Here is a 70,424-nt window from a genome sequence, read left to right as displayed (position 1 = left end):
CTTGGGGACAAGGCTCGTTTAAAAGTGAGGAATTTAAGAGGGAAAAGCAACAAGGGGTTTTCAGTGCTCATGAATTTAAAATTCTCAGCAAACCAGGACTCCAAGGAATTTTTAATAACCTGGAGAGAAGGCAGCTATCCATACTCTGGAGCTGTAGCCTGGCTGGGTGTGCGTGTTCCGGCCACGGATCCACGCGTGGCCCACGCCACGCCAACATTCAAGAGACAGACAGCAAGGGGGGTAAGAATCGGAGAGGCCAGTCCTGACTGGCGATCCACAGGTCCGTCTGCCCAGAATAGCCTAGGGGCTGCCGGCCAACCACACACTCATGTCCGAGACACCCAGAGTTTTCCTACACATCAGTGACGACCAGGGAGAAAACGTCCTTTGGAAAGATGCCACTCATAATGGTCTGCAGGGATTTGACAGATGCTGCTCTCTGGGCCGGTGCGGGGCCCACACGGCACCTCCAGGACCTGTGCACTGCATGGCCCATCACAACTCAAGGTCGGGGCGTACCTTGAACTAGAGAGAAAGGTGAGTAGCTTCTCCCTTCTGAGGGCTGTTACGGGACAAGAAGTGCCCCTAACAACCTCTGCCTCTATCCTCTGACGTTTTCATTCATCCTTCTGGGCCCCCGAAGCTTCCCTGGACATCTGGGGTTAAAAGGTCAACAGGCCCCTGTTCCCATCTAGGCAGGCAGCTCCAGCAAGGGGCTCTTGTCATCCCACCTCAACCCCGGGGCCAGCGCAGGCATAGCCCGTACCTGTGCAGATGCTGTGGGTCTCGTTCCGGAGTGAGCTGAAGTAGCCATCCATGCAGTCTGTGCACAGCGGGCCCTGGTACCCCACGTGGCACTGGCAGGACCCGTCACCCTGTCTGCTCCCATCTCCGCTGCAGTGGCCATTCCCGCTGCAGGGCCTCTGGGATCCGCCCTGGCACGCTTTGGGGGACACAAAACCAGGCTCAGAGCACACCTGGTGGTGACCGGTGGGGTGTTCTCACACGGAGAGAACGCACGGCACCCAAACCCTGTATGATTCTGAGAACGTACATGAGCCCGAAGGCTTGGAGTGGGTGTTTGGGGAAACTGATGTCCTGGGGTCTGCAGGGCTGGCCGTGGATCACCTGAGTGGAGCAAGCCACAGGCTCCTGGACTTCACCACGGCCATGTGCTGCATGATGACGTTTAGGTCAACAAGGGACCCTGCATAGCACAGCTGTCCCCTAAGATGATAATAAAGCTGAGCGGCTCTTATTGCCTAGTGACATCACAATATGTCTCACTACCTGTTCTATGTTTAGATGTGTTCATCAGGTGACACACTCTTACCACATGCCAAATGGCCCACAGTACTCAGGACCCTCACGAGCCGTGCAGGTGTGCGGCCTGGGAGCAGCAGGCCCTGCCAGGCAGCCTAGGTGCAGAGCGGCTGCACCATCTAGGCATGTGGAGTGTACTCTGTGATGTTTGCACCATGACAAAGTCGCCTAATGATGCATTTCTCAGAACACGCCTGGTCGTTACACATGACTGCACTTTGTGTGGCTTTGGGCAGCCTCAGCTGAAACATGGTGATGGGGACACTGATGCGTCAGCTGCGGGCACTGCAGGGAGAGTGTGAACATCAGCTGCGGCCTCCAGTGCATGCCAGGGACAGCAGCAGGGGCTGGCAGAAGGCTGATGGTGGGCGGGTGGGGGGTCTGAACCTGAAACTTCCGCTACCTGATCCCGCTTGACCACGTGATTGGTTTTTATAAACAGTAAACTGTGACTTCAGTTTCAATGCACACTTCTTCACAGAAGAGCCCTGTCCCGTGGCACCCATTGGGGCTCAAGGCCATGCGCCCAGCCTGATAGACACCCAGTGCCCTGGGCTCTCTGCAATGGCAGCCACAGAAGGTGTGGTGCGGTCACCTCTGTGCACACAGAGAGAAGTACCTGGACAGGTCAGTCAGGACAGACTCTCAGGTGAGTGGACTCAGCTGTGAACAACCTAAGTCTGTGAACCCCTGAATTAATAGCACAGCTGGGATGACATACTGAGTTTTACGCTAAAGCGTGAGGTTAGTGGTGAGGCTGCAGCCGGAGGGTGCAAAGTGCTCCAAGCCGTGTTGGGGATGGGGGAGGCAGCCATTCGGCAGGGTCCCAACCCTACAGAAAGCTGATGTACCCCAGGTCCCCTCTGTGCTTTTACCTCCCAAGAATCATGAGAAGAAGAGGGGAAGTGACGTAGGAGATGGGATTTCCCTAAGAAGAAACGCACCGAGACAGTCGGGACCGTAGGTTCCTGGAGAGCAGCACACTTTCAGTGTCTTCACACAAAACCACTCGAATAAGTCAGGATATTCGCTCTTCCTGAGGATGGAGGAAAACATTCACTGAATCCCAGCAGACACAGTTCTTTAAAACAAACATGCAGCTGAATGTAACATATGCTCTAGAGTATTGTAAGGTCCAGGAAACAAGAGTCTAGGTGTGGACAGAATCTTCTCGTTAATTTCCTGGTTTTGATCGTTGACTCTGGTGATAAAAAACGGTAATGCAGGGGTAAGGTGGGTGCGAGGCAGGTGGGAGCTCCGTTCTGTTCCTGTACCTTTCTAAGTCTGAGGTTATTTCAAATTCTAGCTTGGAAAATGAAAAGTATCTTCTAAGAGCTTTTAAGGCACTCACAGCTGCAGCCACCAGGCCTCCAGGTGCTCCTCCTGCGCCTCTAGCATCTGGTTGCATTCGAAGTCGCTGCTCTCGCACAGCCCCTCGAGGATCTCCAGCAGGCGAATCTCGCTGAAACACAGGCCCACACGGGCCCACCGTCAGCGCCTCCAAGGCAGTGAAGAAAAATCCGAACCAATACACCAACCTGGGTGCAGGGGCCAGGGGGCCAAGACTCCGGGCACAGAGAGTAAGGGGACCCCACTGTCAGGGGAAGCCAAGCGGTTCGCACAAGTGGGGCTGGTGTTCCAGTTTACATTTTGAAAAGCCACTGTCTGTTGAGGGGGTAGGGACCAGAGCAGAAGCTGGAAGACCAGAGAGGGGCCAGCCATTAGTCCTCAGGCAGAAGCCGAGGCGACTCGGACGGGTGACTGGTGCCTAGGGGGCTGTTCTGTCTCCCTGTCATTAACACAGGCACCAAAGGCAGGACATGGCTTCCCAGGACAGGGACAGGCCAAGACCCACAGGGGTGCTCCACAGCACCCACCTGGACTCGTACTTGGACAGCGTCTTTTCCTCCCAAGCTGTGTTCCCGCCGCCAAAGTTCTTCTTTGCGGTGTCCACCATCCCCTGCGAGGAGACAGTGCCTAGTGCTTGGTACCACCTGACCCCGGGCCCAGGGTGGGGGCGACCCCAGGTCGAGGGTGAGGGAACTCCAGGCCCACGGTGGGGTCGACCCTGGTTCCACGGTGGGGGTGGATCCGGGTCAAGGGTGAGGGGGACTCCAGGACCACGGTAGGGGGACTCTAGGACCACGGTAGAGCGACTCTGGATCGACGGTGAGGGGGACCCCGGGCCCACGGTGGGGGCGACCCCGGATCCAGGGTGAGGGGGACCCCGGGTCCAGGGTGAGGGGGACCCCGGAACCAGGGTGAGGGCGACCCCGGGCCCAAGGTGGGGCGACCCCGGATCCAGGGTGAGGGGGACCCCGGGCCCAAGGTGGACGACCCCGCCCGGCCCCTTCCCACCTGGTTAAACTTGTCCACCAGCCCCCGGCACCGATGGCAGGGCGTCGGCTTCTTGGCGGCCTCCGGCGCGGGCGGCAGCAGCAGCAGAAGCGGCAGGAGCCCCAGCGCGGCCCGGCGCGGCAGGCGCATGGCGGGTAGCGCTACAGGAAGACGCAGCCGGACCTCCAGGTCCTGCGGCCGTGCTGCTCCGGCCTCCCGGCCGCCCGCCCACCCGCTCCGAGCCGCGCCGGCCGGTCCCCCAGGCTACTTGACGGCGCCGGCGAGGCCCCGCCCCGCCCGCCAGTCCCGCGCCGCTATTGGTCGATGGGACCCGCCCCGGCCTGATGTGGCCCAATCCGAGCTCGCCACGAGAGGCGACCAATGGGAAGGCCCCGGATCAGCGTCCGCCCGGAGGCTGGGGGCGGGGCATGCAGTTCCGACCCCGCCTCCCGCACCCCGCCCCTCGCGCGCAGCCCGTGGCGGCCATCTTTACTCAGGGCACAGAGAGTCTCTGCCGCCGCAGCGGCCGGGGCTGCGGTAGCCACTTTAGATTCGGGCAAGGACTTCGCTCTGTTCTGTTTCCGCCGTCCCGCTTCCTGGCGAGGCCGGCCCAGGCAGCCGCGCTTCGAAGGACGCCGCCGGGAGCTGCGGAGGTCAGTGCGCGCTGCCGCGACCGGGGCCTTCAGGCGGGCGCGTGGCGAGACCAAGGAGGAGGCGGGCGAGGGCGCCACCCGAGCTGCCGCTGGCGCTGGATTCCTGAGTCCTCACCGCGCATGTCCACGCGTCACAGCCCCGTGCTCCTTACGTGGGGCTGCACCCCTCACTTGGGGCCGGGCTCCTCACCTGGGGCTGGATCTGTCACCTGGGGGCCGGATCTCTCACCCGGGGGCCAGACCTCTCACCCGGGGGCCAGACCTCTCACCCGGGGGCCGGGTTCCTCACCTGGGGCTGGACCTGTCACACGGGGGCCGGACCTCTCACCCGGGGGCCAGACCTCTCACCCGGGGGCCGGGTTCCTCACCTGGGGCTGGACCTGTCACCAGGGGGCCGGACCTCTCACCCGGGGGCCGGACCTCTCACCCGGGGGCTGGACCTCTCGCTTGGAGCCGGGCTCCTCACCTGGGGCCGGACCTCTCACCTGGGGCTGGACCTCTCACCCGGGAGCTGGACCTCTCACCCGGGGGCTGGACCTCTCACCTGGGGCCGGGCTTCTCACCTGGGGCCGGACCTCCCACCTGGGGCTGGACCTCTCACCCTGGGGCTGGACCTCTCACCTGGGGCTGGACCTCTCACCTGGGGCCGGGCTCCTCACTTGGCGCTGGACCTCCCACCTGGGGGATGGGTTTTTCACCTGGGGGCTGGACTTTCCAGCTGGGGCTGGGGTCCACTCAGGGTCTCTGGGGGCTGGGGATCTGCATTTCTACAGGCGCTTGAGGTGATGAACACTCGCTCATGTTCAGGAACCCCTGGTTTAAATTAGGAGAAATAAAACGTGCAGCGTCTGGATTTCAGAGAACTCCTGCCTGTGGAAGGAAGGAGTGCAGATAACACTGCACATTAAAAAAAAAAAATTAGTAACATCTGATTTGACCAGTTTCTTTTCTTTTCTTTTTTTTTTTTTTTTTGAGACAGAGTCTCACTCTGTCGCCCAGGCTGCAGTGGTACGATCTCAGCTCACTGCAACCTCCGCCTCCCAGGTTCCTGTGATTCTGCTGCCTCAGCCTCCTAAGTTGGGATTACAGGCACCCACCAACAGGTCCGGCTAATTTTTGTATTTTTAGTAGAGACGGGGTTTCACCATGTTGGCCAGGCTGGTCTTGAACTCCTGACCTCAAGCGATCTGCCTGCCTCAGCCTCCCAAAGTGCTGGGATTACAGGCATGAGCCATCATGCCTAGCCTGATTTGATCAATTTCGGTAGAGGCCTTAAAATCTGGATTGATGGGGACAAGAGGGTCTTTGCAGGTCATTCCCTAATCTGAGATGCCATTGTTCTGTAAACCACTGTTTTAAAGTGTCATGGCCTGGGCCCGTTTTAACCTGTGGGTGCTCCCGAGGTACCCGTCACTTAGATTAGCCACAGCTGCTGCCCAGCTGCCCAGCAGAGTGGGCTAGTGCAGGACAGTGTCCATTCACCCTCGCCCGGTGCGGGGTTCATCGTGGTTTTCGTGCTTGCTGGTGTCGACTTGGTCTTCCCGTGCTCCTGGCAGAGAATCCAGACTCACCCTTGGTCTTCTCATGCCTTCAAAAGTGAGCTGTGCTGGTCATCAGCAGAAGGCACACCTTATTGGGTCCGAGGAGGTGCTGGGGGCTTGCCAGGAGTGTCAGAGTCAGCATGTAATGTTTTCACCCCACAGCTGAACTCTTCCTTGCTGGGGAAATCCCCTGGGTGGAGAGGTATGGAGTGGGGTTGGCGGGGACTGCCTATGTCAGGGGTTCCTGCCAAGCAGCACTTGCTGTGTGCACCTCCCACATCTTGGCACATAGATGCTCTCCGTTCCGTTTTCTTTTTTATTTTTGTAGAAATGGGGTCTCGTGATGTAGCCCAAGTTGGTCTTGAACTCCAGGCCTCAAGCAATCCCCCCCATGTCAGCTTTCTGAGTAGCTGGGATTATTTTTGTGGAGATGGGGTCTGGCTCTGTAGCTCAGGTTGGTCTTGAACTCCTGAGTAGCTGGAATTACAGGCATGAGCCAGCACATCCTGCTTGCTTCCTATTTCTTTTTTTTTTTTGAGACGGAGTCTGGCTCTGTTGTTCAGGCTGGAGTACAGTGGTGCGATCTTGGCTTGCTGCAACCTCTGCCTCCCAAGTTCAAGCAATTCTCCTGCCTCAGCCTTCCAAGTAGCTGGGATTACAGGCGCACACCACCATGCCCAGCTAATTTTTGTGTTTTTAGTAGAGATGTGGTTTCACCATGCTGGCTAGGCTGGTCTTGAACTCCTGACCTTGTGATCCACCCACCTTAGCCTCCCAAAGTGCTGGGATTACAGGCGTGAGCCACCGCGCCCAGCCCCTGTTCTTTAAACTTATTTTTTTCTCTCATGATAGTGAGAGGAGCAGGAAGTCATGTGTGAGTGTTCTGTCGTCCCCTCTGGAAATCAAAGCACGAACATATTTTTTGTTTGAGATGGAGTCTCACTTGATCGCCAGGCTGGAGTCCAGTGGCACAATTTCCACTCACTGCAACCTCTGCCTCCCAGGTTCAAGCGATTCTCCTGCCTCAGCCTCCCAAGTAGCTGGGACTACAGGCACTCGCCACCACACCCGGCTAATTTTTGTATTTTTAGTAGAGATGGGGTTTTACCATGTTGGCCAAGCTGGTCTCAGTCTTTTGACCTCGTGATCCACCCGCCTCAGCCGCCCAAAGTGTTGGGATTACAGGCGTGAGCCACCACGCCTGGCCGTTGGAACATATTTTTATTTTATTTTATTTATTTATTAATTTTTGAGATGGAGTCTTGCTCTGTCGCCCAAGCAGGAGTGCAGTGGCACAATCTCGGCTCACTGCAAGCTCCACCTCCCGGGTTCACGCCATTCTCCTGCCTCAGCCTCCCGAGTAGCTGGGACTACAGGCACACGCCACCACGCCCAGCTAATTTTTTTGTATTTTTAGTAGAGACGGGGTTTTACCATGTTGGCCAAGCTGGTCTCAATCTCTTGACCGCGTGATCCACCCGCCTCAGCCTCCCAAAGTGCTGGGATTACAGGAATGAGCCACCGCTCCTGGCCGCTGGAACATGTTTTCAATAAGTACGTGAGCTGGTGTGATGAGATCCCCGTGTAGGAGTTTTTACCGATTTCTTCTTCGGCAGCCTTGTTGAGTGCCTACTGTGCGGCAGGCTTTGCTGATTCAGCAGTGAGTCCACCAAGCAAGCCCTGCCCGCAGGATGAGTCCAGCAGGGGAGGTGGGAGAGAGGCAGCCTTCAGGCCACAGCGGCTGGCCTCTGTCCTTGGTGCTGAGGCTGCACTGGTGGGAAAAATCATCCAGCATCAAAAACCCCCCACCGTCAAAAAGCTTGTGTCTTAGCAAGTGGGAGACAGCTGAGTGGGCCCTCCCTCAATTAGTGATTCCTAACCTAGTCCTTCGACCTTTCTCTTTGTTTGATACCAAGTTTTTTTTAAATTTTTTATTATGTATTTATTTATTTCTGAGACAGAGTCACGCTCTGTGGCCCAGACTGGATTTCAGTGGTGTGATCTCGGCTCACTGTGGCCTCAGCCTCCCAAGCAGCTGGGATTAGAGGCACGCGCCACCATGCCCAGCTAATTTTTGTGTTTTTAGTAGAGACAGGGTTTCACCATGTTGGCCAGGATGGTCTTGATCTGCTGACCTCGTGATCCACCCACCTCAGCCTCCCAAAGAGCTGGGATTGCAGGAATGAGCCACCGCACCTGGCCTCAGGTTTTTATGTTTGGCAAAGGAAAGAACTGCGTACTATTTTAGTCGTAAAATTATTAAAGCTGTTTTTTTTCTTTCTCTCCACCCCCTGCCCACCATATCAAATAGGGTTCCTCTTCCTTCTAATCTACAGATTTTCCTTTGGTTGCCATCTTTGTAGACTTCTTAACTCTCCGTTTGATCAAAAGATAGTTTTGGCTGGGCATGGTGGCCCACGCCTGTAATCCCAATACTTCGGGAGGCCAAGGTAAGAAGATAGCTTGAAGCCAGGAATTCCATACCAGCCTGGGCTACAAAGCGAGACCCTGTCTTTATAAAAAATAAAAAAACTTAGCTGAGTGTGGTGACCCACACCTGTAGCTGCGGCTACTCAGGAGGCTCGGGCAAAAGGATCCCAGGAGTTTGAGGCTGCAGTGAGCCATGATCACGCCACTGCACTCCAGCTTGGGTGACAGAGTAAGACACTGTCTCTTAAAAAAATTTTTTAAAGTAGTTTTAATAAATGGTAAGCCCTAGGGTTCTCTCTCCCTTTGCTTCTGGCCCTTCTGGTTTGGATTGAATAAAATCAAACCTGTTTTAAAAGAAGCCAGAAACATGAAGAATTTGTCCCCTCCCCTCTCTCAGTCTCTCACATGTAGCAGCTGGACGTGTTGCTGGCCTCTCAGGAAGCTCCGTGCCACGGGCCCCTGAGGTTGTCCTGTTAGTGTTTGGGGGACCCATTGCCAGTCTCCCCAGGCTCACATGCAGGCTCATGGCCAGTGTGGTGCCACCTTTGGGAAAGCCGGCCATGGCTTCTCCCAGCCCCCAGGGTGGGGTTCGGCGCAGGCGTCCACAGCCCCATCCCACCATTCCTGGGATCGGGGGCTTTGATGGCCACTCGAGCCCTGTGTCCCAGCAGCTGTACTATGTTCAGCTTCTTGCCCTCCTGGGGCCCCTGTCCACCACTCTCCAGCTTGGTGCTTCCCACCCAGCTAACCAGCAGCCCTCAGCCTCCCATTCCGTCTTCTTCAGCCAGTTCCCTTGGGGCCGAGCCTGGGTTTTGCTGACTCTCCTGCCAGATTTAGACTGGCGGGCAGGGGCCATTTACCACCCTCCATCGCCCTCATGGCCCAGGCCTGGTCAGACTGAGGGTTCTGTAACTGAGGTCCTTCTCCCCAGAAAAACATTCACAGAGCTGGAAGTGTCAGATCACTGGTTACAGTATGAAAGCTTCTCAAGTGTGATTTTTTCTCTGAACTTTCCATCTTGATGTGTTTTCAGATTTGTAGTAGTGCGACTAAGACAATAGTTCAGAGATTTCCTGCTAACCCTTTACCCGGATCTCCCAAACGTGAGCGCAAGCATGACTTTCGAACCTCAGGAATCTGTTTCCACTTTTCCAGCATGCACGGAGTGGCAGTGCTAACGGCTGGTGTCTCGCACGGTTGGCCTGTGAAGGTACGTGAAGCTGAAAGCCTGGAATGGCTGGAAAGGGTTCATCAGGCAGGCGGCCCCTGCTGCTGGGGCTGCTGGTGGCCGTAGCCACTGTCCACCTGGTCACCTGTCCCTACACCAAAGTGGAGGAGAGCTTCAACCTGCAGGCCACACATGACCTGCTCTACCACTGGCAAGACCTGGAGCAGGTAAGGGGCTCCTGCTGTCTTTGGGGAAAATCTCATGTTACCAGCTGGCAGGGCCCCGGTGCACTGACCTGCCCTTCTCCTCGCAGTATGACCATCTCGAGTTCCCTGGAGTCGTCCCCAGGACATTCCTCGGGCCAGTGGTGATCGCGGTGTTCTCCAGCCCCGCCATTTACGTGCTTTCGCTGTTAGAAATGTCCAAGTTTTACTCTCAGCTAATAGGTAAGGGGGTCTTCAACAAAGGAGGAGGGAGTGAGGGACTGTGGTGTCATCGGGTGCCCTCAGCGAGGCCGCGGTCCCTCCTGCCCAGGAATGCTGTCTGTTACAGTCTTGCCTGCCCTCAATCACCGTGGCATGGCGGCTCAGAGCAGGCCCTCAGGTCAGGCCTGGGACGTCTGAGCCAGCCCCTCTGTGCTTCCACACTCTTGACTGTGAAATTAGGGGTGACGGCAGGTACAAGAGAAATGCCGTCTGCCTGTGAGGCAGCTCTCGCCACCTGAGCCTGCTGCTCCTGCCTCACCTGGCGAGCCCCCATGGGGTCAACAGCCTTTATTCCTGCAGAAGCAGCACCATTTGCCTTGGGGAACGTTACAAACAGAAACCTCACATTCCCAGAGGCCACCACTGCAGGGCCTGTGTGCAAATCCTGGGTCTTTCTCTGTGCCCACATGAGGACTTTAAAAAAAAAAAAAAAATTAGAGCGTTTTGTACATATTGTTCTGAAAACTGCTTTTTTTTTTTTTTTTTTTTTTTGAGACGGCCTTGCTGTGTCACCTAGGCTGGAGTGCGGTGGTGCAGTCATAGCTCACTACAGCTTTGAACTCCTGGGCTCCAGTGATTGTCCCACCTCAGCCTCCCACAGTGCTGGGATTACAGGCATGAGCCACCACGCCCAGTCACACAACCTGAGTTTTTAAAGTCAGCAATCACCACTTTTTCATTTCAGTACACTTTTATTGCTTTTAATACCCAGACATGCTTCCAGCAAGTCAGTCCAGCTTGCGTGGAGAGCTTTAATAAGCAGCATGTTCCTGGGGAAGGAGCAGTTCTGCTTCTTGAAGGGGCAGATTGGGAACGGAAACCCACCACGGCACGGGGACAGCTGGACAAGCCGTGCATGTCCTGTGGAGGTGTCAGGGAGCCCCCGATGGGGAGGAGTTGGGGGCCAGGAGCCAGGGAAAGGAAGTCCACAGGCAGTTCCAGGGCTGAGTCCACATTCCCCTGGAACCTTCTGCTTATTCCAGGGGTGGCAGCGAGAGGTTGGGAGGTTGGGCAGAGCTGGGCGGACGCCAGCTGGACAGAACCTTGGAGGGCTGCAGCTTCAGCCGGTGAACAGGAGCCCACCCTGTGTCCTTCCTGATCCCATTAAGGTGACCTGGAATTGCTAGTGCCCCCCAGCCCCTGCCACAGGCCAAAATCCTTCCTCTCTGGATGAAGAGCACGTCATCCCGGGGCCGAGGCTGATCCCGGGGCCGAGACTGATCCCGGGGCCAAGGGTGATCCCTGGGCCGAGGCTGATCCCGGGGCCGAGGGTGATCCCGGGGCCGAGGCTGATCCCGGGGCCGAGGCTGATCCCGGGGCCGAGGCTACCGTTGTTGGGCATGGGGTTGAGATTGTTGGGCATTTGGGAAGATGGAAAACCAAGAGAAGAGACGCAGGGGATGGACCTGATAGGAAAAAGGGAAGTGGGGCTTTGCCAGGGTCTGTGAATTGTTTAAAAGCCCAGGGGAAATTCCAGCACCAAAAATACAGCAGCTGGAGCCAGACCCACTCGTGAGTATCAGTGAAAAATGTCCTATTAAGACATTCAGTCTGGGCGTGGTGGCTCACGCCTGTAATCCCAGCACTTTGGGAGGCCGAGGCGGGGGGATCACATGAGGTCAGGAGTTTGAGACCATCTTGGCCAACATGGGAAACCTTGTCTCTACTAAAAATACAAAAATTAGCCGGGCGTGTTGGCATGCGCCTATAATCCCAGCTACTCCGGAGGCTGAGGTAGGAGAATTGCTTGAACCCAAGAGGCGGAGGTTGCAGTGAGCCGAGATTATGCCACTGCACTCCAGCCTGAGCAACAGAGGGAAACTCTGTCCTTAAAAAGAAAAAAAAAAAAAGACATTTGCAGTCTGAATCCAGCAATCAGTGAAAAGAAAATGCCTGGTATGCACACGGGGTGTTCTGGGAACAGCAGGTCCAACACTCAGACATCTGTGGCCCCCTTGGCAGTGCCTGGGTATCTCTGCCCGTTGGCCCCCACAGCTGCCTGGACCCAGTTGCTTCTCACATGGGGGCTTCGAAGTCCCTCTGGCCTTCTGGAAAGGTGGCAAGAGCCACCCAGAAGTTCATTTTTCTTCCTGTTTTCAGCCTCTCTTGCCAGCGGCTGGCAGGCCGGTCCACGGTGAGGATGTGTGGTCGGCTGGGTACTGTCCTGGGCACACCTGCCCCCTCACCGCCTCCTCATCAGACTATCAGCCCAGAGGTGGCTCCTGCTGTCAAATGGGAGAGGGGTCCTGACCCCCTTCCTGCCTGGGAGCCTGTGTTCCTGCCACGTCCCACCTCCTCATGGCTGCTGGTTAGAGCAAGGTCTGAGCCCGGCCCTTGCAAACATTGCCCCAGGAGATGCCACAGCCCGGTGGGGTCTCTGGTTTAGTGTAGGGCTCAGCTCATGGCACCCCCAAGTTGTGTGTCCTCCCTCATGCTTCAGAGAGCAGCCCCCACAAGGGTCCTCAGTTCCCGACAGGAGCACGGGGAGCCTGGGGCCAGACGTGTTTTCAACATGGAGACAATGCCCTCAAGGCTGCTTTGCCTGACGTAGCCATCAGCTGGCATTGCAGCAGCACAGAAAAATCCATATAGAAAGATCTGTGTAGAAGAATCCACACAGAAAGATCCACATAGGAGGACCCACATAGGAGGACCCACTGGATGCTCCTCCACTGCAGGCTCACGTGCTGTCACTGTCTTTGTTTAGTTAGAGGAGTGCTTGGACTCGGCGTGATTTTTGGACTTTGGACGTTACAAAAGGAAGTGAGACGGCAGTTTGGGGCCATGGTGGCCACCATGTTCTGCTGGGTGACGGCCGTGCAGTTCCACCTGATGTTCTACTGCACGCGGACACTGCCCAACGTGCTGGCCCTGCCCGTAGGTACGTAGCTGCCGGCCGGGCCGCACACCCGCGGTGCCGGGCAGGGGCTCCCCTGAGTCGGGCTGTGCAGCTGATGGCAGTGCCTCCCCCGTAATGGCCACTCCCCGCTGGGTTCCTCAGGATGGTCTGTGACCTGAAACCAGGCTCTTTGTTTTCCATGCTGGGTTGGGACACACTTCCTGGCCAACAGCATGGGTGCGGGGGGCGGCTTTGAGCGGTTTGTTTTCTGGGATATTTGTGTGGCTTTTATAATAGCAAAGGAATCACCCTTCACTTCCCTGGGTGTTTCCTGGGCCGGGTGGGCCCTGTGTCTTGACGAGCACCCTCCCGCGCTGTCTTGCAGTCCTGCTGGCCCTCGCGGCCTGGCTGCGGCACGAGTGGGCCGGCTTCATCTGGCTGTCGGCCTTCGCCATCATTGTGTTCAGGGCAGAGCTGTGCCTGTTCCTGGGCCTCCTGCTGCTGCTGGCCTTGGGCAACCGAAAGGTTTCTGTAGTCAGAGCCCTTCGCCACGCCATCCCAGCAGGGATCCTCTGTTTAGGTAAGTCAGTCGCTGTGGGATGCTTCTAACTGGATTTTGTTTTGCCTTGTTTTACAAAGGTCAAGAGAAATTTGGGAGGTTTTCATCCCCATGAAATAAAATGACCCTAACTTTAGCAGTGTTAAAACATTTCGATCCTAAGCCCCCTGCCCGGGGGTCTCCAGGGGGCCTCACCCTGCGCCTTAGGAGCCCCTGTTCACTGGTCTGTCCCTTGTCCTTGGGCTGGGGGAGGCCACAAGAGCGGAGGGTGGCTTGTCCCTGCGCCAGGCAGTGGTTCTGGGCAGTGGTGTCCCCGACACAGTTGGTGTCTTTTTTCTTTTGTTTTAGAGATAGTCTTGCTCTGTCACCCAGGATGGAGTGCAGTGGCATGATCATGGCCCACTGCAACCTTGAACTCCTAGGCTCCAGCAATCTTCCCAGCCAGCCTAGCCTCTTTTATATGAAAGCAGCTTGTAGTTACTGTAGTGATGGGGGCTGCATTGTGGTGGGACGTTTACTGATGGCTGTGTTTGCGACTAAGAAACTCTATTTTATTTTATCAGGATTGACAGTTGCTGTGGATTCTTATTTTTGGCGGCAGCTCACGTGGCCGGAAGGAAAGGTGCTTTGGTACAACACTGTCCTGAACAAAAGCTCCAACTGGGGGGTATCCTTCAGTGTCCATGCAGGAGGGCGATGGGTGGGACCCCCAGCCACACCTCCTGGGCCTCCTTGGGCGGTGGAAGCAGCTGCTTTTCCCTTCTGTGCAGCGTGGCTACAGGGTCAGGATGGAGCCCCTCCTTCCCACTTACTCCTGGGAAATGCTGGCCATGGGAGGTGAGGTCCTGGCTGCCCTCTCTCAGTCCTGTGGAAACAGCCCTGCCCCAGATTACCTCAGCCTCTCCTCTGCTCCTTGGACAATCTGCTTTTTTTTTTTTTTTTTTGAGACCGAGTCTTGTTCTGTCACCCAGGATGGAGTACAGTGGTGTGATCTCGGCTCACTGCAACCTCCACCTCCCTGGTTCAAGCAATTCTCCTGCCTCAGCCTCACGAGTAGCTGGGACTATAGGCGCGCGCCACCACGCCTGGCTAATTTTTGTATTTTTAATAGAGATGGGGTTTTACCATGTTGGTCAGGCTGATCTTGAACTCTTGAATGCAGGTGATCCACCTGCCTTGGCCTCCCAAAGTGCTGGGATTACAGGTGTGAGCCACCACGCCCGGCCTGGACAATCTGCATTTAAAAAGCGCTTTCTTAGGAATTATGTCAAATGTACACGCATAGATGGAACAGCATAATGAATCCCCAACATGTGTGTCACCTGTGACCGTCTGTTTTGTTTTGTTTTTTTTGAGACAGAGTCTCACTCTGTCGCCAGGTTGCGGTACAGTGGCATGATCTCGGCTCACTGCAACCTCCAACTCCCTGGTTCAAGTGATTTTCCTGCCTCAGCCTCCTGAGTAGCTGGGATAACAGGCACATGCCACCACGCCTAGCTAATTTTTGTATTTGTAGTAGAGACAGGGTTTCACCATGTTGGCCAGGATGGTCTCGATCTCTTCACCTCGTGATCCACCCACCTTGGCCTCCCAAAGTGCTGGGATTACAGACATGAGCCACCGCACCCAGCTGACCATCTGTTTTTAACAGTGAAGAAAAGGGTACAGAGACCGAACGTTCCGTGGCCCTTGCTGCCTTGGTCCTGCCTGGAGGGGGCCCAACGCCCAAGTGGTATGTGTGCACCTGAGCTGTGGCCTGGGCTCTGTCTTTTAGGAGGGGGCCTGAGGCCTGAGTGGTGTCTGTGCACGCGAGCCATGGCCCAGGCTGCATCTCTCAGCACAACTGTCTTCAGGCATCTTCTCCGCCTTGACCTTGCCACCCAGCCCACGGGCTCATGCGTGGACAGGTGTGTGGCCTCCTTAACCCAGCCCGCAGACCTCCCCGCTGCTGTGGTACTTCTACTCAGCCCTGCCCCGCGGCCTGGGCTGCAGCCTGCTCTTCGTCCCCCTGGGCTTGGTAGACAGAAGGACGCACGCGCTGACGGTGCTGGCGCTGGGCTTCGTGGTGCTCTACTCCCTCCTGCCGCACAAGGAGCTACGCTTCATCATCTATGCCTTCCCCATGCTCAACATCACGGCTGCCAGAGGCTGCTCCTACCTGTGAGTGCTCTTTTTGTGACATGCATTTTTACGGTTGCATTGGAAACAGGTTCACGGATTTACTGTTGGGGGGATGTATGTGTGTGTTTAATGTTTGAAATAGGGTCTTGCTCTGTCGCTCAGGCTGGAGTGCGCCAGTGCGATCATGGCTTACTGCACCCCTCAACTCCTAGGGGGTTAAGCCACCCTCCTGCCTCCTCCTCTCAAAGTGCTGGGATTACAGGTGTGAGCCACTGGGGCTATTTTTTAAGATAAACACAGGGCGTGTTGAACTAGGCGCTTATGTCAAAAGAGGGTGACCCCAGTCCTCTCTCCTCCCTGAGGGCTGCATGGGATGGGACCGGCCTGGCGACGTGCTGACAGAGGGCTTTGCTCAGGTGATCTCTGTCTTGGGTTAATTTGGTGACTGGTCCACATACAGTGATACACCAGTGGTCCCAGTCTCTGTCATGGGAGAGGGATACTCACACAGGTAGCAGCGGCAGAGGGCAGGGGCAGCCAGGCCTGGGAGGCTCTGAGGGCTACAGTTCAGGTAGAGGAAGGACGTTCATGGCCATCCTGACAGGGCCTCGGGGTTGAGGGTGTTTGTCAAGGCGGGTCATCTGGCTGGAAGAGGGGGATGGTGAGGGAGGTGCCTATGGCTGGGTGCAGAGGGCCCAGCGTGGCCCAGGCTCAGGGTCCTGCGGGGAGGGACTGCAGGCAGCAGGTAATGGAGGTGGAGCTGGGGGCCTCGCAGGGCCTGGGGAGGGCACTGCCTGGGCTGAGGGTGGGGTGGTCTGAGCGTGGCTGCCACTCAGTGTCACAAGCCTCAGGGAGCCAGGAGAGTCCATCACTGCTGGGCCCTGTGGGTGCTGGGGAAGGACCCAGGGCTCAGGCCCAGGAGAGTCCATCACTGCTGGCCCTGTGGGTGCTGGGGAAGGACCCGGGGCTCCGGCCCAGGAGAGTCCATCACTGCTGGCCCTGTGGGTGCTGGGGAAGGACCCGGGGCTCCGGCCCAGGAGAGTCCATCACTGCTGGCCCTGTGGGTGCTGGGGAAGGACCCGGGGCTCCGGCCCAGGAGAGTCCATCACTGCTGGCCCTGTGGGTGCTGGGGAAGGACCCGGGGCTCCGGCCCAGGAGAGTCCATCACTGCTGGCCCTGTGGGTGCTGGGGAAGGACCCGGGGCTCCGGCCCAGGAGAGTCCATCACTGCTGGCCCTGTGGGTGCTGGGGAAGGACCCGGGGCTCCGGCCCAGGAGAGTCCATCACTGCTGGCCCTGTGGGTGCTGGGGAAGGACCCGGGGCTCCGGCCCAGGAGAGTCCATCACTGCTGGCCCTGTGGGTGCTGGAGAAGGACCCAGGGCTGAGGCTGGCCAGCTCTGTGCCCGTTCAGAGCTTGCTGCCTTGATGGGAACAGGAGGCCAACTCAGGCCACACTGGGCATTGAGGGGCGGCAGGGCTGCAGGCTGGGAGGGCCGGGGCCTGAGGCGTTGAGAGGCGCCCACTCTGGCTGGAGAGGAAGCCCCACAATGCGGTCCCTGATCTCAGGCAGCGGTCAGGTGCTTTCCCGTGACACTTGTTACAGGGGAGGGGACGGTGCCCCCTAGCTCCGACTGCCCCGCACTGCCCTCGGGCCTGGGAGCTCCTCTGGCTGCCATGACTGTTCCTCGCTGGGGGTTCCTCCGGCTGCCGTGGCCGTGCCTGGGTTGGGGGGCTCCTCCGGCTGCCATGACTGTTCCTCGGTGGGGCCTCCTACAGCTGCCATGGCCGTGCCTGGGTTGGGGGCTCCTCCAGCTGCTGTAGCCGCGCCTCAGTGGGGGCTCCTGGGAGCTCTGCCTCTGCTTTTCTGTGCCTTTGGCTCCCTCTCGTCTCAGGGGTCGGCTCAGGGCTGGAGGAGGAGCAGACCCCAGCCCGAGTCATGGAAAAGAGGATAGGAAAGACGGGGAGGGCAGCGCGGATGGATTGCATTCGGTGACAGGCTTTTCCAGCAGGAAGAAGAACCAGTGTGAACTGGACCCAGCTCTGCTGAAACCAAAGGCAGGAGTGTCTTTGAGGCCTGGTGTGCTGGACGTGAGAGGCTCCTGCATGCAAGGGCCCCCGCTGTGCCAGTCGGCCTTATCCGGAGGAGGACAAACTTGGGGCGTCCCAATGAGGGGGTACAGGGTAGAGCAAGGCCCCCTCCGAAGTCAGGTCCTCAGCCCGCCCCCCCCGGGAGCAAGAGCAGGCCGTCTCCCCCGGCGTCAGGGCCCAGGGCCTTGAGACAGTCCTGGGGGTGGAAGGTTTCTGATTGCGAGCTCTCCGCAGTGACTGCCCACTCCAGGTTTGGGCGGGAACGAAGGGTGAACGCCCTGGCAGTGCTGAGGTCTTTGGGGCAGGCACTTAGGAGGCTGCGGTCATCCTAGGTGGGGCCTCGAGCTCAGAAACCGCACCAGAGATTGTTCAAGGGTGCAGTAGTCTGCTCTCGCACTGATGTAAAGAAACACCTGAGACTGGATGATTTATAAAGAGGAGGCTTCATTGGCTCGCGGTTCCGCAGGCTGTACAGGATTGGCTCACGGTTCCGCAGGCTGTACAGGATTGGCTCGCGGTTCCGCAGGCTGTACAGGATTGGCTCGCGGTTCCGCAGGCTGTACAGGATTGGCTCGCGGTTCCGCAGGCTGTACAGGATTGGCTCGCGGTTCCGCAGGCTGTACAGGATTGGCTCGCGGTTCCGCAGGCTGTACAGGATTGGCTCGCGGTTCCGCAGGCTGTACAGGAGGCGTGGTACTGGTGTCTGCTCAGCTTCCGGGTTGGCCTGGGGAAACTTTCCATTATGGCGGAAGGCGAAAGGGAAGCAGGCACGTTTTATGTGGCCAGAGCAGGACGAAGAGGCACGGAGGAGGCGTCAGCCATTTTCAAACAAGCAGACCTCTCGAGAACTCAGTATCAGGAGAACAGCATGGAGGGGATGGCGCTAATCCATTCCTGAGGGCTCCACCTCCATGACGCAGTTACCTCCCACCAGGCCCCACCTCCAGCATTGGGGATCACAGTTGGACATGAAATTTGGTGGGGACGCAGATCCAAACCACAGCAAAGGGCAGGGCTTGTGGAGAAGAGGGCTCCGAGGAGCCTGGTGGGTTTGGAAGAGAGTGAGTGTTGATCAGGGGTTCAGGGCGTTTAGACCAGGGTTGGCAAGCTTTTCCGTTAAGGACCAGCTAATAAAGAGCCTCATCTTCGTGGGCCACATGGTCTCTGGCAGCTGCTAACTCTGCCCTAGGATCCTGAGATCGGCATAGTCGATCGTGAGAGAACCGGCGGCGCCCTGTCCCAGAGAGTTCACTCACAGACCTGCTGGGAGTGGGCTTGGCCGCGTGGGTGGCACTCTGACCTACACAGTCACTTGGGATTGTTTGAAAATATTTTTTTAGGCTGGGCGCAGTGGCTCATGCCTGTAATCTCAGCACTTTGGGAGGCTGAGGCGGGCAGATCACGAGGTCAGGAGTTCAAGACTAGCCTGGCCAACATAGTGAAAGCCTGTCTCTACTAAAAATACAAAAATTAGATGGGCGTGGTGGTGGGCAGCTGAGGTAGGAGAATCACTTGAACCCAGGAGGCGGAGGTTGCAGTGAGCCGAGATCGTGCCACTGCACTCCAGCCTGGGTGACACAGCGAGACTCTGTCTCAAAAATATATATATATTTTAAAATCTCATCTAAATTTTAAATTGGCATCTTGGGTAGAATTTCACAGACAATTCTTGAGACAGTATCTTAACCACTTTTACGGGTTACTTACTCTGTTTATTTGGTGGTGAACTCTTTGTTATGACTTGGTGAAGTTGAACAGCAAGTTATGCTCCTAGTATGTTTTGTAGGTAGATTAATTTTATTGTCACCACGTTCTGCCTATGATGTGCAACCATTCTTTTTTCAGGCTGAATAACTATAAAAAGTCTTGGCTGTACAAAGCGGGGTCTCTACTTGTAATCGGACACCTCGTGGTGAATGCCGCCTACTCGGCCACGGCCCTGTATGTGTCCCATTTCAACTACCCAGGTGGCGTCGCGATGCAGAGGCTGCACCAGCTGGTGCCCCCCCAGACAGGTGGGTGCTGGGGGCACTGCCTGGGGACTGCTGTGGCTCCAGCTGCAGGGCTGGGCTCTGACGGCAGGCCTGGTTTTCCTAGATGTCTTTCTGCACATTGACGTGGCAGCCGCCCAGACAGGTGTGTCTCGGTTTCTCCAAGTCAACAGTGCCTGGAGGTAGGATCCACAGACAGCACGACCCTCCCAGAGGCCATGTGAGGGCCCCTTGGGGGCGGGGGACAGGGCGGGGGGTGGGGGCCCTGGGCAGGACCACCGGCTTTCGTCCCACAGGTACGACAAGAGGGAGGATGTGCAGCCAGGGACAGGCATGCTGGCGTACACACACATCCTCATGGAGGCGGCCCCTGGACTCCTGGCCCTCTACAGGGACACACACCAGGTCCTGGCCAGCGTCGTGGGGACCACAGGTGTGAGTCTGAACCTGACCCAACTGCCCCCCTTCAACGTCCACCTGCAGACAAAGCTGGTGCTTCTGGAGAGGCTCCCCCGGCTGTCCTGAGGGGGACCAGGCAGCCCTCAGCAGCCACAGGCCTTCTGGGAGCTGTTATCGCTAGCAGTTTCTGACACAATTCCAGCACAATTATGACAATTCAGAGAAGCAAGTCAAAGGACTGGGCACCTGCCTCTGACAGACACCAGACCAGGGCCAAGGCCTCCTCCACAGCCTCACCTGGGGCTTGCAGCACCAAAGAACGAGGGGCCCAGGTCTTGTTGGCACCCTGGGAGCCACTGCCTAGGGTGATGGTGGCCAGCTCAGGGCTTCCTGTGGGTGACTGTCGCCCAGACCAGGTGCCATTCATGACTAATCAGGAGCAGCGGGCTCACCCAGGCACCTGTCTGCCAGGAGGCCACGCGTGTCCTGCCCACCCGGGGGGAGCTGTATTTTGGCAGCACCCCATGCCTGCTGCCCAAGGGCCTCTTGGGGCACCTAAGACAGCACCCCCTCTCAGGGGAGACCATGGTGGCCCTGGCCGCCCCACCCCCCCACCTGCTGCCACCACTGCAACTTTTGTAATTCACAGGCATCCCATCTCCATCACAGATAAAATTTCAGGAGATAAACACATTCAAAAAGGAATGAGATAAAAAGAATAAGGCAATAAATGTTGATTGGAACCTCTGAAGATTACAGAAAATAATGAGAATGAAATTTTAAAAATGTTTCCTATGTGATAACTTGTCACAGGTGACTATTCCAGGTGTTAAGGTAAAGGGACAGCTTGGTGCTGTCAGCTTCACTGACCATGCATTTATAAAGCACCAAAGTGTGTGTGATGCTGCTGGGCACTGGAGACGGGACTAGATGCTGCTGCACACGTATGCACACACCATGTACACACGCACACACACCACACACGCATGCACACAGTGCAGAAGTGCACACACCATGCATACACACTACACACGCACACAATGCACACGTGCACACACCATGCATACACACCACACGCAGTGCACACGTGCACACACCATGCATACCACACACACATGCACACACTGCACACATGCACACAGCAGGCATACACACCACACACGCACAGTGCACACACCACACACATGCACGCATACAGTGCACACGTGCACACACCATGCATACACACCACACACATGCACACATACAGTGCACATGTGCACACACCATGCATACACACCATGCACACAATGCACACGTGCACACTACACATGCACACATACAATGCACATGTGTACACCATGCATACACACTACACACATGCACACATACAATGCACACGTGCACACAGCATGCATACACACCACACGTATGCACACTGCACACCATGCATACACACTACACATAGGCATACATACAATGCACACGTGCACACACCATGCATACACACCACACACATGCACACAATGCACATGTGGACACACCATACCACACACATGCACACACAATGCACACATGCACACCATGCATACACACCATATACATGCACACATACAATGCACACGTGCACACCATGCATACACCACACATGCATGCACAAACAGTGCACACGTGCACACACCATACATACCACACATGCACAGTGCACATGTGCACACACCATGCATACCCACCACGCATGCACACACAATGCACACGTGCCCACACCATGCATACACACCACACATGCATCCACACAATGCACACATGCACACACCATGCATACACAATGCACACGTGCACACACCATGCATACACCACACATGCACAATGCACGTGCACACCATGCATACACACCACACATGCATCCACACACCATGCACATGTGCACACCATACATGCATGCACACAATCACGTGCACACACCATACATACCCACTATGCATGCACACACTGCACAGGTGCACACACCATGCATGCACACCACACATGCATCCACACACAATGCACACGTGCACACACCATGCATACACAACATACACAATGCAATCATGCACACACTGCACACATGCACACACCATAAATACCACGCATGTACACACATGTGCATAAAGACATGATTTCTTCCTGTGCTCTTTGAGAGCTCGTGGCTGTTGGCCCAGGTGCCCTGGGGCTGCCTCTCCACCTGATGCCTCCTGGTTTTCCCACTGCATCTGGTGAACATCTGTGCAGACACTTCCTGACTCCCACAGAGGCCAGATGGTGAGGGCTGGAGAGCAGGCTTCCTGGCCCCAGCATCCCACAGACATGGGCTCCCTCCCCCCATCCATCCCTCCCTCCCCCATCCATCCATCCACCTGTGTGTCTCAGGTATTCACTGGTTATCCACACTCGTTTGTTCTCTTTTATCGCTAGCCACATGTGGATTGCCTCCTGACTTCAGTGGTGAGTCGCTCCTGTCTTTAATTATCCTGGTGTTCAAAGTGTACGAGATATGCTGGTGGGAACCCCGCCACACTCTGCCTGTGCGCCGTGCCTCTCCTTCGAGCACCTTCTCATGACCAGGCATGGCAGGCCGTCCTCTTGGGCCTCTGGCCTCGGCCATTGCTCTGTGGGTCTTGGCTCCCTTTGGTGGGGAACAGCATTAGAGACCAGGATCTAGACACGAGGTGTGCTCGATGCCACAGGGTGCCTGAGCTTTAGGCCGTTTCTGTGGACAGGCTAGGGAGGACAGGCAAGCTGCATGCAGACACACACATACATATGTAATATGCGTGTACAGATCTGAAACAGCACAGAACCGTGCCCGGATTCTGTCCCACCTTGCACGGTTCTCACCCACCCCCCATCTCCACCCTGAGGACCCTGGCCCCCAGCAACAGCAGCATCCTTATGCATCTGCTGGGGAGTCCAGTGCACACCTGCTCGAGAGCTCCAGCGCAGCTTTGCCACAGGATTGCAAAAACAAACCCACCATGAAGAGGTCGGGATTGTGTGGAGTTCACTCCCTACCCACAACTGCGGGTGCCGTCAAGTGCTGTGCTCGTGAGTTCCTTGGATCGGCTTCTCCACCGTCAGCGTAGCGGTGCCTTCATTGGAAATAAAGCTGGGTTCATCCTTCCTGTTTGCTTTCAGTCTTGTGCCTCCCACCATACCCCACACCCCCATCCTGTTAGGTTTGTAGAGTGTGACCATCCTTCTAGATGTCAAAACTGCCCCTAAAGACAGATGCAGGGAGCCACTCCCTCCTGTACCTCCTCCTCGCTTTTTGGTAATGAGCATAATTGTCTCCTGGTTTATCTCCCGTGTATTTAATTTTGTAAAGATAAACGTATACACATATATTCCCCTCTTTCTTAGACGGAGCATTCTTTATAGGCTCTTTTGCACTTTGGCTTGTTTTGTTTTAGAGACAGGGTCTTGCTCTGTCACCCAGGCTGGAGTACAGTGTTGCAAACATAGCTCACTGTAGCCTCCATCTCCTGGGCTTAAGCCTTCCTCCCACCTCAGCCTCCCAAGTAGCTGGGACTACAGGTGTGTGCCAAGCCCAGCTAATTTTTTAGAAGTTTTTCTTGTAGAGATGGGGTCTCGCTGTTGCCCAGGATGGTCTTGAACTCCAGGCTTCAAGCAGTCCTCCTGTCTTGGCCTCCTAAAGTGCTGGGATGACAGGCGTGAGCTTCCAGCCACCGTTTTTTTCACATAACACTCTCTCCTGGAAACCATGGTGTCGATGCAAGGATTTCTCACTGTCTTTTAGAACCACACGGCTGGCGCTCTACCACGTGATGAACTGCAGTTTCCTCAGCTGCTGTCCTCTCTGTGGTCAGTTAGGTTATTTCCAATATTTTGTAAATTCAGATAACCCTGCCATGAATAACTGAGTGCCTTTGTACTTTCATATTGTTTGAGGTGTGCCTTCAGGGTGAATTCCTAGGTGTGGTAGTGCTGGGCCGTGGGGTGACTGCACATTGGTTGCATTGGGTATTGCCACGTTCCCTCCACAGGGTGGTCCCATTTTGCAACCCCACAGAGCCAAGCCTTTTTAATTGGCCAGTCTGAGGGGTGAGTGGTGGTTCAGTGTCGTTTCAATCTTTTTTTTTTTTTTTTGAGACGGAGTCTGGCTTTGTCACCCAGGCTGGAGTGCAGTGGCGTGATCTCAGCTCACTGCAACCTCTGCCTCCCAGGCTCAAGTAATTCTCCTGTCTCAGTCTCCCAAGTAGCTGGGACTACAGGTGCACACCACCATGCCCGGTTAATTTTTTTGTATTTTTAGTAGAGACAGGGTTTCACCATATTGGCCAGGCTGGTCTCAAACTCCTGACCGAGTGATCCACCCGCCTCGGCCTCCCAAAGTGCTGGGACTACAAGTGTGAACCACCGTGCCCGGCCTGGATCATTTTTCTTATGAGTGAAGTTGAATGTCTTTTCATATGCTAATTTTTTGGTATTTTTTGTAGAGATGGGGTCTCACTATGTTGCCCAGGCTAGTCTCAAACTCCTGGGCTCAAGTAATCCGCTTGCCTTAGCCTTCCAAAGTGCTGGAATTACAGGTGTGAGCCACTGTGCCTGGCTGGGGTTAATTTTTTAATATGGTGTGAGGTATGGATCAATTTTTTTTTTTGGTCTATGAATATCCAGTTATTCTAGTCCCATTTGTTGAAAACATTATCCTCAGTGGTGCACACCTGTAGTTCCAGCTACTAGAGAGGCTGAGGCAGGAGGATCCCTTGAGCCCAGGAGGTTGAGGCTGCAGTGAGCTGTGATTGCACCACTGTGCTCCAGCCTGGGTGACGGAGACAGACCCCTATCTCTTAAGAAAAGAAAGAGAAAGAAAATACTGTCTTTTCACCACTGAATTGCCTTTGCACTTTTCTCAAAAATCAATTCACTCGGCCGGGTGTGGTGGCTTACACCTGTAATCCCAGCACTTTGGGGAGGCCAAGGCAGTGGATCACCTGAGTTCAGGAGTTCGAGATCAGCCTGGCCAACATGGTGAAACCCCGTCTCTACTAAAAATACAAAAATTAGCCGGGCATGGTGGCGGGCACCTGTAATCCCAGGTTACTTGGGAGTCTGAGGCAGGAGAGTCACTTGAACCTGGGAGGCAGAGGTTGCAGTGAGCCGAGATCGTGTCACTGCACTCCAGCCTGGGCGACGAGCAAAACTCCATCTCAAAAAAAAAAAAAAAAAAAAAAATCACTCGAGAATAAGAAGACAAACCACAAACTGGGAAAAAATATTTGATATTTGTGAAAGACATATCTGATAAAGAACTGGGTCAGGTGCAGTGGCTCACGCCTGCAATCCCAGTACTTTGGGAGGCTGAGGAAGGAGGATCGCTTGAGTCTATGAGTTCTAAAATCAGCCTGGGTGATATAGTGATACTCCGTCTCTACAAAAAACAACAACAACAAATTTATTCAGGTGTGATGGTGTATGCCTGTAGTCCCAGCTACTTGGGAGGCTGAGGCAGGAGGGATCGCTTGATCCCAGGAGGTCAAGGCTGGGCAACAGAGTGAGACCCTGTCTCACAAAAGAAAGAAAGAACTGGTATCCAATATATACAAAAAACTCTTAAAACTCAAAAATAAGAAAACAATGTGATTGAGGCTGGACGTGGTGGCTCATGCCTGTAATCCCAGCACTTTGGGAGGCCAAGACGGGCAGATCACGAGGTCAGGAGGTCGAGACCATCCTGGCTAACATGGTGAAACCACGTCTGTACTAAAAAAAATACAAAAAATTATCCGGGCGTGGTGGCTGGCACCTGTCGTCCCAGCTACTTGGGAGGCTGAGGCAAGAGAATGGTGTGAACCTGTGCAGTGAGCCGAGATTGCACCACAGCACTGCAGCCTCAGCGACAGAGCAAGACTCCATCTCAAAAAAAAAAAAAAAAAAAAAAAGAAAACATGGGCAAAAGATCTGAATAGACCCCTCACCAAAGAAGATACGCAGATGGCAATTGAGCATATACAAAAATGCTCCTCATTATATGGTCATTAGGGAATTGCAAATTAAAACAAAAATGAGACACCACTACGCGCTTGTTAGGATGGCCAAAATCCAAAATGGATAATGCCAAGTGCTGGTGAGGATGTGGAACAACAGGAATTCATTCATTGTTGGTGTGAATGCAAACCAGTGTAGCTGCTTTGGAAGACAGTTTGGCAGCTTCATACAGAACTAAGCATACTCTTACCCTGTGATCCAGCAATCAAGCTCCTCAGTATCTACTCAAGGGAGTTGAAAACTTATGTCCACACAAAAGCTTGTACAAGGATATTTATAGCAGCTGTATTCATAATCGCCAAACCTTGAAAGCAACCAAGATGCCCTTCAGTAGGTGAATGTATAAACTGTGGCACGTCTGTTATTCAGTGCTAAAAAGAAGTGAATGACTAGCCCATGGAAAGACATGAGGAAATCTTAAATGCATATTACTAAGTGAATGAAGCAGTCTGAAAAGGCTACATACTGTATGACTCCAACTATTTGATATTCTGGAAAAGGAAAAATTATGGAGACAAAAAAGACAGGTTGGCAGGGAGGATAGGATGAGTAGGTGGAGCATTGAGGAATTTTTTTTTTTTTGACTGGGAATTTTATTCTGCTTCATTTTAAAAGTGGGCCAGGTGTGGTGGCTCACACCTCTGATCCCAGCACTTTGGGAGGCCGAGGTGGGCGGATCAGCTGAGGTCAGGAGTTCAAGACCAGCCTGGCAAACATGGTAAAACACCATCTCTACTAAAAAAAAAATATACAAAAATTAGCCAGGCGTGGTGGCAGGCACCTGTGATCCCAGCTACTGGGGAGGCTGAAGCAGAAGAATTGCTTGAGCCCGGGAGGCGGAGGTTGCAGTGAGCTGAGATCACGCCATTGTACTCCAGCCTGGGCAACAAACCAAGACTTCATCTCAAAATAAATAAATAAATAATAAAAAAAATTAAGAAGACAAAGTACTAAGGTAAATGTTGACAGGAAAAGAGAAAAGATATTAAGACTTCACTGATGCTGTGAGACTGAGGGCGCTGTGGCGGAGAGACAATGGGCTGGACCACGCCAGAGAGGAGCAGGGGACTAGGACCTGGGCCTGCATGAGGGTTCACGTGGCCTTGGGACCATGGACCTGGCAGAGGCTAGGGGCAGGTGGCCATGTGGCCTCTCCTCCCTCACCCACCTCCATAGGAGGATACTGGAGAGGTCCCCCAGGACCCACTCCAGCCAAACAACGTCTGCTGGGATGCTTCTGGAAAAACCTTTATTTCCTGAAGAAAAAGAGCCTCTCACAGGGAAAGCATTAGCCACAGACGTTCCTGAGCATGAGGATGACGCCTGGGTGAAAACTGAGGCCCAGGGCCCTGTCATCAGTGCCCCAGAACTCTCATGCAAGAGACACGTGCATATTTAGAATTATTGAGCCACACCAGTGGGTTTCCTCTGGTCTGTTAACACACTGTGCAGGAAGGTGCAGCAACAGTCACTGAAAGGCTGACATGGACATCAGGACCAGCTCAATGGGAAGAGACGGTGGGCGGAGACCCAGCAGGGACACGGGCCCTTCCCTGGGGCACAGTGCTGAGCAGAGGGGAGGCTCACAGGAGACCCAGGGTTTGCCCTTCCCAGAACTCAACCAAGACTGCCAAGTGGACTGATGGCCACGTGAATCTAATCTCATTTAACTGCAGCTGATCAAATATTAATCAAGACTCCTTTAGAGTGATTGGTCCTACTCAATTAAAATCCACTACATTTGTAAGTAGAAGGCATTTCTTTAAATGTTTAAAGAAAACCTAGTATTTTAATTAGTAACCTCAATAAACTAAATGTTAATTGTAAAGCCATAAGTAAACATAAATGGTCTTCCCTCAAGGATACAAACTCTCCTCACAGCACCACTTTTATTTTTTTTATTTTTGAGATGGAGTCTCGCTCTGTCGTCCAGGCTGGAGTGCAGTGGTGCGACCTCAGCTCACTACAACCTCTGCCTCCTAGGTTCAAGTGATTCTCCTGCTTCAGCCTCCTGAGTAGCTGGGACCACAGGCATGCACCACCACACCTGGCTAATTTTTGTATTTTTAGTAGAGCTGGGGTCTCGAACTCCTGACCTCAGGTGATCCACCCACCTCGGCCTCCCAAAATGCTGGGATCAGAGGTGTGAGCCACCACACCTGGCCCACTTTTAAAATGAAGCAGAATAAAATTCCCTGTCACAAACCCAACCAAAATTACAAAATCCCTACAAAGGACCCTAACGAGAAACAAGGACTAGAATGAAGCGAGTGGATGTCAGAGCAGGAGGATGGGAAGACTCACCCCTGCAAACGCCTCTGCCTCTCAACTCAGAAGCTCCAATGAGAATTTTTATGGTGATAAAATACTGAATACAGCCACAGAGCCCTATAAAATGATGAAGTGGGTTTACTAACATAGAAAGATAGGCTGTAAAGCAATGTGTACAGCACGGTGTCACCTGGGGCTCAGAGCCTCCCCTCTCCCTCCATCAGCCTGTCTTGTCTGTGTCTGCCCCCAGCGACAATGCTCCTGCTCCTCCTCCTCCTGGGCATCACTCCCACACGTGACTCCCTCCAACTCTCCCCTCCCTGCCTCAAGGGTCTCCCTCTCTCCTCACTCAGCTGTCCCCCAGGGCAGTGCCTTTGGGGTGGGTGGACGTGAGAGGCCTCTGGCCTCCACACTCTGCCCACTGCTACCCTTGCTCAAGGCTGCTCAACCAGGGAGGAGACGGCCATCCGGCAGGATGGCCACTGGGGCCAGAGGGAGTGGTCAGTCAGGACACATTCTGGAACAACACTCACTTTATTTGCTGCTGAGGCAAGTGTTCGGATCTCTCACTGTGATTGTCTATTTCTCCTCTTAGTTCTTTCTATTCCAGTCACATTTTGGAGTTGTGTTCTTTGGTGCATTTATGTTTAGCATTGTTGCATCATCCCGTTAACCTCACCACTTGGTCACTGAGCTGTCCCTCCATCTCTAATGAGTCCTCGTGCCTCAGGCCGTGCTGTCAGATGTCAACAGCTGTAGCAGATGTGTGGGTGGTGCCCTGGCTTCTGGCCTCTCGCATTCACTCTGCATCCTTGGACTTGATATGTGAATCCTGTGAACGAACACAGCTGGGTTTTGTCACTGTATCCAATCTAATACACTTAATCGGAGTTCGCATTCCACTTACATTTAATATGCTTGCTGACACATTTGGTTTAAAGCTACCATTTGCCTGTTTCCTATGTGTCCCATCTGGTTATTTTTCCTTTCTTATCTTCTTTGGGATTAGTGAAAGTAGTTATTAGTCCAATTTCATCAACATGTTTATTGCTTTTAGTGGTTACCCTAGAGATCACATGTCTGATGTCAGAATCTACTTTATTATTTTTTTTGAGATGAAGTCTCGCTCTGTTGCCCAGGCTGGAATGCAGTGGTGCCATCTCGGCTCACTGCAACCTCCGCCTCCTGGGTTCAAGCAATTTTCATGCCTCAACCTCCCAAGTAGCTGGGATTACAGGCATGCGTCACCAGGCCCAGTTAATTTTTTGTTTTTTAGTAAAGACGGGGTTTCATCATATTGGCCAGGCTGGTCTCAAATTCCTGACCTCAGGTGATCCGCCTGCCTTGGCCTCCCAAAGTGCTGGGATTACAGGTGTGAGCCACTGCACCTGGCCCAGAATCTACTTTAAATCCGTACTTTCACCCCTTGCAGGATGGTGCAGTCCTTTATTTCCCTCCCAGCTTTTGTCCTTACTGTCCATGTATCTTAAGTCTACCTGTATTTTGAACGCTAAGAGATAGTTTTAGGCAGTCTATTATTTATTTAGCTTTCCCGTTTCTGCTCCTTTCAGGAGTATTCCTTGTTCCTTCCCACATCAAGTGTCCACCTGGACAATTCCCTCCAGAATATATTTTAGGGCTGGTTGGCTGGTGACAAATTTCTGCAATTTTTTGTTTTGTCCAAAAACTTAAGTTCATCCTCACTTTTGAGGAATCTTCTCACTGGGTATATAAATCTAGATTGGTAATTATTTCCTTTCAGCATTTAAAAAAAGCCACTCCACCGTTCCAACTATTTGTTTTAGAGAGTCAGCTGCCAGCTTTATTGCTCCTCTGAAGGTAAAAGTGTCTCTCCTCCCACCCTCTGCTTAAGATTGTCTCTTTCTCTTTGGGTTTCAGCACTTTGCTGTGATGTGCCTAGGTGCAGGTTGTTATTTTCAATTTATCCTCATTGGGGTTCAAAGATATTGACACCTATGGCTGATGTCCCAACAGTTCTGGAAAGTCCTCAGCTGTGATCTCATCCAAATGGCGCTCCACCCCGTCTCTCTCCTCTTCTGGGACTCCCATCAGCTGTGTGCTAGTCTTTTCCCTTGCACTGTGTCTCTCAGGCACTTTTCATCTCTCTGTACTTCAATATGAATGTTTTCTACTGGCTTGTCTTCCAATTCAGTAATCCTTTCATCTATAAGCCTAATTTGTTATTAACTACATCTAGGAAATTCTTCATTCATCATTGTGTTTTTCAGCATTAGCATGTTTACAGATTCTCTCTGATGGCATTCTCCACCTTCTCATCCATATTATTGAATGTATAAATCATAAAGTCCGTGTCTGAAAACTCCAGTATTTGGATCACGTGTGAGACTATTTCTATTGTCTTATGATTCTCTTACTTTTCAGTCACTTAGTCCTTTTTTTCAGTGTATCTCATAATTTTTTATGAGTCAAACTGTTTATCTGTAAAGTTATAGGAGCTCTGATGTTTTCATTGAAAGAAAATTTAGTTTTCCTCTGGCAGAAAGGTGAGGCAGATCGCCCTGATGCAATCAAGGCTGAGATGGCTCAAGCCATGTCCAGACTTGGTGAGGGCTGGTCCCTCTCCAGTTTGCCCTTCAGGGGTCTCACCTGGAAACCTCAGAGTTTTCTCAATGGCAGGCACTGAAGTCCCAAGTTTTGTCTCCCTTGCCCAGAGATGTCTCAGCTTTCCAGCCTTTTGCTGCTATATTTGGGTTTCCAAGTCTCCTGCCTTGAGCACAAGCAGCAAGCAGGAATAGGCACCTGCTGCAGGGGAAGCTGGATACCAGGAATTGGGCCACTTCTCTGAGGCTCCTGGCATCCTGGCCAACATGACAGCTTGTGTCTTCCTGCCGGTCTCCCAGCCCAGTGACACCGCGCCAGCTCTGGTTGCCACCTTCTGTCAGGCCTAAGGGCAGGACACTAGCAAATGGCCCAACAGGAAAAAATGTTGTGAATACAGGACTCACCTTTATGCAAGTCTCATCTTACTAGGATTTTGTTTCCTCAAATCCTGGCTGTCTTAATTACTCTCTGATGTCTTCAAAAAGCAGTTTTGTTTTTTTTTTTTTTTTTGAGACAGTCTCGCTCTGTCGCCCAGGCTGGAGTGCAGTGGCACGATCTCGGCTCACTGCAACCTCTGCCTCCCGGGTTCACGCCATTCTCCTGCCTCAGCCTCCAGAGTAGCTGGGACTACAGACGCCTGCCACCACACACGGCTAATTTTTTGTATTTTTAGTAGAGACGGGGTTTCACCGTTTTAGCCAGGATGCAAAAAGCTCTTTTTAAAAAAATATTTTATATGGCCTTGATAGTTCTTGGGAAAGGTTTGGTCTGATACCAGTTGCTGCCTCATAAAGTGGAAGGGAAGGGAATTTTAGCTTTAAATGAAGTTCAATGTTTTATTATTGCAGGAGTAGTCTTCAAAAAGTTCATGGAAAATGCATATTATGACAAAACTATGCATGCATTTCAAAATTATTTTGCTCCAAAATAAACTCATACTAACTTGTTATAACATGCCTGAATAGATCTAGTTTGAGGCAGTTAAGAATCAGTTTGAAAAGGGCTCCTAGCAGAACATGAATTCTGCAAAAACTGAAGCAAAAACAAGCATCAAATCTATAGTGAACCTTGGGTGGAAGAATGGTGAAAATCACTGATGCTTTACAAAAAGTGTATGAGGACAGTGCCCTAAAGAAATCAGCAGTATACACAGATACCTCATTTTAAGAAGGATCAAGACAACGTTGGAGATGAAGACCACAGTGGCAGACCATCCACATAAATTTGCAAGGAAAAAATTGATCTTGTTCATGCTCTGATTAAAGAGGACTGACGATTAACAGAACAAACAATAGCCAAGACCATAGACATCTCAACTGGTTCAAAATTGAAGTTGAGCAAGCTTTCCACTCGATGGGTGCCAAAACCATTGTGCCCAGATCAGCTGCAGACAAGAGTAGACCTTTCAATGGTAATTTTAAACAAGTGGCATCAAGACCCTGAAGCATTTCCTTGAATTATAACAGGAGATGGAACAGGGCTTTACCAGTACCATCCTGAAGACAAACCACAATCAAAGCAATGGCTACCAAGAGGTAGAAGTGGCCTAGTCAAGGCAAATGTAGACAAGTCAAAGTAAGGTCATGGCGACAGTTTCTTGGGATGCTCAATGCATTTTGCTTGTTGACTTTCTGGAGGGCCAAAGAACAATAACATCTTTTTTTTTTTTTTTTTTGAGATGGAGTCTCGCTCTGTCGCCCAGGCTGGAGTGCAGTGGCACAATCTCAGCTCGCTGCCAGCTCTGCCTCCCAGGTTCACGCCATTCTCCTGCCTTAGCCTTCCGAGTAGCTGGAGTAGCTAGGACGACAGGCACCCGCCACCACGCCTGGCTAATTTTTTGTATTTTTAGTGGAGACGGGACGGGGTTTCACCATGTTAGCCAGGATGGTCTCGATCTCCTGATCTTGTGATCCGCCCACCTCGGCCTCCCAAAGTGCTGGGATTACAGGTGTGAGCCACTGTGTCTAGCCACAATAACATCTTATTATGAGAGTGTTTTGAGAAAGTTAGCTGAAGCTTTAGCAAAAAAACACCCAGGAAAGCCTCACCAGTGTCTTTCTCCACGATGACAATGCTCCTGGCTCATTCTTCTCATCAAATAAGGGCAATTCTTCAAGAGTTTTGTTGGGAAATCATTAGGCATCCACCTTACAGTCCCGATTTTGCTCCTTCTGACTTTGTTTCCTCATTTTAAAAAATCTTTAAAAGCACTCATTTTTTCTTCCGTTAATGATGTTAAAAAAGGCTGCACTGACATGGTTAAATTCCCAGCGCCCGCAGTTCTTTAGGGGTGGACTAAATGGCTGGTGTCACAGCTTACAAAAGTATCTTGATCTTGATGGAGCTTACGTTGAGAAATAAAAATGTTGTTTTGTTGTTGTTGTCATTGGTGGTGGTTTTAAGAGAGAGGATCTTGCTCTGTTGTCCAGGCTGGAGTGCAGTGGTGTGATCACAGCTCACTGCAACCTCAAACTCCTGGGCTCAAGTGATCCTCCTCCCTCTGCCTCCCAAGTAGCTGGGACTACAGGCATGCACTACTACACCTGGCTAATTTCTTGAACTCCTGGCCTCAACCAGTCCTCCCACTTCAGCCTCCCAAAGTACTGGGATTACAAACATAAGCCACTATGCCCAGCCAAGAAATAAAGTTTTTATTTTTTTATCTTTTACTTCAATATTTCCACAAATTTTTTAAAGTCCCTTCGTATAATGACTGGTAATTTCATTCACTGAAGAGACAGTTCTGAGGCTCATACAAAGAGCTTTTTATTATCTGAGACAGACCTGAGAAATTAAGGAACCTGCCTAAAACATCATTTCCAGGCAGGGAAACAAACAGCTCGCAGCTGGGGTTTTGAATGGAGAGGCAAGGTGGGAATGGCTAAGAATCAACATATTTTCTAGTTGCACCCAGAGTCCCCTCATTCAAGTACAGTGAGAGTCCTGTGACTGTCAGCACTGGGCCTCTTGTCCATCTTCCTGCAGGACTGTCAGCAACTGGAGGGCACAGACGGTTTGACCATTGAGTGCCTGGTTTCAACAAACGTCCACCAACCAAATGAAGGGAATGTACGAGATAAAACGACTCTCCTAGTGTCATTCAAGAAGGGCCATATTTTCTGTTGAGTAAAGCAAGCCCTCATTTTTTTCTGCAATCCCCTTTTATACACTGACTGTTACTCAGAACACTTCAACTAAAAATACAGCAGCATGAAGCTGAAAGCTTAAAAAAACGAACAAACAAACAAAAACATAAAGGCAGGCTAGCTCAAGGGCCAGCAAACTTGCTATTCTGGAAAGGAGCAAACAGTGAGTATTTTCAGCCCTGTTTGGCCCTTTCAGTGGGCCTGTGGTCTCCGTCACAACTACTCAATTCTCCCGTCGCAGCCTGAAAGTAGCCAAGACAACATGTTAAAAAACAGCTGTGACTGTATTCCAAGAAAATTTCACTTAGAAAAACGGGCAGAGTGCCGGACTGGGTCTGTGGCTGCAGCTTGCCAATCGTGGACTAGACTATATGCTCTGTGAGACCAGAGACTGTGTCCACAGAAATCTCTGTTGCATTCCAGGAACTAGCCCAGGCCCTGGAGAAGGGAGGGCACTTCGTCTCAGTTGAATGAATGAGTGGATACGATTCTGCTATAGTTAGTTGTGCTGGCTTGTTTTGGAGAGAAAATCCATGAAGCTCAATATCCCAAAATTCTAAGGATACTACCATTCCAAATACAATCTTAAGAAACACAGGACTGCAAGCTGGTCGTGAGCACAGCTGAGCAAGAACTGTGGCTCCCTCCTATCCTGTGCGCAACCCTTTCTACCCCAGTATGACACTGGCCAGAGCTGCTGGTGAGGGAGAGATGGGTGGGCCATGGACCCCACCTCCTCTGCAGCCTCACGGGCACTGTCCCTGACCAGCACTCCTGGACACTCTGGAAGCAGGCTGTTCTCATGGGAACGAGCGCACAGCTACCGGGTAAGAGGGCACCAGGAAGAGCGTGCACAGAGGCTACGGCCAAGGCAACCCCTCAGGGCTGCCCACTGGCTCCTGCATTCTGGCACCACTTGCACACGAGACCTGGAAAGTCATCACCATGACCATGATCAGAACTGTTGTTGTAAGAATTACATCTCCACTTCCCCAGAGCCCTGTCTGGGGTTAAGGTGAAATTTCAAATGCTGCCCGAGTATGGGCTCTAGATAATGGACCACAAAGAATATGCCTGTTTTCTTATCCTAAAAATAAAAAGCCAGTGTCTGCCAGCACTAGAAAATTGCAAATAAAAAGTTTAATTTCAGAAACTGAGTTCACCATTTATAAATACACTAAAACATAGTCAATGCAAATTTAGATTAAGCGTAGGTACAGTATTTCAACAAAACAACAACTTTTCTAAAAGGTCGTAGGCAAATGAGTGATTTGTCTCACCCAGAATATTTAATTGGTTTAAAATGAGAAAATGAATCTTTTTTTCTCTGAAGACATAATTGTTAAAATAATCTGACAACTGATACTTCATTCTGATGTCCTTGGGATTCTAAAATATCCCAGTGATGGCTGCATCTTCCCTATCATAAAAAAATCTAAAGACCTAAGGCTATTCTTACAACTGTAATATAACAAGCTTCTTCCCTGTTAATAAGCCATCTCTTCTAAAAAATTTTTACACAAATTTGATCAAACAAGGGGGTCAGTGCACACATTTTGAAAGACAGCTTCAGAGTGTGGAGATGCTGAAGCAGAGGCGTGGGGGTTTCAGCAGGGACCACCTGCCATCAGCGTGTCATCGAACGCACTGGCGAAGTGATGAGCACAGTTACAAAGGGATCACATTTCAGAGGAGCTGATGATAAACAGTTGGGGTATCTCTGAGTTAACTGACCATGTAAAGCCTGAATGCAGAAACCTGAAATGGGAAAGTTCTCAAAATAAGCTCCATGAAACATCTAAGTTTCGTTTCCAAATGCCACGTCTCTGTCGTAGTAAACAGTTACCTTCCAGAATATTATCTGTACTCCGCGGGACACGTTAGAACCTGCGGTTAAAAACTGCTCAGTCAAGATGGCTTGCCCTCCACCTCCTATTTACAGATTTCATTTGATAGCCACAAAAGCTATTCTGTTGCAATTAAAGCAATGCTTAACTAAAATACAGTACCTGATTCGTGGTTTGTACATAATTGAGTAAAAAGCCTACAGAATAAAATTGTTTACATCTTCTTTGTCATTCTAGTAAAACAAATTACTAACCCAAAACTTTAAAAAACTTGACAGTTATGAATTAAAATCTAGTCACCATATTTCATAGTTGACAGGACAAGCTATTTCTAGTGGACATCTTAATAAAACACCCCGTGAAACCTGGCCTGAAGGAGAAGGGGTAAGGCACGTGGAGACACTGTGGTGAGCTGGAGAGCGGCCCTGAGAGTGCCTGGTCTGATGTCGTGCACGGCCCTGGGCGGAGCGGGTCACAGACCTGGTACAGGCTGCTAATGCTGGGGCAGCCACGCCTCTGGCCTAGTGGCGCCGTCGTGAGTTTCAATACTGAAAGTATATTAAGGGAAGATTCACTTTCAAAAAGATAAGTTTTTCAAAATGTTCCATCATGAGCCTGGATTGGCCAAGGCTACCATTCTCAGTGGGCGTGTTGAACAGCTTTTCTGAAGGGACGATGCTCGGGGGGCAGCCCAAAAATCTGACGGCCAGCGCGGACAGCCCCGGCCAGGACGGCTTCTTCAGGTTCCAGTAGGTGAGCGGGTCACAGCTGTGTTCAAGCACTTCCTCCTCCAGATACGCGAGCACCATGTCTTCAGGCAGCTTTTCTCTTGGGTCTTTCTTCTTCACCTTGGCCACAAGTGACCACAGGTTCTCCTCTGCGGCAGAGTCTTTCAACGGGGAGCCGGCATCACACCTGTGGGAGGCAGCCACGTCCTCTGAGGTAGAATTCATGAGTTCGAGTTCCCTGATTAAATCCTGTTTGTACTGCTCCGCCTCCTCCTCCGTAAACAGGGAGGCCTTGTAGCGAGGATCCAGCAGCGTGGCGAAGACGTACCGCGGGTCATGGAGGGTGGCAGACAGGCGGCTCACCATGGCCTCCTTCAGACAGCGTAGCATGGTGTCAATGCCCATCGTCTCCTCGAAGAGCATCTCCACCTTCCTGTTGAGGATGTGCACCATGGGGATGACCTGGCTGAGGGTGGACATCTGCGTGCTCATCTCCCGGCTCGCAGCCTCGAAGGGCTTTAGTGCACGGCACACGGACTGCATGACCTCCCACTGGTCGCAGCTGATCAGCTCTCGGAAGTTACACTCGACAGACATCTCGTTAATGGCCCTTTTCTGCTCAATGAGCCGCTCAAGCATGTGGAAGGACGTGCTCCACTTGGACGGGACGTCCTGGATGAGGTGGTGCTGAGGCAGTGCGTACTCCCTCTGCAGCTCGGCCAGTTTCTCCTTCGCCTTGGGCGACCGGTGCACCCGCTCGCAGATCTTCCGGGCGAGGCTCAGCAGGTTCTGCACCATCCGCTGGCTCTTAATGGCCTCGCTGACAATCAGGTTCACCGTATGGCTGAAGCACTGTACGCTCGAGTGCTCCCCCTCGCTCAGCGTCTTCCCAATGCTGGGGTTGTCGGTGACGGTGATGCCCACCTGAAGGCCGGTGGAGGTCACCCACGCTTCCCACCAGCACTCCAGCTGCTTCTGAATGCTGTTGCCGCTGTAGTCACAGTCCACCTGCGACACGTCCAACAGCGCCGAGCAGTGGTGGTCGTCACAGCGCGGCCGGGCTGACGACTCGAAGGAAACCCAGTGGGCCGTGAGGGTCAGGTACTCACGGGTCTGGTTACTCATCCATATTCCAGACGTGAAGTGGATCACACCACTCTCAGCTTCCTTAAGGTGGGACATAATTATCTGCTTCACATTATCATACATACCTGGGATAGCTGTCCTGGAGAAGTAGGAAGGGGCGGGGAGGGAGTACTGAGGTTTCAAGTATTCAAGCAGCCTGTTAAAGCCAACACTGTCTACAAAAGAATATGGCTGGAGGTCAAGTGCAATCATTTCAGCTATGAGACTTGTGATTTTTTTGGCAACTGGGTGAGAATCGTAAAACTTCTCATTGGTGTCATCAAAGGAGGAAGCGCCTGATAATTCTGTGCCCCGCGGCACCCGGATGTCCGGAGAGGAGGGCCGAGCCGTCTCGGAGACCTCGGTTTTCAGCACGTTGCTATGGAACCGCTGTAAATGTCTCAGAAGACAGCTGGTACCCAAGTTAGTCGGCTTCTTCCCCCGGCTGATGGTCCGGCCACAGTGCAAGCACACGACTTTCGTGGAGTCTGCGGAGCAAATAGAAAAATGATTCCACAGCTTTGAGGTCTTTTTGCTATTAACAGGAAACATAACTTGATTGTTTTTTGTGACCACTGTTGGCAAGTCAGTCAATTTGGAAGAGGAACTTTCTGCAGAGGCCAAAGTGGCATACGGAGAGTTTGCCAGACTCGCACCCAGAAAGCCCTTCTGGCTCCCGACAACTTCTGGATGGCGCCGGTAGAGATGTCTCATCAGGCAGCTGGTGCCCACATCACCCTTCTTCCCCCGGCTGATGGCGCAGCCGCAGTACCGACACTCGGCCTTGAGGCTGTCCATGGGGGCCAGGGAGAAGTGATGCCAGACCTCCGACTTCAGTCTCTTCATGACCTTTTTATTCTGCTGGAAGACGGCACCAGATTCAAACAATCTAGGACTCAGCCCGTCAGCCTGCTGCTTCTCGGGAGAGGATGCCGAGGCCTCCCCTACGTCGTCGGAAGATGAGAAGGCCGCCGCGTCTTCCATCAGCCCATCTCCAGGGTTCAAGTGAGACTGCAGGTCCTCAGTCAGCCTGTCAGGGGAGGAGGAGGCCGAAGGGGACTCTCTGACCGGCTTTACCGGAGACGAGGACACAGAGCTGAGCTCCCCCTCCGGCGGCAGCAAGGAAGGCAGCAGAGTGGGAGGGGTGGAGTACAGCGGCGGGATGCCTGTGCCCCCGTTCTCCTGCAACACGATGGCGCGGTGCGCCCTCCACATGTGCCTGATGAGGCAGCTCGTGCCCAGGTCCTTCCCATTCTTCCCCCGGCTGAACTCGTTCATGCAGTGAATGCAGACAGCTTTGGAGTTGTCCAGTGGCGACAGGTAGAAGTGCTTCCAGACAGCGGACCTTCTCCTGGACCCGGAGGTGCTCTTCGGAAGTGGAAGGCTCTTCTCCGCTAAGTTCTCTGCAGGTTCATCGTAATGGAGAGCAGGGAGGTGGGGAGACGACCCCACCAGGGCTTCTTCTCTGCCGCACTTCTCCGAAACGGACATGTCAGAGGAGATTTCTTCAGAAGAAACTACAGACACAGACTCCTCTGTTATTCGATCAGGGGACGGGATCTTAGACGCCACTTTCTGGACAAGTTTGATGGGTGAGAGGATGGTGCTGAGGTCACCCGCGTCCGCAGGCTGTGGTGGAAGCAGGAGTGAGGGAGAGGGGAACGAGGACACGGCAGACACGCTGCCATTTTCCTGAATGAGCACGGTCGGGTGTGCGCGCCTCACGTGCCTCATGAGACAACTGGTACTCAAGTCTTTCTCGTTTTTGCCTCTGCTGAACTCCTTCACACAGTACATGCATATTGCTTTAGTGCTGTCTCGGGGAGAGATAAAAAAATGCTTCCAGGCTGGAGACTTCTTCCTGGAGCTCATGTTCCGGCTGGAAAGGAGGCTCTGGGTCACGGCCTCCATGGCCACGTCGTAGAGGGTGCTGCTGTACTGGGAGAACAGCGTGCCATAGTCATCCCCACTCTCCGCAGACAGGTACTTCCCTGGGGGCTTGCAGCTGCAGCCCGTCCCGCCGAGGCCCGCTCGCTCCCCACCGCTGTCTGTCTGCTTCATGTCCTCCTGCTTGCTTTTAAAGTCCATTCTTTCCAAACTATCAGGAGGAATTCCATCATCGTCTTCCTCTTCTATTTTAAACTTTATTTTATCAGAAACGAAATCACCGTCCTCTTTGGGACAAGTTTTCAAGTTATTCTCCATGACTGACCATAACTACTCCGGCTGTATCTTAGGTTCATAAAAAACTGATCCAAATGCTAATTTGTGCCCCCGAATGTAGATTATCTTCACTTTTTCATCATAATTCCATCTTTCAGGATGTTTCTAGAAATATGGCTAATCATAAATAGCACTGAAAAAAAGAATCTGCGACTCATGGTCTTAAAGCATAGATCACTGCTTTCCAGGAGTCCTGCTACTAAATACTCAGGGTGTAGACAACGATGTGTGCAGCAGAGACTCTGTGCTTCTGGTCCTGAGGACAGGACCTGCCTGATCATCTTGAGAGCATACGTGTGACCCTTGTGCATTACCTATAAGAGATGAAATCAAATTAAGCACGGAACTAAATCACACATTTTAACCTCTACCGCCATGGCTCCCTCAGCCTAAATATGTACAGAAAAAAACTGTATGATGGAAAACTGGAATAGAAAAACTTGTTCTCTGACTTCCTGCAATCCATTTACACAATGACAATACCCCCAAACTGCAAAATAAGCAAAAAAGAGAGACATGAAAAAAAATGCAAGTGGCCTATTAATAAAGGATTGGGGAACATGAATTAAAACTTAGAATGGTATAAAGAGCCTGCTTCATCTAGAATTTATGCCCTCATCCTTCAAACAGTTCATGAGAGGTACTCATAGCTGCTACAATCAGTAAAGCTGAATTCCTTGAAATCTATTCATCCTACCTTGCTAGAAGACCTGATACATGAAATACGAATTTGAAAAACTCTAGCTAATGTATGAAATCATCAACCCAGACGAAAAGCTGAATATAAAACGGACCATGGTGGCTCCTGCATCTAAGAATGGAAAGGCATCCCGTGGGTGTAAACCGCTTCCAGCCCGTCCTTCTGTCACCCATTCAATGCCCCGTCCCCAAGTGACGCTGCGCCGTGCTGGAATGCAGCCAAGAGGAGACAGTCACGGGACCTGACAGCCAAGAACCATGAGATTCCAGCTATGGTAAATGCTGGAAGTGAAGGAACATGGTGTTACAAAGACAGGAGAGAGCAGGGCAAGATAGACAACAGGGGCAGGAGCTGTAAGGGTGTAACTGAGCCGAAGCTCAGAGGACAATGGAGTCATGTGGGGTAGGAGACGGAGCAGTTTAATAAGGAACTAAAACCAAGTAGCAACAAAAACATGTTTTCAGTAATACTGCAGCATAAATATTCTATAATAAAAACGAGACTCTAGAAAACCTCTAACAAACTTTTTTTGAAGAGACGGAGTTTTACTGTCACTTAGGCTGGAGTGCAGTGGCGCGACCACAGCTCAGTGCAGCCTCGACTTCCCGGGCGTGAGCCCTCCTCCCAACTCAGCCTCCCAAAGTGCTGGAGTTACATGCGCGAGCCAATGCGCCCGCCACAGACTTACTTTTTAAGGTATTACTGGGCATGCCAGAAAGTAGGAGAACTCTTCAAGGGACACAGGGAGTGGCAAATGGGCAGGAGAGGTACGCCATCCCTAGCCTGGTCAACATGGGTCACCCCCACAGGGAGGAGCTGAACCTGACATTCCTCCACCATGCAGGAATCAAGAACTGAAGTCACCACATCATGTATTTTCTAAACCAGGGCATTTCTGAGAGTGAAAGGGAGCTATTAATAATACTGCTGGGGAAACAGGCTTAAGCCAAACCTATCTGTGGCAAAGCAAGATGTACGGTCGCCCTAAAAAGTGTTCCAAGGTTAATAAAAACTGCTAGCTCCCACCAGAAATAAATGCAGGTTCTTTCTGAAAAGCATTCCCATTAAGTTCTACAAAGTACAGCCAGATAAAAAAGAAAAATAAAAAATTAACACAGGCCAGGCGCAGTGGCTCATGCCTGTAACCCTAGTACTTGGGAGGCCGAGGTGGGAGGATCGCTTGAAACCACAAATTTGAGATCAGCCTGGGCAAAAAAACAAGACCCTGTTCTCTACAAAACAAAAAACAAAACAAACAAAAATGCCAAGTATGGTGAGCCTGTAGTCCCAAGCTACTCAGGAACTCAGGAGGCTGAGATGGGAGGATCACTTGAGGGCAGGAGTTTGAAGACTAGCCTGAGTAACAGTGAAACTCTGTCTTTACAAACCAAACAAAATTAGCCAGGTGCGGTGGTGTATGCCTGTATCTCAGCTGCTAAGGCTGAGGAGGCATGATGATTTGAACCCAAAAGTTTGAGGCTGTGGTGAGCTATGATTGTGCCACTGCACTCCAGCCTGGCCAACAGTGAGATCCTGTCTCAAAAAAACAGCAACTCTATTTCTATAGATGAATTAGAAAATGAAAAAAAAATTTTTTGAGACAGATCACTCTGTCGCCCAGGCTGCAGTGTGCAGCGGCACAATCTCAGTTCACCGCAACCTCTGCCTCCTGGGTTCAAGTGATTCTCCTGCCTTAGCCTCCCAAGTAGCTGGGATTACAGGCGTGTGCCATGACACCCGGCTAATGCCTTTTGTATTTTTAGTAGAGACGGGGTTTCACCATGTTGGCCAGGCTGGTCTTGAACTCCTGACCTCAAGTGATCCACCTGCCTCAGCCTCCCAAAGTGCTGGGTTTACAGGCGTGAGCCACTGCGCCTGGCCAGAAAATGAAACATTTTTAAATTCCACATACAATGTCCAAAAGCATGAAAGCATGAAATGAGATAAATTTTTAAAAATATGCTTGTTTTAGTATACAGGTATACAAGTATACAAGTCTTAAAAACAAGACCTGTACACTGAAAGCTGCAAAACACTGCTGAAATTAAAAGCTTTTAAATAGATGGAAAAATATACCAAGTTCATAGATTAGAAAACTCAATGTTGGGCCGGGTGCGGTGGCTCACGCCTGTAATCCCAGTACTTTGGGAGGCTGAGGCGGGTGGATCACGAGGTCAGGAGATCGAGACCATCCTGGCTAACATGGTGAAACCCCGTCTCTACTAAAAAAACACAAACAATTAGCCAGGCGCGGTGGCGGGTGCCTGTAGTCCTAGCTACTCGGGAGGCTGAGGCAGGAAAATGGCATGAACCCGGGAGGCGGAGCTTGCAGTGAGCTGAGATAGCACCACTGCACTCCGGCCTGGGCAAAAGAGCGAGATTCTGTCTCAAAAAAAGAAAGGAAAAAAAAAAGTAAATTAAAAAAAAAAAGAAAACTCAATGTTGATATCAGTATTTTCCCAAATTGACCTATAAATTCAATATGATCCCAGTCAAAATTCCAAAACGCTTTTTGCAGTAGCTGATAAACAGAAGTCTAAAACTGATATGGGAATACAAAGAATCAGGAATAAATAAAATTATTTTGGAAAGAAAGAACAAAGCTGGACTCACAGTCACTTCCACTTCTAGCCATGATGAACAAAACAAAGGAAACCAGGTTTACCTCGGACAACTCATAAGCCAGACGCCGTGCACGAAACGACGTTTTCAGACACTGGAGAAGAGAAAGCACAGGACAGAGATCACAGAAGCGCGAAAGCTAAAGAGGGAGCCCCACCTGCCCTCGCTCACGGCGGGGCTTCCAGGCTTCCAGGCTGCGGGGCGGGGAGTCGGAGCTCGGCAGAGCCGGGTGGTCTCGAGCGCGTCCCGAGCGCGGGGGAGGAGGGAGCTACGCAGACCTGCGGAGGCTCCTCGTGTCTTTGGCTGAATACTGATCTGCATCTGCACTTGAGGAAACCACGCTGAGAGAACCAACGGGAAAAAGAACTGCCAGGGCTTCCTGGAGGCTGGGAACAGCTTCCACCAACAAGAGTGAACAGCAAGCAGGGTCAGAAGGGTCCGGACTGAACAGGGGGCTTCACAACAACGGCCGCTCTTTTAAGCCATGTTAGGAGCCACCCGAACACGGCTTAAACGCCAGCCTCAAGAGGAGGAAACGGTCTATGACTAACTTCACTACAACCTAAAACAACTCTCAACAGCATTTAAAGGAATATAACAAAATCCTGCACCCAATAAAGTAAAATCCGAAATGGCTGACAAACAAAAACTAGACCTGCAATGAAGCGGGAAAACACAACCTCTGACAAGGAGAAAAACCAACCAATAGAAACAGGCCCAGACACTGACCGGGAGAAAAACCAACCAATAGAAACAGGCCCAGACACTGACCAGGAGAAAAACCAACCAACAGAAACAGGCCCAAACACTGACCAGGAGAAAAATCAACCAATAGAAACACGCCCAGACATTAACCAGGAGAAAAACCAACCAATAGAAACACGCCCAGACACTGACCAGGAGAAAAACCAACCAATAGAAACACGCCCAGACACTGCCCAGGAGAAAAACCAACCAATAGAAACACGCCCAGACACTGCCCAGGAGAAAAACCAACCAATAGAAACAGGCCCAAACACTGACCAGGAGAAAAATCAACCAATAGAAACACGCCCAGACATTAACCAGGAGAAAAACCAACCAATAGAAACACGCCCAGACACTGACCAGGAGAAAAACCAACCAATAGAAACACGCCCAGACACTGCCCAGGAGAAAAACCAACCAATAGAAACAGGCCCAAACACTGACCAGGAGAAAAATCAACCAATAGAAACGCCCAGACATTAACTGGGAGAAAAACCAACCAATAGAAACACGCCCAGACACTGACCAGGAGAAAAACCAACCAATAGAAACACGCCCAGACACTGACTAGGAGGAAAAAAAAAACAACCAATGGAAACAGGCCCAGACACTGACCAGGAGAAAAACTAACCAATAGAAACACACCTGGACATAAGACAAATAATAAAATTAGTGGACAAGGACATTAAAACAGCTATTGTAAGAGCGGATATGGTGGTGTGTGCCTGGGCAACATGGCAAAACATTGTCTCTGCAAAAAAATACAAAAATTAGGCTGGGTTTGGTGGCTCACGCCTGTAATCCCAGCACTTCAGGAGGCCGAGGCAGACGGATCAACTGAGCTCAGGAGTTTTGAGACCAGCCTGGCCAATATGGCAAAACCTGGTCTCTACTAAAAATACAAAAATTAGCCGGGCGTGGTGGCACGTGCCTGTAGTCCCAGCTACTTGGGAGGCTGAGGCAGGAGAATCGCTTGAACCCGGGAGGCGGAAGTTGCAGTGAGCCAAGATCACGCCCCTGCACTCCTGCTTTTTTTTTTTTTTTTTTGAGATGGAGTCCCGGCTCTGTGGCCAGGCTGGAGTGCAGTGGCGCGATCTCGGCTCACTGCAACCTCCACCTCCCGAGTTCAAGTGATTCTCCTGCCTCAGCCTCCCGAGTAGCTGGGACTACAGGCACGCGCCACCACGCCCGGCTAATTTTTTTGTATTTTTAGTAGAGACGGGGTTTCACCACGTTGGCCACGATGGTCTCTATCTCTTGACCTCGTGATCTGCCCGCCTCGGCCTCCCAAAGTGCTGGGATTACAGGCATGAGCCACCATGCCCGGCCCACTCCCAGCTCATTTTTTTATTTTTAGTAGACACAAGGTTTCAGCATGTTTGCCAGGCTGGTCTCAAACTCCTGACCTCAGGTGATCCACCCACCTCGTCTTCTAATTCTTTTACTAGTGTATTTTGAAGAGCACAAGTTTTTACTTTTGATGAAGTCCACTTCACTCATTTGTTCTTTATGGATTGTGCTTTTGGGCTTGTACCAAAGAAATCTTTGCCTAATTCAAAGACTTTCTTCTGTGTTGTCTTTTAGAAGTTTTATAGTTTTATATTTAGATCTTTGAAGGATTGAAGTTCATTTTTTTTGCACATGGACGTCTAACTGTTCCAACACAATCTGTTGAAAGGACAATCCTTTCTGCATTAAGTGTCCATGTAACTTTGTTGAGAATTGGTTGCTCGCATATGTGTGGATCTATTTCTGGATTCTCTATTCGTTCCACCAATCTCTTCTTCGGTGTTTATACTGACCACATAACCCAGCTGTTCCACTCCTAGTTACTATTACTCTTGAGAAATGAAAGCCTATCTCTGTATGAAGACTTTTTTTTTTGAGACAGTGTCTCACTCTGTCACCCAGGTTGGAGTGCAGTGGTGCGTTGGCTCACTGCAACCTCCGCCTCCCGGGTTCAAACGATTATCCTGCCTCAGCCTCCTGAGTAGCTGGAATTACAGTGCCTGCCACCACGCCTGGCTAATTTTTGTATTTTTAGTAGAGACGGTGTTTCACCATGTTGGCCAGGATGGTCTTGAATTCCTGACCTCAGGTGATCCGCCCATCTCGGCCTCCCAAAGTGCTGGGATTACAGGCATGAGCCACCACGCCTGGCCTCTGTATGAAGACTTACATATAAAATTCACAGCAGCTTTATATGTAATATCTAAAAACTAGAAGACAAATTGTGATACAGCCCTACAATGGATCATTACGCAGCAATAACAAAAGAATGAATGGATACACGCAACATGGATGAATCTCAAAACAATCGTGCAGAGTGTGGAAGGCGAAAGGGCAGATCTGTGATCGCGGGAGGAGGGGCCACGAGGGGCAGAAGACACAGTCAGGAGGGATGCGTGTGTCCATGCCGCCTGCAGGATGAGTTTATGGATACACAAGCATGTCCATATGAAGATTCATATGCAAATGTTCATAGCAGCTGTTTATGCATACTATATGGATATGGATATATATTTATCAGATTATGCACTGTAAATATGTATAGTTTATTGTATATCAATTATACCCAAATAAAGCTGTTTTTTAGGCCAGGCGTGGTGGCTCACGCCTGTAATCCTAGCACTTTGGGAGGCCAAGGTTGGGGGGGGATCATACGAGATCAGGAGTTCAAGACCAGCCTGGCCAACATGGTGAAACCCCGTCTCTACTAAAAATACAAAAATTAGCCAGGTGTGGTGGTACACATCTGTAATAACAGCTACTTGGGAGGCTGAGGTAGGAGAATCATTTGAGCCTGGGAGACGGAGGTTGCAGTGAGCTGAGATCATGCCACTGCACTCCAGCCTGGGCGACAGAGCAAAACTCCATCTCAAAATAAATAAATAAATAATAAAGCTGTTTTTTTGAGAGAGACAGGGATTGTCAGAATGAATAAAAAAGCAAGACTTCCTATATGCTGCCTACAAGAAACACGCTTTAAACATAAAGACACAAATAGCTTAATCTTTTTCTCATTTAGGAAAAAAAATTGCAGCTCACTGCCAGCGCTCATTTACTTTTACATAAACACACTCTTTGAGGCTGAGGTAAATCTGACTGATTTTCAATGTGAAAATAAAACATAAAAACTGTTCTTGGAATTATTTCTAAACAGAACTAACATCAGAGTCATCTGAATCATCAGAATCATCTATTTTGCAAAAATTGGATTCATCAAAGGAATCTTTGGCCAGCAACTGAGAACGATGTTAACACCACATGTGGGAACGCTGTGTCTTCTGGGATTTGACGTTTTCAGCAACTGAGAATTCCTATATTTTGTAAATGGAAATACCACTACTAAAAACAGAATGCCATAAATAGAATGAGATCTTTGTTTCCAAAGTCGATATACTCGAGCAATGCAGAAGTCATCGTGAAAACAAGAGATTTCGTGGCAAACTTATCTCGGGGTAAACGCTGCAGCTGCAAGCACTGCTGGTGAGTGTTCTCAGGGCAAACAGGAAAAGGGTTAAAAACAAATGGATGGAAAAAGGTATACCATGTTAATACAAACCGAGAGAAAGCTGGAGTGGCGACGTTAATACCGGGTAAAGATTTAAGAATAACGTACTAAATATAACAAACAACATCACAAAATTACAAGGGGGTCAATTCATCCAGAGCGCATTCTCCCAAAGGTGCATATACCTGCAAAGAGACCTTCAAAACCACGAAGCAAAGCTGACAGAACTAAAGGGAGACAAGATAAGTCACCATCACAGATGGAGATTTCCATAGAACTATTCAATAAGTAACGAACAAGTACATAAAAATCAGTAAAGATACGGAAGATTCAAAACAACACTATTATCCAAGTTGACCTAATGGACATTTATTGAGCAGTCCAACAACAACAGAATACACATTATTTACAAGTGTACACAAAACCTTCACCAAGACAGACTCTTCTCTGGACAATAAAGCAAGCCTCAACACATTTAAAAGAACCAAAATCAAAGAACGGTTTGTGACAAAGGAACTGAATAAAACCTCAGCAATACAATAATATCTGAAAAAATCCAAACTATTTTCAAATAAACGACACTTTTATATTACACGCAGTATCAAAGAAAAAAAAAATCACAAAAGTAAAGCAAATTTAATCCCACAGTAAGCAGCAAGAAAAAAACAATAAAGATGTGAAATCAATGAAATAAAAAAAAAAGAAAAAAATCAATGAAACCAAACTCTGGTTCTTGGGAAAGAGCAATAAAATTGATAAGCTTCTACAAATATTGATTAGAGAAAAAAATGAAGACAGAACTCCTGGTAGTGACCAGGAATGAGAGATGGGGTATCATTACAGATCCTGCAGACATAAAAGGATAATAAGGAAACATATAAAAAATTTTATAAAAATAAATTCTGCAACTCAGATGAAATGGACAAGCTGGGCGTGGTGACTCATGCCTGTAATCCCAGCTCTTTGGGAGGCTGAGACAGGTGTCACCTGAGGTCAGTAGATCGAGACCAGCCTGGCCAACATGGTGAAACCCTGTCTCTACTAAAAATACAAAAATTAGCCGGGCGTAGTGGCGCACACCTGTAATCCCAGCTACCTGAGAGGCTGAGGCAGGAGAACCCCTGGAACCCGGGAGGCGGAGGCTGCAGTGAGCCAAGATGGCACCACTGCACTCCAGCCTGGGTGACAGAGCAAGACTCTGTCTCAAAAAAAAAGAAAAAAAATAAATAAATTCTGCAACTCAGATGAAATGGACAAATTACTTGAAAGACAAAAACTACAAAAACTCAAGAATAAGCTGATTAGCCTTTTATTTACAAATTGAACTTATAGTTGAAAAACCTTCCCACAGAGAAACTCCCAGGCCCAGATGACTTCAGTGGTGAATTCTACCAAACATTAAAGAAAGAAAAAATACAAATTCTTCCAGAAAACGAAGGAAGAAACACCTCCCAATTCTTTCTATCAGCAGCATTACCCTGATACCAAAACCAGCAAAGACATTACAATAAAAGAAACAACTTGATATCCCTATGAACATAGAAAAAAAATCCTTAACAAAACTGTAACAAATTAAATTAAGCACTATGTATCAAAGATAATACGTCATGATTTATCACAGGAATAAAAGGTTGGTTTAATAGTCAAAAAATTAAAACAGGCCGGGTGGGGTGGCTCACACCTGTAATCCCAGCACTTTGGGAGGCCAAGGTGGGCAGATCACCTGAGGTCAGGCGTTCAAGACCAGCCTGGCCAACATGGTGAAACCCCATCTCTATTAAAAATACAAAAATGAGCTACGCATGGTGGCACGCACCTGTTTTCCCAGCTACTCAGGAGGCTGAGGCAGGAGAATCGCTTGAACCCGGGAGGTGGAGGTGCAGTGAGCTGAGATCGAGCCATTGCCCTCCAGCCTGGTGACAGAGTGAGACTCCGTCTCAAAAAAAAAAAAAAAAAAAAAAAAGTCTGGGCGTGGTGGTTCACACCTGTAATCCCAGCACTTCGGGAGGCCGAGGCAGCTGGATCATGAGGTCAAGAGATCAAGACCATCCTGGCCAAACTGGTGAAATCCCATGTCTACTAAAAATATAAAAATGGTGGTGAGCCCCTGTAATCCCAGCTACTTGGGAGGCTGAGGCAGGAGAATCGCTTGAACCCGGGAGGCAGAAGTTGCAGTGAGCCGAGATTGCACCACTGCACTCCGGCCTGGGAGATAGAGCAAGACTCCATCTCAAAAAAAAAAAAAAAATTAAAACAATACATTAGCAAAAGGAGGAAAACCATATGGGCACGTCATTCTATGTAGAAAAACATTTGCCAACACTTTCACCTCTATTCACAGCAAAAACTCTGCACAAACCAGGAACAGAAGGAAACATCTTCAGCCTTATGAGAGGCATCCGGAAAACAGTGCAGCTCCCATCATCCTCATCAGTGAAAGAGTGGGTGCTTCCCCTCAGCATATTCTACCCAGCACTGGATGGGAGTCTGCCCAGGCAGGAGGCGGCTGTCAGAGAAAATCAGAACTGCCTTGATGGGCAGAAGACAGGGCTATCGATGTCATAAAGGTTGTAAGGCCTCTACAAAACAGTACTAGAGCTGAAGAGTAAGAGAGTTTAGAGAGGTCACAGGACTCAAGCTCATTCTTGTTCTCGGCACAGGCCAGCTCCCCAGGAATGTCCTTTCTAATTTCAGGCATCTCTCCTCCCTGGTGGCAGCGCCGCCCCATTCCCCAGCCCTTATGTTCTCATTCCAGGATGATCTTGCCCTCCACGCTCCTCGCTCCAACCTACAAGGTGGGCCGTGCATCTCTGTGGGTCGAGAAGAACCCCAGCTGTTCTCTCTTCAAAACAGACATCTCATTCTAGGTTGGTCTTGACTCTCTCTCAGCCCTTCCTGGAGCTGCAGGGTGGGGGTGAGGAGGTGGGAAGACCCAATACCTCATATCACCTCGTATCACCGCGCCTGGCTTTACTGCTCTTTGCAGATACTTTTTTTTTCCCCCAAATTGGAGGTTTGTGGCAATCCTGCATCAAGCACGTCCATCGGTGCCATTTTCTAACAGCACGGGCTCTCCATCTCTGTGTCGCATTTTGCTAATTCTGGCAATATTTCACACTTTTCCATTATCATGATATCTGTTATGGTGATCTGTGATCAGTAATCTCTAATGCTACCGTTGTAATTAATGTGAGGTACCACAAACCACACCCATATAAGACAGTGAACTTAATTGATAAACATGTGTCCTGACTGCTCCATCAACCAGCGGTTCCCCGTCTCTCTCCCTCTCCTCCAGCCTCCCTCTTCCCTGAGACACACGAGAAATTAGAATTAGGCCAATTAATCCTCTATGTGTTCAAGTGAAAGGAAGTATCACGTCTCTCATTTTCAAAAGATAGAAATGATTAAGCTTAGTGACGAAGGCAGGTCTAAAGCTGAGAGAGGCCAACGCGAGGACTCTTGTACCAACAGCCAAGACGTGAATGCAAAGGAAAGTTCTTGAAGGAAATCCCTGGCTGTAGTGGCTCATGTCTGTAATCCCAGCACCTTGGGAGGCCAAGGCAGGTGGACTGCATGAGCTCAGGAGTTTGTGACCAGCCTGGGCAACATGGCAAAACCCCAGCTCTACAAAAAATTAAAAAATTGGCTGGGCGTGGTGGCTCACGCCTGTAATCCTAGCACTTTGGGAGGCCGAGGCGGGTGGATCACAAGGTCAGGAGATCAAGACCATCCTAGCTAACATGGTGAAACCCTGTCTCTACTAAAAATAGAAAAAAATTAGCCAGCAGGTGCCTGCGGTCCCAGCTACTCGGGAGGCTGAGGCAGGAGAATTCGCTTGAACCTGGGAGGCAGAGGTTGCAGTGAGCCGGGATCGCGCCACTGCACTCCAGCCTGGGCGACAGAGTGAGTCTCCGTCTCGGGGGAAAAAAAAAAATTAAAAAATTAGCCAGGCCCGGTGGCACACACCTGGAGTCCCAGCTACCTGGGAGGCTGAGACGGGAGGTTCGCTTGAGACAAAGAGGTTGAGACTGCAGTGACCTGTGATCGTGACTTTAGCCTCGGTGACAGAGCAAGACCATGTCTCTAAAAACAACAAAAACAAAACCATGTGTGATTCCTGGGAGGGGAAAATACCAACATTACCAGGAGAATGGGTTGGAGGAAGTTAATTCTAACCCTCATGGATGACTCTGAGGGGCTCAGACTTCAATGGAGGAAGTAACTGCAGATTTGGTGGAAATGGCAAAAACTAGAATTATACACAGAACCCAAAGATATGGCGGAATTGCTGTACTCTCAGGATAAAACTTGAGTGAATGAGGAGCTGCTGCTTAGGGATGAGCAAAGAAACTAGTTTGTTGAGATGGAATCTACTCCTGGTGAAGATGCTATGAACACTGTTAAAATGACAACAAAGATTTTGGAATATTCTATAAACACAATTGATAAAGCAATGGCAGGATTTGAGAGGTTTGACTACAATTTTGAAAGAAGTTCTACTGTGGGTAAAATGCATACTATGGAGAACTCTTTCATAGAAGAGTTAATCGATGTGGCAAACTTCATTGTCTTATTTTAAGAAATTGTCAGGCGGGCATGGTGGCTCATGCCTGTAATCCCAGCACTTTGGGAGGCCAAGGCAGGCGGATCACGAGGTCAAGAGTTCGAGACCAGCCTGGCCAACATGATGAAACCTCGTCTCTACTAAAAATACAAAAATTAGCTGGGCATGTTGGCGTGCACCTGTAATCCCAGCTACTGAGGCAGGAGAATCGCTTCAACCCAGGAGGCAGAGGTTGTAGTGAGCTGAGATTACACCACTGCACTCCACCCTGGGTGACAGAGTAAGACTCCGTCTCAAAAAAAAAAAAAAAAAAAAAAGAAAAAGAAATTGTCACAGCCACCCCACCCTTCAGCAATCTGCACTCTGATTGATCAGCAATCTGCACTCTGATTGGTCAGCAGCCCTGGACACCAAGGCAACATCTCCTCCCAGCTGAGATTATGAGTTGCTGAAGGCTCAGATGACTGTTGGCATTTTTAGCAACAAGCTTTTTAAAAAATCAGGGTAGGTACATTGTTTTAGACGTCATGCTGCTGCACGCTTACCAGACTATATTATACTGAAAATGTAACTTTTTTTTTTTTTTTTTTGAGACAGAGTCTTGCTCTGTCGCCCAGGCTGGAGTGCAGTGGCAATATCGGCTCACTGTAAGCTCTGCCTCCCAGGTTCAAGCTTTCTCCTGCCTGAGCCTCCTGAGTAGCTGAGATTACAGGTGCGTGCCACCACGCCCAGCTAATTTTGTATTTTTAGTAGTGACAGGGTTTCACCATATTGGCCAGGCTGGTCTTGAACTCCTGATCTTGTGATCCACCTGCCTTGGCCTCCCAAAGTGCTGATAAATTAACTTTTAAAAGAGAATTCTAAGCCAGGCATGGTGACTCACGCCTGTAGTCCTAGCACTTTGGGAGGCTGAGGCAGATGGATTGTTTGAGCCCAGGAGCTTGAGACCAGCCTGGCCAACATGGTGAAACCCCATATCTACTAAAAAAAAATATATTAGCCAGGCCTTGTGGCACACACCTGTAATCCCAGCTGCTTGAGAGGCTGAGGCATGAGAATTGCTTGAACCCTGGAGGTGGAGGTTGCAGTTAGCCAAGATCGCACCACTGCACTCCAGCCTGGGTGACAGAGTGAGACTCCATCTCAAAAAAAAAAAAAATCTATCTTTTAAAAATACTTACTGAAATGTAGCTATGTGAATTATGATTTTGGGTATTTGCTTCAAAATAATTGAGTGGATTGTAACAGAAACAAAAATTGACAACTGGGACCTAACTAAAGAGCCTCTGCATAGCTGAAACTATCACAGAAAAGAAGACCATTGACAGAATAAACAGAAAACCCACTGAATAAGAGAAAATATCTGCAAACTATGCATCTGACAAAGGTCTGAAATCCAGAATCTATAAGAAGCTTAACAAGAAATAAAATAACCCCATTAAAAAGCGAGCAAAGGACATGAACAGATACTTCTGGAAAGGAGACATAAAAGTGGCCAACAGACGTGAAAAAATGCTCGACATCAACAGTCATCAGAGAAGTGCAAATCAAAACTACAACGAGATAACCATCTCACACGCATCACAATGGCTTTTATTAAAAAAAGAAAAATAACAGATGCTGGAGAGGCTACAGAGAAAAGAGAAACTCAAGCACTGCTGGCAGGGACGTCAATGAGTTCAGCCACTGAGGAGAGCAGTGTGGAGTTTTCTCAAAGAACTAAAAACAGAGCTACCATCAGACCCAGTCATGCCACTACCAGGTATGTACCCAAAGAAATAAATCACTCTACAAAAAACCCCATGTACACATGTATGTTCCTCACAGCACTACTTACAATAGCAAAGACATGGAGTCAACCTACGTGCCTAGCAATGGTGGACTGGGTAAGGAAAATGTGGTATATCCACACCATGGAATATTATACAGCCATAAAAATGAACAAAATCATGTCCCTTGCAGCAACATGCATGCAGCTGGAGACCATCATCCTAAGTGAACAAACACAGGAACAGAAAACTGGATACCACATGTTCTCACCTATCAGTGGGAGCTAAGCATGTGGTACACAGGGACATAAAGATGAGAATCACAGGCACTGGGACTGCAAGAGTGAGGAGTGAGGGAGGGAGGAAGGGAGGAGGGGACAAGACTGAAAAACAACCTATTGAGTACCATGCTCACGATCTGGGCGACAGGATCATTCTTATCCCAAACTCAGCATCACACAATATACCACGTCGTGAACCTGCACATGCGCCTGATGAATCCAAAATCAAAGCTGAAATTATTTTTAAAAATAAAGTTTTTTTAAAAAGTGAGTGGAGGACACAGATGAAATGGGAATGGCTGTGAACCGGTAATTCTGAAGCTGGGGATGCGTGCACAGGGTTTATTATGCTACCCTTTCCACTTTTACGTATATCAGATTATTTCCATGAAAGCCATTTTAAGAAAAAAACCAATGAGATACACTGCTGACTTTTCAAGAGAAACAATGTAAACCGGGGGACAGAGGAATGACATCTTCAAAGCTGTGAAAACTGAGAGCCAAACCAGAATTCAGTAAGCAGCACAAATATTCCCTGACGAATAAACAGGAACTAAAAACACCATCAGACAAACCAAACACAGAATGTGTCTCTAAGTGACTCACATTAAAGCCCACACAAGAGCGTTCTCCAGGCAGAGATGAAATAATCTGGTCTGGAGGAAGAGCGCTGCCAAAAAGGCCCGAGGGGGATAACCGCCATGCAGGTACGAGGTAGACAGCCGTGCACTCACTGTTACGGGTATCTCTGCCTTTAGGCCCTTCCAGCAGAAGCACTAGAACCCATAAACACACACAGCAACATGCATGTGTGTACATGAATCAAAGCCACAAGTTCACACTGACACCGCCAACTCTGCCCTGACCCTGAGATCACAAAACTGAGCATCCCCCCTTTCCACAACCATGATTTTTCTTTTCTTTTTTCTTTTTCCTCTTTTTTTTTTTTTGAGACAGTTTTGCTCTTGTTGCCCAGGCTGAAGTGCAATGGCACGATCTCAGCTCACTCAACCTCTGCCTCCTGGGTTCAAGTGATTCTCCTGCCTCAGCCTCACAAGTAGCTGGGATTACAGGCGTACGCCATCGCACCCTAATTTTTGTTTTTTTTGTATTTTTAGTAGAGAGGGTTTCTCCATGTTGGTCAGGCTGGTCTCGAACTCCCAACCTCAGGTGATCCACCTGCCTTGGCCTCCCAAACTGCTGGGATTACAGGTGTGAGCTATCGTGCCTGACCTGCATCTGTGACGTTTCAATCCACCTCTGGAAGGCTGGGCTCCCACTCTCCCGGCAGGTTTCCTCATTTGCTCAACCCTACAACACATGCACAAAGCAGCTGCAGGATTACTAACCCAGGCCACCAAGAAAACAAGCCTTCTAGCTGGAGATTACAATTCATTTATAATTTTTATCTTTACACTTGAAGGTTTATAATCACATCGTGTCCAAGAGTTTCTTGGGTCAGTTTTCATTTTTCTTTTTTGTTGGAGGAGACAGTCTCGCTCTGTTGCCCGGGCTGGAGTGCAGTGGCACAATCTTGGCTCACTGCAACCTCCGCCTCAAGAGCTCAAGTAATCCTCCCACCTCAACCTCCTCAGTAGCTGGGACGACAGGTGTGTGCCACCACCCAGTTAATTTTTCGCATTTTTTGTGGAGATGGGGTTTCACCATGTTGCCCAGGCTGGTCTCGAACTCCTGATCCTGAGTGATCCACCAGCCTCAGCCAGCTTCCTTCCTTAAGTGTAGTTATTTTATTCATTTGAAATATAGTAAGCTCATTTGTTTGCTTGTAACACTGCCTATATTTTTTTAGTTTCCCCAAATTTCTCAATAAAAGGAAAACTAGAACAGTAAAACCACAATCCTCTGATGTTATCAACAACAACAAAAAGAAGACTGACAAGGTATTTCCGTTAACCACCAAATATAAGTGGAAGGGACAAACCATGAATATGGGTAAGTGGGTCCCTGACTTAATGATGGTTCAACCTACGAATCTGCAACTTTATGATGGTGTGAAAGCTACTGGCATTCAGCACAAACTGTACTTTGAATTCTGAATGTTGATCTTTTCCTAGGCTAACAACATACGGTGTGACACTCTTACATGAGATATTCAACACTTTATTACAAAACAGGCTTTGTGTCAGGTGCTTCTGCCCAACTGTGGGCTAATGTAAGTGTCTGAGCACATTTAAGGGAGGCTAAACTAAGCTATGATGTTCGGCAGATTAGGTGTATTAAATGCATTTTCCACTCCTCAGTGGAATTTTTAATTGATGATGGGTATATCAGGACGGAAGCCCCCTCGCAGTCAGTATTACAAGGCCTAGATGGTATTCGATCTGTACAGCTGGAAAAGAAAGACGTCGCCAAGCGTGTGATACACCGATAATCCCCAAGTAGCCAACAGGTATCACTGGACGGCCCACAAAACCAAGCTGCTGAGGTGGGTGACTTTCTGCACATCTGCAAAGCAGAGGAGGGTCAGAGTCCAAGGTCCGATCTGGGGCAAAACAAAACAGCTGACGCTTCTTTCTGGGGCAAAAACTCACATGAAGAGAAGCTGCTGGGCCTACCAGGCCACCCAGAACTAGACAGAAAGTCAGCGAGAACAGAGAAGACTTGAGCAACACCGTCAGCCAACTGACCCAGTGGACGCACCGGGGTGCCTTCCCCACCGCCGCCCCCACCGCCACCTGGCACACTGGCTTCTTCAGGGGCCCAGAGAACCTCCCATAGTACAGACCACATGCCGGCCCATAACATATGCGTTGGGCATTTCAAAAGGACTGAAACTATACAAGTCCTCTAAACACAATGGAGTTAAATTATAAAGCAAAAGAAAGAAATCTGGGAAATAAGCAATTATTTGAAAACAAAATACAATTCTAAATAACTCATGGGTGAAAAAGAAACTGTGAGGGAAACTGGAAAGCATTTTCAACTGAATGACAATAAAAATACAAGCCACCAAATGTATGAGATGCAGCTAAAGTGGTGGTTAGCAAGAAACTGAAAGCTCTACATACTTGTGTTACAAGAGATGACCTCCAGTCAATAAAAAGATGACCTCCAGGCCTTGTAATATTGACTGCGAGGGGGCTTCTGTCCTGATATACCCATCATCAATTAAAAATTCCACTGAGGAGTGGAAAATGCATTTAATACACCAATCTGCCGAAATCATAGCTTAGTCTAGCCTCCCTTAAAGCACTCACCTAAAAGAAAACACTAGAAGAAGCAGCAAACCAAACCAATGCAAGCCAAGGAACGCAGGTGGCCTCCTGAAGGCGCAAGAGGTAAGAACGTGCATTTGCCCTGACAGCCACCGTTCAACGGCGGCCAGCATCTTGATCGAGCCCAGTGAGACCCATCTCAGATTTCAGACTCCTAATTTCCGTTTGTGTGAAGCCACTCGGTTTGTGGTAATTTGTTAAAGCAGCACTAGAAAACTAATATAATAGGCAACAGAAAAGAATTCTGTCAAATCTCACAGAAGGGTATGAGAAAAAATAAAGAGCAGAAAAACATCACTGCAGGTAATGAAATACGCTCACAGAAAAATGTGACCTCAAATTATATGAAAACGGTAACTTCCTATTGCAAAGAAACTAACGAAATTAAGAAAATGATATAAAGAAACAACATAAATCAGGATAGAAAAATTCTGATGTGAGATTATAGGTCCCACAAAAACACTACAAATAAAAGTAAAATATGACTTCAAGAATGAAGACCTAAAAAAGAAGAAACATGAGAACAAACTCCACAGATGACAGCTTAAGATAAATGAAGGGGAAACACAATTTTTTTAATGAAAAAGACATGAGGGGATTAAAAAAGACTCAAGAGAAACGGACCAATTTAAAAGACAGGTAAAGAAGATCCAACATATGTACAATCAGAACAGTCACCCCAGAAACAGGAGGGGACAGGGCAAGAGAACAGAATACTAAACACTTAAAAACCTTTCCTGAATTAGAAATTGTCAAGACACATAGTGAAAGGGACTGAGAAAATCCATCCTCAACTAATAACACTAATTTATTTTCTAACAAAATTACTAGACTTACAAGAAATCCTTTGGGCTCTCAGGCAAAGTACAAAGTCACTTGGAAAGAAACAACTGTCATGATTTTGACAGCAATGCTTTATTCTAGAAGACCATAGAATAACATATTTAAGATATTCAAGGAAAAAAGTGAACTAGCCAGGCACAGTGGCCCACACGTATCATCTCAGCATTGGGAGGTGGAGGTGGGAGGGCTGCTTGAAGCTGGGAGTTTGAGACCAGCCTGGGCAATACAGTGAGACCCCCAGCTCTACAAAAAATTTAAGGAAAAAAAAAAAAGAAAGGGAAAAAAAAAAGAAAATGGGAACCAAGGATTTTATACTAAGCCAAACTGACCTTCGAGCACAATGAATGCAGAAAAACTACTATCAAGATGCAGGAAGTCAAGAAATCTTGTTCCATGAGTCCTTCCTGAGAGATCTACTGGAGAGCAAACCTCAACCAAAACACAACAGAAACATGAGGACCCAATGTGAGCATTTCTTTTTACTTTTGGAGACAGAGTCTTGCTCTGTCGCCCAGGGTGGAGTGCAGTGGTGTGATCTCTGCTCACTGCACCCTCTGCCTCCCAGGTTTAAGCGATTCTCCTGCCTCAGCCTCCTGAGTAGCTGGGATTACAGGTGCCTGCCACCACGCCTGTATTTTAATAGAGACGGGTTTTTTTTTTTTTTGTATTTTAATAGAGACGGGGTTTCACCATGTTGGCCAGGCTGGTCTCGAACTCCTGAACTCAGGTGATCTGCCCGCCTTGGCCCCCTGAAGTGCTGGGATTAGAGGAGTGAGCCACCGTGCCCAGCCCCCGTGTGAGCATTTAACACACACAGTCACGTGCTGCACAGCAACACCTCACTCAGCAAAGAGCAGCGCACCCCACAGTGGCTACGTAAGATAAGAACACCGTCTCTTTACTGTGCCTTTTCTGTTTGGACACATAAATACTTACCACGGTGTTACAAATGCCCACAGGCTTCAGTGCAGCAACTGCTGTGCAGAGCTGCAGTCTCGGAGTGACAGGCTCTACCATCTGGGTTTGTGTAGGTGCACTCTATGAGGTTCACACAACAACATCGCTGAGTAACGCATTTCTCAGAACACACCCCTGCCCTTAGTGAGACCCGGGGCTGCCGTCACTTGCAGAGCTAGGACTGAACAAGGGTTTGGCGGGGAGAAACACAGCACAATAGCTGGACTCCGTGGTTTCTGACTTCACGGGGCGGCAGTTGCTGGGATAGAACCCCATGGTCAGTCAAGGAGCATCTGAACTTAATCGATGGTTTGACTCACAATCTTTCAGCTCTACGATGATTTAATCAGGGCTTTTTTTTTTTTTTTTTTTTTGGAGACAGGGTCTCACTCTGACGCTCAGGCTGGAGTGCACTACGCAATCTCAGCTCACTGTAGCCTCAAACTCCTGGGCCCAAGCAATCCTCCTGCCTCAGCCTCCTGAGTAGCCGGAACTACACCTGAGTGTCACTGCGCCTGGCTAATATTTTAAAACATTTTTTGTAGAGAGGGGGGTCTCACTATATTGCTGAGGCTGGTCTCAAACTCCCAGGCTCAAGTGATCCTCCCACTTCAACCTCCCAAAGTGCTGGGATTATAGGCGTGAGCCACCATGCCCAGACTCCAATCAGGTATTAAGTGCATTTTCGACTTTGATGGGTTTATCGGACGTGGCCGTGTCCTGAGTTGCGGAGCATCTGTAGTATGTAATGGCTATGTGCTCTGTAGTTGAGACCCTGCATAACTACACAGAATGGGAAGACTTAGGCAAAAAATATCTTCACTGTTTTCAGTAATGATATAGGTGGCAGTTGTACTGCCATTGTTATTTTGAGATTGTGATGTTTGTAGCAAGAGATAAAACAGATGAGACATTATGCGATATTCCAATTCTCTCATCTCCACTGTCCTGGAGACCAGCACTCTCAGTGGAAAAAGAGGACGGAGATGTAAGATTAAAGCACGCCCATGCGAACGCCCTGCCGTCAGAAAGCAGATCACACACTCCAGCAGAGGCCTAGAACCAGCGGCCAGCCCAACAGCAGTGAGCACCTGTCACATGCAGACTGTGGTTTTGAAACTTCCAAGCCATTAAAAGAAACCAGAGCTGAAGAAACGGCTTATTTCAGGTCTGGAGCAGGAAAAATACAAGATGAGCGTAGAACATATCAGACAGCCAGAAACCTCTGAGAGTTCAGGAACGATGGCAAAAGGATACAGGAGCCAGCTTGTAAAGTCTCTCACTGTCCAAAGAGGACAGAATTTAACACCCCGAATATGTTTAAATTCATTAGTTCATCAATACCAACATCAAATCCCTAACTGGTCGCCTCTGGAGGCTGATAGGAAAATGATTCATCATTGTGAAAACTGATGAATTTAAAAAAAAAATCAGGCATTTATCTTCAGTTTTCTCCATGAACTATAACACCAGAGAGTGGATAAGAAGAGGTTTATCTTTAATAGTTCATCTACTACATAAAGAAGCAATAACTCAGCCAGAACATCATACTTTTTTTTTTTTTTTTGAGACGGAGTCTCGCTCTGTCCCCAGGCTGGAGTGCAGTGGCGCAATTTCAGCTCACTGCAACCTCCGCCTCCCCGGTTCAAGCGACTCTCCTGCCTCAGCCTCCTGAACAGCTGGGATTACAGGCACCTGCCACCACGCCCAGCTAATTTTTGTATTTTTAGTAGAGACATGGTTTCACCATGTTGGCCAGGATGGTCTCAATCTCTTGACCTCGTGATCCCCGCCTCGGCCTCCCAAAATGCTGGGATTACAGGTGTAAGCCACCACACCCAGCCTACAAAAAATGTTTTAAAACTTAGCTGGGTGTGGTGATGCGTGCCTGTGGTCCCAGTTATTAGGGAGGCTGAGGTGGGAAAATCACTTGAGCCCGGGAGCACCACTGCACTCCATCCTGGGCCACAAAGCAAGACCCTGTCTCAAAACCAACCAAACACAATCTATAGGAAACCAAAGGATAGAGGAACACACTGGGCCTCTCCAGAAGAATGCAGCCAGCAAAATCTAGAGTGTGAGACGCACGAGTGCAACCACCAAGTTATCTCAGAAAATACTTCCACGGGAGGTGGGGTGGATAATGTAACCTGTAGATTCAGACTGAAAGGTCAGCCGGGCGCGGTGGCTCACACCTGTCATCCCAGCATTTTGGGAGGCTGAGGCTGGTGGATCACCTAAGGTCAGGAGTTCAAGACCAGCCTGGCTAACAGGGTGAAACCCTGTCTCTACTAAAACTACAAAAATTAGCCAGGTGTGGTGGTGGGCACCTGTAATCCCAGCTACTCAGGAAACTGAGGCAGGAGAATTGCTTGAACCCAAGAGGCAGAGGTTGCAGTGAGCCGAGATCACGACACTGCACTCCAGCCTGGGCGACAAAGAGAGACTAAGTCTAAAAAAAAAAAAAAAAAAAAAAAGGAAAAACTTAACTAATATTTAGAGGTACTCAGTTCAGTCAAAACAACAAAGAATAAGGAAGTAGCTGCTGTAACAGTAAGATTGAGGCAGCCTCTGCTGGGAGGGGCTGGGATGGCACGCACAGGGCCTCTGGAAGCTGGCAAGCACCTCTTGACCCAAGCACCAGTTACAACTGTGTTCATCTTATCATACGACTCATTACGCTAGACGCTGATTTTATTCAGTTTCTGTATCGGTGCCACACTTTAAAATAAAAAAGGTTTAAAAGCACACTTATAAAGCTACACTAGGCTGGGTGCAGTGGCTTACGCCCGTAGTTCCAGCTACTCGGAGGCCAAGGTGAGAGAATCACTTGAGCACAGGAGCTCAAGTCCAGTCCCAGCAAAAAACAAGGCCTCCACTGTACAAAAAATAAGAAAGACAGAGAAACCACCTTCCAAGCAACTGCAGCAGAAGCGTTGGGGCCGCTGCATACAGGTTCCACGCACAGGGCCAACCGCCCTCGGGGACTCACTAACAAAGTGAGCCACTTGCATTCAGTGACTCAAGTGCTCCGTGCTACATCCAATTTAGTAAAGCACATTTTTTTCATTTTTCACATTCAGATTGAAGCAAATTAAATGAAAACCAGTTCAAGATACCCCTTCTCACCCTATCATCCTGGCAGAAATCCACATGCTTAGTAATGCCCTCTGTTGGTCAGGCCCTCTCCTGCAGTGCTGACAGGGTGCAGGCCTGTGCGGGGGAACTTAGAAGCACTCACCAAAATTACACATATCCTCCCACCCAACAACCACATGCTAGGAACAGACCTGAAGACAGTCCTCACCAGACAACACAAAAAATGCAACACACAGCAACATCAGTCACAGCGGCATCTCACGGCAAAGGATCAGAGCCCGTCAATAGGACATTGATACATTCATACATGCGCTGAGCAGAAAAACCAGACACGCAAGGGCCAGCCACCGCGGCTCACGCCTGTAATCCCAGCACTTTGGGAGGCCAAGGCAGGCAAATCGTTCGAGCCCAAGAGTTCAAGACCAGCCTGGGTAACATAGTGAGACGCCCAACTCTACAAAAATTTGAAAAAATCAGCTGGCATGGTGGCACGTGCCTGTAGTCCCAGCTACTCAGGAGGGTGCGGTAGGAAAATCACTTGAGCCCATGAGGTTGAGACTGCGGTAAGCCAAGATCAGGCCACTGCACTCCAGCCTGGGCAACAGAGCCAGACGCTGTCTCAAAACAAACAGGTCAGGTGTGGTGGCTCACACCTGTAATCCAAGCACTTTGAGAGACTGAGGCAGGCAGATCATTTGCAGCCAAGAGTTTGAGGCCAGCCTGGCCAACATGGTGAAACCCCATCTCTACTAAAAATATAAAAATTAGCTGGGCGTGGTGGCGGGTGCCTGTAGTCCCAGCTACTCAGGAGGCCGAGGCACAAAAATCACTTGAATCCAGAGTGAGACTCCATCTCATAACAAACAAACAAGAAAAACCAGACACACACAGTGTCAACAGCCCATTGTAACTTTTGTGAAAGACAGGAGGGGAAATGAGTTGTGGGTGTGTTTTGCTTATTTTTACAGGACGTAGCAGAAGTAAAAAGGGTTGCCTAGGCCGGGCACGGTGGCTCATGCCCATTATCTCAGCACTTTGGGAGGCCGAGGCGGGCGGAATGCCTGAGCTCAGGAGTTCGAGACCAGCCTGGGCAACATGGTGAAACCCCATCTCTACTAAAGTACAAAAAATTAGCCGGGCGTGGTGGTGGGCGCCTGTAGTCCCAGCTACTCAGGAGGCTGAGGCAGGAGAATTGCTTGAACCCGGAAGGCCGAGGATACAGTGAGCCAAGATTGAGCCACTGCACTCCAGCCTGAGCAACAGAGCAAGACCCTGTCTCAAAAAAAAAAACGTTGCTTAAAAGAGTGGTGGGGATAGGAACGGTAGCTTTTATATAGTTCCGACCTTTATAACAGGTAATTATTTTGTACATAAAATTTTTTAAAAATCCTAAATCTGAAAATGATCTGAAACAAATGGGCAATATAACCAGAGAAAAGAATATTTGTCTTATTTCTTTCTTGGGAAAAATAAATAAAATAAAAAATAAAACAAGAGTATTTGTCAAGGAACTTTAAAACACAGCATTTTATTTATCCAAAGTGGAAGGTAACTAAGGACAAAAAGAACTCAACAAAAACCTGCAAAGTTAACTAAGCAGTTTTCTTAGAGCAGTAATATTGTAATTCTACAACCTATTGTATGTGCATTTTAGCACAAAACAAGTAATTATGCCAATGATATTATTAAGATTTTTCAGAATAACATATAATTTAAGAATCAAAGAAACTAAGTAAAACTATATATATATATATATATATATAGTTTTGTTTTGTTTTGTTTTTGATACAGGGTCTCATTCTGTCACTCAGGCAGCAGTGCAGTGACGTGATTGCAGCTTACCACAGCCTCAACCTCCCAGGCTCAAGTGATCCTCCCACCTCAGCCTCCTGAGTAGCTGGAACTACAGGCCCATACCATCATGCCCGGCTGATTTTTGTATATTTTTGTAAAGATGGGGTTTTGCCATGTTGCCTAGACTGGTCTGGAACTCCTGAGCTCAAGTGGTCTCCCCACCTCAGCCTCCCAAAATGCTGGGATTACAGGTGTGAGCCACCACACCCTGCAAAACTACATAATTTTAACAAAAATTAAAATTAATTTTAACTATAATTCATATTGACTGAACTCACAATGTTTTAAATACATATTTTCTAGCTGTGTCCACGAAGAGGGCATTAAGCAATAACAGACAAGCACAGTGACTACGTCTACGGCCTGGACCTCGGTGTCCAGATGCCTTTCTGCACTAAAAGGAACCCAGGCGCTCTGGAGAAGCAGCTGATGGAGGCCTGGGAGAGACGTCATCGTGAGCCTGGGACGCTGGGCCAGAAAGGATGCATTCCCAGGACCATGTGCTGAGTGAAAAGGACACAGGGGCCAGCTTGGAAGGGGCTCCCAACTGGTCACATTTATAGCTATTTGAGCATCACAAAACAAAAGGCTTTACTAGATTATGACATGGAATAAATAAAAGTCCACTAGTCCACCTTGACACTCAAGGAGACAAAGGAAAAGTAAAAACATTTGCCCCCACGGAGGTGTCTACTAGACCATCTTCCGCTAAGAATTGGTAATAAAGAGAAAACTCAGCATTTTCTAAGAGGTAACAAAAAAGGGAAACACAGATAAAAATAAAGAAAAAAAGAACAACAGCATACGAAAGCCAAGGTGCTGCTGCCCACGGGTTCTGGGGAGACCAGCAAACAGCATGTGGAAGTCTGATGGGAGCAGAGCGTCCACACGCCCCGAGACACCCCCTCATCTAACTCACCAACTGTGGGAGGCAGGGACACAATTTACAGGGCCAGTGAGCAAAGTCACATCCGTCCTCATGGGACAGCCTCCACCCACGGTGCAGCACACAGCATCACCTGCGCCCCAAACGTTCCCCTGTATCAAATCAGGCCTCCCACTGCCAGATCAGAGGGGGTGCTCCGGGGGCACTGGAACAAAGAGAGACATCACAGCCACTGTGACACGTGGCCCTGGACTCGATTCTGGTTGGGAAAAACAGCTAGTAAAGACGTTGGGGGACAACTTCGGACCGTGGACTGGCTACTGGATGACGCCACGGGACACAGTCACGTTTTGTAAACGCCATCGATGACGCGACTGTCATTAGACAGTAGAATGTCCATTTCCCTTTCTTAGGAGAAAGAACACTTAGAGAAGTGTCCAGATATCTGCAGTTTCCTTCAAGACAGTTCAGCAAGTGCCAGGTGGCAGCAGGTGGCAGTCACGGCAGATCCAGCTGGGGGCAAGGGACACAGGAGTGCCAACTCTGTAAGTTAGAAACTTTATAATAACCTTCAAACAACAGAAGTATATTCGTTTTCAACTCAGAGCACAAGTGCTCTCAACAAGCTGTCGAGTATACCCAGGGAGGCAAAGAGCTACGCATCAAGACTCCAGGCCTGGTTCAGACGGGGACATGGCAGTTTCTCCTCCTGAGGACATAAACTACCATCCGGGCTACACCTGAGTAGCCTTCACCTATTCTGGAGGTGCACAGCAGCATCAACTGCCACAAATTCCAGCAGGAGCCACGGGCTCACAACAGCTACCCACACAGAAGCCAACATCCAGGTCTGGGCTAAACTGAGAAAGGGGCCGGGCGCGGTGGCTCACGCCTGTAATCCCAGCCCTTTGGGAGGCCAAGGTGGGTGGATCACCTAAGGTCAGGAGTTTGAGACCAGCCTGGCCAACATGGTGACACCCCATCTTTACTAAAAATACAAAAACTGGCTGGGTGCAGTGGCTCACGCCTGTAGTCCTGGCACTTCGGGAGGCTGAGGTGGGCAGATCACGAGATCAGGAGTTCGAGACCAGCCTGGCCAACATGGTGAAACCCCGTCTCTACTAAAAATATAAAAAAAAATCAACCGGGCATGGTGGCACACGCCTATTGTAATCCCAGCTACTCAGGAGACTGAGGAAGGAGAATCGCTTTAACCTGGGAGGTGGAGGTTGCAGGGAGCTGAGATTGCGCCATTGCACTCCAGCCTGGGTGACAGAGCAAGATTCCGTCTCAAAAAACAAACAAAAATTAGCTGAGTGCGGTGGCGGGTGCCTGTAATTCCAGCTACTCAGGCGGCTGAGGCAGGAGAATCACTTGAACCCAGGAGGCAGAGGTTGCAGTGAGCTGAGATTGTACCACTGCACTCCAGCCTGGGCAACAGAGTGAGAATAAATAAACAAACAAACAAACTGAGAAGGGGAACCCAAAGCTAAAGGTCAAAGACAGTGGCAAGGGGTCTGACTCCAGAAACCCGGAGTCAGAGCTGCTCCGTCAGACGTGCTCAGGAACCCAGGTAAGGCCATCTTGGAAACAGGGCACCTTCCAAAGCAAGCCAGCGACCACGCTAAGGTCAGCTGGTCCGTGTTTCGTCCCTGAAATGTTCTGGGTCACACGACAAGGTCATGTGGATTGTTCTGCTAGGTGGTTTTGTGGGTCCCCTGTATTTAACACCAGCATCCTCACCGTGTACCCATACCTTGGGGATCCGGGCAGTCCCACTAGTGACAGGCCTGATATGGCAGCTGTGGCTGAACGCTGCTGGGGAGTCTCTCACTTACAGGATGTGGAGCATGGCTTCTATAACGGAGTAACCAGAGCTCTCCCAAATGCACATGCTCCCGACCCTGCTCCCTGCAGCAAACAGGTGGAGCAGAGACCACCAGGTGGGCCTCGATGAGGAGCAGCTTTGGAGGAAGTCAGCCCCTCAGGGTTTGTCTGTGGAGGTGGCAAGGCGGGAAGGGCAGGGGGCCAGGTCCTCCTGATACTAATCAGGTAGAGGGCTGCAGCAGTCACAATCCCCACCCCCAGGGCCAGGCCAGCATCAGCTGTTTCTGTTGCACACAGACTTTGCTGGGAAAGACCTGGGCCACAGCTGCTGAAAAGCCTTCACCTAGAATAAGGTGGGAAGCTGGCCGGGATTCCAGTGCAGCCTTCACCTAGAACGAGGAATGGGAAGCTGGCCGGGATTCCGGCTCGGCCTTCACCTAGAATGAGGGGTGGGAAGCTGGCCGGGATTCCGGCTCGGCCTTCACCTAGAATGAGGGGTGGGAAGCTGGCCGGGATTCCAGTGCGGGTCATTTAGGCTGCATGTCCCCTGAATCCCCAAACAACCTGGGGGAGCTGGGAGGCGGCTTCAGCAGCAGGCACTTGGGCCGGGCAGGAGGTGCGCACTGGGATGCTGTGAGGCTGCCTCTGCACCTCATGGACAATGCTCTCCTGGGACTTCTGCCATCGCCCCCAGACCCTTCAGGGCTGGACTATAACCTCCTTTCCCCATGAGGTCTCCGGAGCACACTTTCCTGAGAAACCGGGATTACCCCTGCTCTCACCTGCCGGTGTTTCTCCTTGAAGCACTTACTGAGCCTTTTTCTCTGGTTTACGCTGCTCCTCACCACCACCATGTTCCCTAAGGCCAGGGCCTTCTTTGAAAACCACCATGGCCCCAGAAGGCAAGCACCGGCAAAGAGCTTATTTTATTCCTAACAATGCCTCCCAGAATTTGAACTACCAAAAGCACATATCCAGTGATTACCAAGGAAGGGATCTGAGGTACTGCAGAATGTAGAAAAACCTAGGTGCTAAAAAGTGGGGAGCAGGAGAAGGGCCTGGAAGGCTGGGATGCAGAGAGGGCCGAACCCCTGAAAGGGCTGAAGCCAGAGAGAGCTGCTGGAATCCACAGACACTAAAACAGAAAGCCAAAACCAAAACGCTAAGGGGTGTCACGTGCTAAAGGCACAGTGACTTTCTTACACAGCCAAATGTAAGTAAGAGCAATTCCTATAGGTACATTCTCAGGTCCCGAGATTTAAACAGTGAAGGAAACAACGTTGGTAAGGAAGGGCCAGCTTGGCCTCTACCCCAGGGCTGGGCAGAGCCACGCCCAGCTGTTTCACCTCCTCCCTCCTCTCAAAAGACAACCACCACACCAAAGAGAATCAGACCAGACGCTAAAGCCAGGCAAAGAAAAAAACGCAAAACAAAGTGAAGGACGGCACTGACCACGGTCACTTCCTGCTCCTCATGCCCCCAGGAGTCCACTCCCCAGGGCTCCTCACCAAGGATCTGAGACACACACACACACACACCTTTCACTAAAGAAGCTGCTTCTCAGCTCCTCTGCACACACACAGAAGTCAGTCCGCTCCCCTAGTAATTTTTTTAGTCTTTCTGCAAGGTGTTATGGGCATACTTTGCACAGCTGAGTTACTCACTGTGTGTGTTTGGAGGCGGGGGGAGGAGGTGACCTTAAAGAGCAGAGGTTTTACATCCAAAAACATCAACCATAATAAGGAACCAATAATTCCTTATTCAGGAATTACCTGGACAAGGGTGTGTGTTGGGGGAGACCCTGTAACCACCTGTCAAGTGGACTAAAAGTCTTAGGTTTCTTTCCATATAGATTAACTGTGTCCTCACTTCAAAGACCGGGCCTCTGAAGCTTTTTCAAGATTCACAGAATCTCTCTTAACTTGTGCTAGATCTTTTCTTGAAAAAAAGCCAGTCATGACAAGCAGATATAATCCGTTTAAGGACTACGGGAAGTGTGCATCCGTGTACGGACGTTCCATTGGAAACCCTCGGATTATGGAATCAAACTCCTGTAAACTTTCCTCTTGCAAGATAACTTCGTTTAGTAATTGAAATTAATTCATAATCAAAATGTGGCTTATTCATAGCACTTTAAAAAAAAATCCCAACCAAATCCTTCCTAGTCTCAATTTTGTCACCATGAATGACATACACAGAAAAAATAAAAAATATTTCTGTGTAAAAAGTCGCAGGATGCCCTTGCCTTACCAAACTGGCCTCATTACGAGATCTGAATGGATTTCTAAAAACGTAAGCTGATCAGAGTTAACTTCAAAATAAATAACTTCCCTTTTGACCAACACGAGAACACCAACAGAAGCTTCTGACGGCTCAGCTTGGCCGGGACGTGTTTCCATAGAGGTGCCCGGGTCTACCAGGGCCACCCGGAATAGGAAGGCGCAGAAGGGAGCCCGAGGGGCTGCGATTCTCTTAGCAACGAAGACGGTGTGGGTCACACAACGGGACAAAAGAAGAAACAAAACTGACTGCGAGCTCATTTGGGTGTAGGAAAACCACTGCAGTCGAAAACCTTTTGAAATTATGGTTCGCAAGGCAAGTTATATTTTTATTCATTAAATGTGAACGGTCATCCCCAGAACCACGTACAATAACCTGCCTCGGGGCGCGTCGCAAGGACCCGTCTGGGATGAGAGACGAAGCAGGGCCCAGGTGGCCCTTCCTGGAGGTGGGACGGGAATGACACATCCAGAGAAGTCCCAGGGACGGGGCTAGCGAGGTAACTCGACGTGGCCGGGACAGCTCGCTCCCGGCAGACCCGGGCGGCGCCCCGAGCCCGAGCCCCGTCTCGTCCGCCCGGAAGCAACGGCGCGGGCACGTGGGCCAGGCCGGGCGCCGACCCCGGGCACTCGGCCGCTCAGTCGGCGCCGCCCCCGCGCCAGCTGTCAGGGCCGGGGTCCGCGCGGGGGCGGGTCCGGGGCGGCGCCGGGCGGGGACCCCGAGGCCACAGAGCCGCGCCCCCGCCCGCCTGGCCCCGGCCCTGGCCCCGGCCCCGGCGCGGCGCAGACAATGGCGCGGCCCGGCCCGGCCCCGGCGCGGTCCGCGGGGGACGGGGCTCGCGGCGGGCGGCGGGGCAGCGGCGCCCGCGCACTCACCTCGGCCCGGCCTCTGGGGCGGCTCCCGGCCGGCTGCGGACGACGGCGGCGCGGGCGGACGCTCCATTCATTACCGCGGCTTTGTCTGCCCCCGCGCCCCTCCCGCGGCCCCGCCGCCCGCCGCCAGCGACGCCGCCGGACGCTGCGCCCCTCCCAGGGCCTCGCGCGGCGCGGGGCGGGGCCGGCCGGGGGCGGGGCCGATCGGGGGCGGGGCCTACGCGGGCAGGCGCAGTGTCCGCGTACCCGCCCCGCCTCGTCCCTGGCCGGGCGGGAGGACGGAGCGCCGGAGGCACGGCCGCTGGGGCGGGGCCGGGCGGAAGACGCAGGCGCAGTGCGCGCTTCGGCTCCGCCCCCGGATCCGGGAGGGCAAACTACGCAGGCGCATTGGGAGCTCAGGCGCGGGCGGGCTACGGGAAGGGACTAGGCGCTCTGGCTGGGCGGGGCGCGGGCGCCGTGGTTTCGTCCCGTGGCTTGGCAGTTGGCA

General features: G+C 50.3%; 3 protein-coding genes and 1 long non-coding RNA gene across 8 annotated transcripts in view; 2 read left to right on the top strand and 2 right to left on the bottom strand.

The window, feature by feature from the left end:
* The window catches only part of CRELD2 (cysteine rich with EGF like domains 2), an 8,498-nt gene extending 4,547 nt beyond the window's left edge, over positions 1-3,951 (bottom strand). Inside the window, exons 1-6 of one of the 4 annotated variants that reach the window (XM_063723132.1) lie at positions 3,682-3,945; positions 3,201-3,283; positions 2,675-2,785; positions 2,268-2,359; positions 767-943; positions 120-266 (exon numbers count right to left, since the gene is read on the bottom strand). In XM_063723132.1, the coding sequence (XP_063579202.1) occupies positions 120-266; positions 767-943; positions 2,268-2,359; positions 2,675-2,785; positions 3,201-3,283; positions 3,682-3,810 (739 nt within the window). In that variant the 5' untranslated portion in view covers positions 3,811-3,945. Of the gene's footprint in view, positions 1-119; positions 267-766; positions 944-2,267; positions 2,360-2,674; positions 2,786-3,200; positions 3,284-3,681 lie in introns of all 4 variants that reach the window. The other 3 variants (XM_024239949.3, XM_024239948.3, XM_024239950.3) reach the window with 3 other exon arrangements.
* A 165-nt stretch (positions 3,952-4,116) lies between these two features.
* On the top strand, positions 4,117-20,684 carry ALG12 (ALG12 alpha-1,6-mannosyltransferase). The gene is made up of 10 exons (XM_002831283.6): positions 4,117-4,313; positions 9,440-9,679; positions 9,766-9,898; positions 12,645-12,818; positions 13,162-13,356; positions 13,899-14,002; positions 15,272-15,495; positions 19,389-19,558; positions 19,641-19,716; positions 19,831-20,684. The coding sequence occupies exons 2-10, from the start codon at positions 9,518-9,520 to the stop codon at positions 20,057-20,059; spliced, it is 1,467 nt and encodes a 488-aa protein (XP_002831329.5). The 5' UTR covers positions 4,117-4,313; positions 9,440-9,517; the 3' UTR covers positions 20,060-20,684.
* A 12,758-nt stretch (positions 20,685-33,442) lies between these two features.
* On the bottom strand, positions 33,443-70,097 carry ZBED4 (zinc finger BED-type containing 4). Of its 2 annotated transcripts, none has more exons than XM_024240060.3 (2): positions 69,941-70,097; positions 33,443-40,197 (listed from the first exon to the last, which is right to left on the bottom strand). In XM_024240060.3, exon 2 carries the CDS (start codon positions 39,863-39,865, stop codon positions 36,350-36,352), a length of 3,516 nt encoding a protein of 1,171 aa, XP_024095828.2. In that variant the 5' UTR covers positions 39,866-40,197; positions 69,941-70,097; the 3' UTR covers positions 33,443-36,349. The 2 variants fall into 2 exon arrangements, with proteins under 2 accessions (XP_024095828.2, XP_024095829.2); XM_024240061.3 differs by lacking the exon at positions 69,941-70,097 and adding an exon at positions 69,435-69,698.
* Positions 64,853-69,327, top strand: LOC134761217 (uncharacterized). The gene is made up of 2 exons (XR_010139551.1): positions 64,853-66,531; positions 68,638-69,327. It is a non-coding gene; the product is annotated as an uncharacterized LOC134761217 (long non-coding RNA).
* Positions 70,098-70,424: the final 327 nt, after the last annotated feature.

Source organism: Pongo abelii, chromosome 23, assembly GCF_028885655.2.
Source record: "Pongo abelii isolate AG06213 chromosome 23, NHGRI_mPonAbe1-v2.0_pri, whole genome shotgun sequence".
NCBI classification, from domain to species: Eukaryota; Metazoa; Chordata; class Mammalia; order Primates; family Hominidae; genus Pongo; species Pongo abelii.
This window is presented reverse-complemented; position numbering and strand designations above follow the sequence as displayed.

Bases quoted from the DNA above. Each gene is read 5' to 3' on its own strand.
- ALG12 (XM_002831283.6), top strand. From the start codon at position 9,518: ATGGCTGGAAAGGGTTCATCAGGCAGGCGGCCCCTGCTGCTGGGGCTG. The intron at 9,899-12,644 runs GTAAGGGGGTCT...GTCTTTGTTTAG, and splicing joins GTTTTACTCTCAGCTAATAG to TTAGAGGAGTGCTTGGACTC. The intron at 15,496-19,388 runs GTGAGTGCTCTT...TTCTTTTTTCAG, and splicing joins GCCAGAGGCTGCTCCTACCT to GCTGAATAACTATAAAAAGT.
- ZBED4 (XM_024240060.3), bottom strand. From the start codon at position 39,865: ATGGAGAATAACTTGAAAACTTGTCCCAAAGAGGACGGTGATTTCGTT.